The sequence below is a fragment of the Candida margitis genome, assembly GCF_024628925.1.
Source record: "Candida margitis strain CBS 14175 chromosome Unknown scaffold53, whole genome shotgun sequence".
Lineage (NCBI taxonomy): Eukaryota > Fungi > Ascomycota > Pichiomycetes > Serinales > Debaryomycetaceae > Lodderomyces > Lodderomyces margitis.
Genome location: NW_026261725.1, coordinates 1 through 69695, shown reverse-complemented (window position 1 = coordinate 69695; position 69695 = coordinate 1). Strand labels below are relative to the sequence as shown.

The window sequence follows — 69695 nt, the reverse complement described above, 5'->3', positions numbered from 1 at the left end:
ATTCCTCCACTGAATGTTTCTGATGGGCGAAATAGTAAATGTGGAAATCGTAGTATTTGACTGGGTAGGTGTATTTTAAATTGTACTTTGAGGTGGTTGCGATTGAAGGGTCCTCTCTTGAAAGGTGTGTAACGTAGTCCATTTTGTTACTGTGCGGCAGAAATGAAAAGATGTTAAGAAGTAATGGCTTGACTTTGGATAGGCAACTTTTTCACATTTTTTGGTTGATCTTTTTGAGCCGTATCATGAAGATCAATTTTTGAGCCACAATTTTAAATTACGAGCAAAAAAACAATAAAATTTCGAAATGGGTTCGCTCTTCAACTGAACTCAAGTTGTTAGCTATTTCGTAATGTCCTTGTAGGTGAATGAAAGCAGCTTCGCTTGGTCAAGACTATGTGTGTACACATATGGAGTGTATCACTAAGCTTCAAATTCCTGATAGAACCAAACAATGAAATGAAGCGCCAAAGATAAACTCAAAGGCGATGGCTTGTCAAGTTTAAAAGCAAAGCACCGAGGAAGCAATGCTTCTATTTCATTGCTGTGGGGAGCTCGCAGCTGTTTCCCTCTTGCATATGTCCCTATCTCGCTATCACAATGAATCTGACTTCTTCTAAAACCAAGAATTTACTTTCAGGCTCCCTGGGTGCAAAAAAGTCTTTTCGTCTCTATAGTTATAGAAAACGCCTTGAATTTGAATGCTATTGTTCCAACTTTGTTACCATTTGAAATTTGGTTGAATTGGTGAAAAACAAAGTCAATCCCGAAAATCGGCTATCTCGTAATTGACTTTTGTAGCACTTTGACCTTTTAGACTCTCGCTACAATTTTCCGAGTTTGAAAAGTTTCTTAAACCCTGTGGAAGAAGAGTGGAAGGTTTAGTCTACGCAATATAAAAGCGCAATAGTCAACGGAACAGCCAAGATCAAGATTCAACTCTTTTGACTAAACGAAGGTCTTCCGTAGTTTCGCATAACACACATATACTTCTTGCTTCTGCTGTGAGAGAAAAAAGGGGCACTTTCAATTACAGCCAATCACCAGCTGAATCAAGGGCGCAGCGATCTATTAATAGAAAAGCGCACTTGCGCATTTTAATGTTCTTTGACAGACAGGTGACAGAAAAGGGATCTTGGCATTCCGCGTATGTTACAAAGAAGGGAATTATGCTCTTCCGAACGCTTTTCCAATTTGAACCCTGCTATTGATTTTCTTCTTTCACACTGTTTCACCTCGACGAATGAAACTTTAACAGGGACGAAAAGACCCTTCAACTACAATCACCACCCCTTTTGAAGACGTTTCTTGATTACAAACCCTAATGTATCGTTGTCACGTTTCATATCGTATTCGCCTCCAGTAGATCTTTGTAACCTAAGATTGATTGAATACCGTAGCAATTGAATCTAACCATAGAATAGAACCAATCAGAAGATGAGAACCATTGCACGCGTTACTAAAACTACTGCACTCAACAATCTTGGCACTTATTTCCCTGTACAATAAGCTAATTTGTAGCTGAGGCATTCGTAAAAACAAATAAAGGCAATGCAAGAGAAGACAAGACAAGACAAGGCATTAGTGTCACAATTTACTAAATGTCAAAATTGTAGTCTGAAAAGCCCTATTGTTCAATTTGTTATGTCTGCAAAATCACTTAATTTCATGTTGCTACCATTTTCTATTGTCTGTCATCATTCGAGATTGTAAGTGCCAGCTTCGTTGCTTGTGAAATGGAGCACTGTTCAACGGCAACTGAAAAAGAAAGCTACGGACTTCTTTGCAGCGCCATGAATATAAATAAGGCTAACTCCCCATCCAAGGTTTCTCTGCAAGTGCTAGGTTTTTTTTTTGCAACCAAACATAGTCACTCTTTGCAACTTCTCCTCCATTTCAACTTAATAACCTCCAGTGCCTGGTTTACATAGAATGTTGTTGTTGCACTTGTTTGCTTTCGTTTTGATTTCATCAACTGCTTCATTAGCAGCTACAAACAGTATCGCTCTTTATTGGGGACAAAATGTTGCTTCTGGGCAACTTACCTTAAACTCCTACTGTCAAGACCCAGACGTGGAAATTGTCATTCTTTCATCAATTACCGACTTTACAACTGGATTTGGAGACTTTAATGATAACTGTTTCCGCAACGGCACTACAGGCTACATGGCTTGTCCCAATTTTGCTGAAGATATTAAAAGTTGTCAAGCCTTAGGAAAAAAGGTTCTTTTATCAATTGGTGCTCCAGGTTCCGACAGCCAGTTTGCAAATACCCAAGATGCTATTAACTTTGCTGATACTTTGTGGAATAAATTCGGTGCTGGCAAAAGTGATGAAAAACCATTTGGCGATGCAGTTATTGATGGATTTGATTTCCATGTCGCTTCAGGTGGTGATACAGGATATGCTGAATTAGCACAAGCTTTGAGATCAAAGTTTGATTCTTCAAAAAAGTACTACTTGTCAGCCTCACCAACATGCAATTATCCCAACCCACAACTTGGCCTGTTGTTGTCACAAGTTCCTTTGGATTATACCTTTATTCAATACTATGATGGCCAATGTTCACCAAGCAATATCAATTACGATACATGGTCTCAATTTGCTAACTCCGCACCTAACCCAAATATGAAGTTGTACATTGGTCTTAATGCTTTTGAATTAAGTCCAAGCTATATAAGATCTCGTGACTTGCCACCAATTATTCAAAGAGTTAATTGTGATTCTCATTTTGCCGGTGTTGCTTTATGGGATGCCTCAGGTGCATTTTTGAGAGAAACATCGAATAGCAGATACATTGATAATGTGAAGCGGGTACTCGATGAAAACACATGCTCCCAGCCTTCGTCTTCTAGTACAGCAGCTTCTTCCTCAACTGAATCTTCAATTGAACCATCGTCATCTACTGAACCAGTGTCATCTACTGAACCATCGTCATCTACTGAACCATCGTCATCTACTGAACCAGTGCCATCAATTCAACCATCATCATCTACTGAGTCTTCATCGTCTGCTGTACCATCGTCATCATCAACTGAACAATCATCAACTGCTTCATCCTCATCATCATCTGAGGCATCATCGACTACTGCATCATCATCAACTACTGCATCATCATTAACTACTGCATCATCATCGACTACTGCATCATCATCGACTACCCAGCCTTCTTCGACTGATACATCTTCAAGTTCATTATCTCCTTCTGAGGAGCAAAGTATTTCTACAAAACCTCCTACCACTGGTTTAACTTCAACTTCGACTATTGAGAGTAAAACTGTTATTATAATTACTTCTTGCCATGAAGATGTCTGCACGCAAGTACCAATTACTACAGGGGTCACCGTTATTACCGAAGAATACACCACCTACACCACTTATTGCCCATTATCAACCGAAGCTACAACTGACAGTGCCAATAACAAAAACAGTGTTGAAGGTACAGTTGGAACCAGAACGGAAGTAGGTACCACCATTGTCACCATCACATCATGTGTTAACGACAAGTGTACTCCAGCAGCGGTTACTACTGGAGTTGTAACCATTACAGAGAACGATACTGTTTACACTACTTATTGTTCATTACCTACAACTGCAACTACAACTACTGGCACTGGCGGCTCAAATGCAGCCGGTGTTAGCACAACAAAGGCCCACCAGACTTCAAGTGGAAATGAAGGAAGACATCAAAGTGCAAAGGAAAGTGGTGCTGCTGCAAAGACCACGGCTGCTGCAAATGTCAATGGAACTCCAAAAGAAACAAAGATTTCTTCCACTACAATTGCTGCTGCTACTGAGACAAAAAAGACTAACACTGGAGGACAAGCTACTGTTACTAAAGTTAGTGAAGGGGCTCCAGCACCAACTTCGACAACTTTCCAAGTCCAAAGAGAAGGGTCTAGTGAGAGTACTTCTTCAGCTCATAAAACTGCTGCAGCTCAATCTACCACAGTGTCTATTTTTGAAGGCGATGGTGTTAAATCGTTCAACATGGAAAAATCCCTTTTGACTATTCCAATGTTGTGCTTTGGCTTCTTGTTTTAATAGGGGCGTATGTTTTGCATGTACCGATACATCGCGGCTTTACCTTTTTATTGTAAGGTAGGTGAAAAATTCCCCCCTTTTAATGGGAAACCATGTAAGAAATTAATTGAGTGTAGTAATACAAGAAAATGGAAAAAGAAAATTGACCAAAGTAGACTTTTAATTACTCTAACTTTGGCCTCTCAAGTTTTTTTTTTCAAAATAAGAGACCAATGAGGAGCTATAGACGCCAGAACATTAATGAGTCAGGAGGTGTGTGAATCATGAGAATCAAAGAATTGCTCGGGAGTACATTTTAAAGTTTAGGGGTTAAAATAAATTCTTAAGCTCCGCTTCTGTCATATTAAGCTCGGCAAAAGAACAAAAATAAAACAAAATGTCAAACCTTAAGCCTCCTCACCCCCAGTTCTTAAAATAAAATGAAACAATTCAATTTTCACTGATTATCTATAAATTAAAAGGCTTAGCTCTTTTACGAGATTGTGATAGAGTGTCACCTTCTATTGTGAAGTGAAGTGAAGTGAAGTGAAGTGAAGTGAAGTGAAGTGAAGTGAAAGAGGAATTGCCATACAAAAGTCTAGACCTCTTCACAATGATCAAGGTTAAGGTTACATGGTTACATTCAATGGAACTGACTGAGAATGAAACTCACCAATGCAAGTTGGGTTAAAGTTTTCTTCATAGGAGAAAATTTTTATTTCTATAAATGCGCGCTTTTGTTTTTATTGTTTTCAAAACTTTAATTATTGATCGTGTGCAGATTCTTCACTAATTAAAAAAAAAAATCATTTCATCAAAATACAAAGTGCAATTGGAATGTCATAATGACTACATAGGAAGGGAGAGGATGTCTCAAAAGTAGTAATCCGTAGAGTATGTTATATCTGGCTGAGTGAAGATGGCTTTGTAGAGCTTGCTCTCTGTATGTCTCAAAAGTGCATCATGAAAGAAATGCGTATATGTCAGTTGTTGAATGTGCTTGTTTACTAAAATAAATTAGGTCGTGTAAGAAGTGTCAAGTGTAATAGCTAACAGAGATGCAATATCTACCAATTCATTCTTAATTTGGTTCATTTCTTTCCTCATTGGTTACAGTTATTACGTAAATTGGTTTGGTTTTATTCTTTATTTGCTTTTTTTAACGATGGGAACAATCTTCTTCTTAGACCTTCGTTCTTTTGTGTGGTTTTATATAAAAGCTACATATTACGAAACAAACACTTTAACCTCTCCTTCAAAAGCCGTTAAGGATACAGAGTGCTGATGGAGAAAAGCCTCCCCTATGTACTATTAGTAGTTGTCCTTACGCCTCTTTTTCTACCTGTAAGAGATTTGGGCTCTATTTACACAAAGTGCTACTATTTTAATTTTATTTCCACCAATCGAACAGCTGTCACACCTCACCACACCATAATACTAAACACTATAATGCCCAAAAACATATGCACAGTTGACTATTATTAGTCTATACAGTGCTTTGTTTTAAACAGACCAAAAATTGAAATGATTAAAATGAAAAAAACAAAACAAAGACGCGCTTTTATTCTTTCTTGGTTTCATTTTTGATCCATAAACACATACTTAAATTAATACACAAATCCATTTGAAAGGTAAACAATAGAGTAATTGTTTTACAAACTCTATTTCTCGAAAAATTTTGTTTTTTAGACTTTTGTCAACAATAACCGACAAACAAAAGAAGAACAATAATAACAGAAGCAGCAGTAGAACGACAAACAATTGACTGTCGCTCTACTGCTAGTATTAAGAGAAGTGTATTATATAAACATCGTACGTAAGGAGCTATAAGTAAGACAGTTAGCTAACCGGACTCAACAAAAATGCATAATATAATGTGGTAATACAATTGATTGGTTTGGACAGGACCCGTGTTCCCCAATTTTTTTGAACGACAACTAAAATCGTAATTTACAACAGAAGAACAATGGAAAAAATATTCAAAGACAAAAAATGGTGGCTTTTTGTCACTTATACGAAAAAAGAAGAAGTGTCATTGATTTATTTATTTATTGTTGTTGTTGCTGTTGTTGTTGACCTTCTGCTTGAACAATGAAGAAGTATGAGATTTAGATTGAGGTGTCATACAAATACCCTTTTGCCAAGAATACTTTAACCACTGGAGCAATAAACAAATACACTACACTTGTGGTTTGTGTAAAATGATCTTATACAAAAGAAAACACACTAAAATATTTTATTAGACGACTTGCTTTTGTTTTTCTGTTTCGCTCTTTTTTTGATGCCGCTTAACAACACCCGACTTTACTTTTTTTCCACCCCCAAAAAATAATTTATTTCTATTCTATCGTGTAAAATTTATTATTTATTTAATCAATAGCTCTAACTATAAATATAAACAAAATCCCACTCTTCATCAGATCTCTATGTGTCATAACTCTTTTAAAAGAATCCAATCAAATTAGAAAACAATCAAAAAGAATATCCATTCCTTTTTTCTAACTACACACCAACCCAACTCCAGTCTTTCGTTTTATTATTATTATTATCACCACCACCAATTGGATACTCCTATCTAACCCATAGTCGTTCCTTTTTCTCATTACAATTACACTCATTCACTCATTCACTCATAAACTTTAGTTTGATTTCCTTGATTACAAAATGTTGTCCAATACATTATTAGCTTTATTAGCCACTTCTGCTTCTGCTTTAGCTGCTACCAACAGTGTTGCCGTCTACTGGGGTCAAAACGGTGCCGGTGGTCAAGACAGATTGAGCACCTACTGTGCTGATTCCAACATTGACGTTGTTATCTTGTCATTTTTAAACGACTTCCCTGATCCAACCAATGTCAACTTTGCTAACCAATGTGGCGCTACTTACCCATCGGGTTTGTTGCACTGTTCTGCCATTGGTGAAGATATCAAGACTTGTCAAGCTTCAGGTAAAAAAGTCTTGTTGTCGCTTGGTGGTGCTGCTGGAACCTATGGCTTCAACAGTGTTAATGATGCTACTGCTTATGCTGATACCTTGTGGAACAAATTCGGTAATGGTCAAGATGAAGAAAGACCATTTGACGATGCCGTTGTTGATGGTTTTGACTTTGACATTGAATTAGGCTCAGCTACTGGATACCCAGAATTAGCCACTGCTTTGAAATCAAAATTTGATTCTTCTAAAAAATACTACTTGTCTGCTTCCCCACAATGTGTCTACCCTGATGCCCATGTCGGTTCTTTGTTGCAACAAGTTCCATTGGATTTCGCTTTTGTTCAATTCTACAACAACCCATGTTCAGTTGATGGTCAATTTAACTACGACACTTGGGCTGAATTTGCTTCATCGTCACCAAACCCAGATTTGAAATTGTACGTTGGTGTCCCAGCTACTGGAAACATTGCTGGTTATGTTGATGCTGCTACTTTGGCCAAAACTATTGCTCAAATCAAATGTGATAAACACTTTGCTGGTGTTTCTCTTTGGGATGCTTCTGGTGCTTGGATCAACACCGATGCTTCTGGCGCTAACTTTGCTGCTCAGGTTAAAAAAGTGTTGAATGACAACACCTGCCCAGCTCCATCATCATCCTCATCATCAAGTACCGTCTCATCTACTACTACTGGTGCCGGTTCAACTAAAAACACTGTTGACCCAACTAGTGTTGTTTCACAATCTTCCGGATACAAAAACACTACTACTACTGCCGACCCAATTGCTTCTACTGTCACTGACATCAAGACCACCATTGTCACTATCACTTCTTGTGAAGAAAACAAATGTAGTGAAGTTCCAGTTACTACTGGTGTTTTGACCATTAGTGAAATTGACACTGTCTACACCACTTACTGCCCATTGCCAACTACTACCGGCAAACCAGCCCCAGCTTCATCAGCTCCAACTTCAGCTGCCCCAGTTGAATCCTCAAAAGCACCAGCACCAGTTGCACCAGTTGAATCCTCAAAAGCACCAGCACCAGTTGCACCAGTTGAATCCTCATCTGCTCCAGCTAAAACTACCCCAGCTGTTGTTGCCCCAACTGTCCAAACTTCTGCTTCAAAAGTCCTCACTACTGTTGGTACTGGTAGCGAAGTTCAAATTCAAACCCTCACCATTGAATTGACTTCTACTATTACTCCTCAACAAGCTCCATCGTCAGTTGCTCCACAAGTCTCTACTTACGAAGGTGCTGCTGCTTCAAACAATGCTATGTGGCTTACTGTACCACTTGTTTTCATTGCTGCCTTATTGTAAGTGTAGCATAGATTGCACAATAGCGTAAGGGCTAAACATTTATATACGTGTTTATGTATTAATAACAAAAAGTAAAAGTTTTCGGTTTCAGTAACGTCTAGTATGGTAAAGTGTGCCTTTGCATTTTTTTTCTTGCAACAGTACTCTTTATAGTTCTAAACTCTAAGAAAAAAGAGAAGAGAGAACATATGACAAATCGGGAATCTCTCCTTCTCCTTCCCTCGCCTCTTTATCATCACAGGCTTGGTCTCAGTATACATCATGTCACGAATATCCAAAAATAGTAACTCAGCAACATCAACACAGCAGCATGCAAAGCCCATATCTGAAAAACGACAGGGTCAGCTCTTGGAACATATAGACGATGAGGTGCTCAATGTTAATGTTCTACGAAACAATATGAAAACACAAGCCACAGAAGCAGCAGCAGCAGCTTCCAACCACACCTCTTTAGAAACATCACTGCCAATAAAAGAAACGATCGTACCTTCAATAGAAGAAGAAATATCACTACAAGAGAAGTCCGATCAATTAGCCGATGAAAACTGGCATATTGCCACTGAATACTATAAAAACATCGACACCAAAGCATTCCGTCAATACGAACTAGCATGTGACCGTGTCAAATCATTCTACGAAGAACAACATGCGAAACAAACTGTGGCATATAATATTCAAGCGAGGATAAATTTCAAGACAAAGACACGAGACACCATGACGGTTTGGCAAGCTTTGGAGAAACTAAACAAGCTATTAGATGAAAGTGACCCTGACACTGAGCTTTCGCAGATCCTGCATGCTATTCAAACAGCAGAAGCTATCCGGCGTGATGGGAAACCACGCTGGTTCCAACTAGTTGGATTGATTCATGATTTGGGCAAATTGCTCTATTTCTATGACTCCAGGGGACAGTGGGATGTTGTTGGTGATACTTTCCCCGTGGGGTGCAAATTTTCCAAACGTATCATTTTCCCCGATAGTTTTAAAGCCAACCCTGATTTCCTCAATCCGTTGTACAATACAAAGTACGGCATATATTCAAAACACTGTGGATTGGATAAAGTGATGTTGAGTTGGGGCCATGACGAATATATGTTTCATATCGCCAAAAAGCACTCGACATTGCCGAAAGAAGGATTAGCCATGATTCGATACCATTCTTTTTACCCCTGGCATCAAGAGTTGGCGTATACGTATCTTATGAATGATCACGATAAGGAAATGTTACGAGCCGTCAAGGCGTTTAATCAGTATGATTTGTATTCGAAAATTGATCAAGAGTATGATATCGACGAGTTGAAGCCATACTACCTCAACTTGATTGACGAGTTTTTCCCTGAAAAAGTAATTGATTTTTAAAGTTGGAGTAGATGAGTGTATAAGACGCTAGATTTATTTATTTTTTAAAAATATACAAGTTGTTTGGATTGAAACGGTTCAATCAACACGAAGTGAAAAAAAAGAAAAGTAAACACACGAAATGTAAAGGGGCAGAATGGGCCTATATTTCTCTCCCTTATTTAACTGAACAAATTGATAGCACCGAAATATTGTTCAATTCCATATTCACCTGGATCTTTCCAGAAATCATTATAAGTCGTCAAGATAGTAACATCTCCTCCAGTTGAGTCCAATATTGACTTTATTGCAGTTGCTTGGTTTTCCGGTGATGGCACATTCAATCCCAAAGTTGATCCTTTTGAAGGATATCCCGTTTCCGTAATCCAAACCAGTTTGCCCAGGCACAAATTAGCCACTTGTGATTGTTGACTCGTTACATAATCACCGGCTTTTGATGGACTGATATTAGCATTGAAGTATGAATGAGGGTTAATGGCAACGATATCCATATCGGTGTCAGTACATAATTTAGGGTAACTGATAAATGTAGCTGGTGGCTCAGCTGTGGTAACGTATCCATTATATCCCGCATTTCTGAACTTGGTTCTAACTGAGTCCAATTTTGTCATCATGGAGTCAACATCAACGTATTTGGAATTAATGGCTTCGTTACCAAAAGTAATCAAGTTGAAAATATCCCAACCATTCAGTTGTCCGTATTCAATGACTTGGTCAATTTGATCGTCAGCTGAATCAACACCATCTTGCGAAACCCAAACTCCTTGGTTCACCGTCATGCCCAAGTCCTTACATTTTTGTAAAACGGTACTTAATGATCCACAATCGGTTCCGTAAGATCTGATTTGTTTAATGCCCTTGCTGTAGATTAATTGCAAATCGGAATTGATCTCGTCGGAAGATTTACAACTTCCGTCGTTTGTATATGGTGAGTAGACAATTGTTGATGGAGCAGAGTAATTTTCAGTCATGCCGTCGTTTAATCCACCACTAGTTTCTGACGATGATGAACTTGAAGATGACAGAGACGAGCTCGATGAGGATGTTGTTGAAGTTTGTTGAGTTTGCTGTTCTGTTGTTTGCTGTTCTGTTGTTTGCTGTTCTGTTGTTTGCTGTTCTGTTGTTTGCTGTTCTGTTGTTTGCTGTTCTGTTGTTTGCTGAGTAGTTTGCTGAGTGGTTTGCTGAGTGGTTTGTGGCTCAGTCGTTTGTTCAGTGTTTTGTTGAGTCGTTGAAGTTTGTGCGGTAGTAGCAGCTGGTGTAGTCTCAGCGGCAGTCTGAGCATTAGCAGTTGTTGCAGCATTAGGAGAACTAGTAGTGGTAGTTTCAGCGTTGGTAGTTGTTTGTTGGGCAGCTGCTTGAGTCTCAGTATTATCTGAAGTCACTGATGACGTAAATGTAGCTCCATAAGTATTCCATTGCCCACTCCAAATGGTGCTAGTTGATGAACTTCCATCAGGCAAAATGTAAATTCCAACGGGTGGCAACCACACTGTGGTTGTGCCTGTTGTTTGTGTCACGACTTGGGTGACTGGGGCAGCTGTATGGTACCTGGTTATAATAGCCGGTATGGGTGCAGCTGATATAAGGCTGAATAAAAAGAATGTAAATAGTATGGCAAGCATCTTTTTTGAATTATAGCGAATGTTAAGGGTGATTTAAATCCAAGTGAGTGTAGCGATGAGTTGATCCTTAAAAAAGTGTGTTAACTGAATTTAGTGAATGACTGAAGGTCGGTTGGTAAAAGAACGATAGTAGTAGTTGGTGTAAAACGAAACGAATGTAAAAGGTTATAGAGATCAAAATTAAAGGAAACCCAAGACTAAAACTTTAGAGCAATTACCAACCCTTTTATATTCCCTTGATCGTGGACCATTTGATTGAAGATGCTGGCTGGATCAGACCCTCAACAGAACAAGTATCGATTGAACAATTTTTGTCTTTCGCAACCAACATTCATTTTTGTACCATTTTCATTGATTTTATGCGCAGCAAAAGTCCCAATTAGGAAAGTCGATTTCGAATTTTATTTTTTGTTCTTTGCAGCAAGCAGAATCGGTTTTCAAGGGAAATTGTTGTCGTTGCTGTTGCTGCAGCACAAAGAGGGTAAAGTGGAGTAGATTATGGCAGTTAGAGCCAGCTTTGATTTGATCCATTGTTTTGAAACGTTTTTTGATTCAGGTTATGATTCAGGTTATGATTCAGGTTTTGATTCAGGTTTTGATTCAATCATTGATCTATTCACAAACCAACGGTTGATCTAGTTCACCTTTCAATTTGAATACATTGGTTTTACCAGAATTTGGCTACTAAATTTACCCTGTTCTTGAGATAAACATCGTTCGGTCAATTTCAAAATCTGTACTGTTGAGTAAACCAGCACCACGTCAATTGTAAATTACGCGAATGTACTCTTCCGAAATGACTATCAATATTCCATAGCAGATCACATGTTCTCTAAACGAATTGTAAGCAAAGGTTGGAAGTGTTGAGGTTTGACGTTGACGTTTTGTGATTATAATTCATCCAGCCACATGGAACCTTCAGATTTTTCTTTTACCGATTTCTGCTGGATGCGAAAACCTAAAAAGGAAATGTGCGGCATTAGCAAAACAAAATCGCTACCAAGTTAAATCAAAGCCTTGTCAAGCTGGATCGCTACATCTTCGACAACATTATACGATTGCTCGTTGGCACTTTGCTTCATGGCTTATTACTGCTGGGATATATATTTCGCGCTACGTGGTTCTTGTAATCACATTCCCAGCTGTGACATGGTTCTGATTTGATTTGAAATTTATTGACCCAGCACACTGCCTCCCCTTTCCTCCCCACCGCTACGTACATTATCACAAATGACAGTCGCATTGTAGCTAAATACGATATAAATTATACACAAAGCATTACTTTGTCAACAATTCGACAATTGATTGCAACCTCTCGTCGTCAATGACACCTTCTCTATTCAAGTACCTCAAAATACTCTTTACCAATTGAACTAGTTGCGGTGCACTCAAGTTGATTATTGCCATTTGCAACACCTTGCCCAAATTCATGTTGTGATTATTGACAAATGTTTGATAGTACAAGTATGTGAATGAGCCCATTAAAAATTGACAGTCAAATCTGTCGGTAGCACCACCATGACCTGGGATGGTATCACCAAAATCTTTGATGCCAAACGCCCTCTTCAAACCACTAGCAAAGAATCCACCGAATGGTGCAATTAATGATGCAAACGTGGCAAGCACTGCGGCATGGAAATAGACCGGCTTAAAAGTGATGAGTTCGATATTGCCGCCAAGGAGATCGACAATGTTTTGTGGCAATTGATACACTTGTGGAATGAACACAGGATTTGGCTCACAAGTTGGATAGTTGTACAAATGCGTGGACAAGTTTTGTGCTGGACAAATCAAGTAATCTGATTTGGATAAGATAAACGAGCCAATAACTGCGGCAATGGAGGTGCATATCCAAGCCCCAACAAACCCTTCAACTGTCTTTTTTGGTGATATCTCAATAAGTTGAGTTCTACCAAATGTGATTCCACAAACGTAAGCAAAGATATCATTGACAATGACTAAAGCTGACGGCAAGAAGAACCAAAATATACCATGTAGTATATTACCGATGATGAGATGGGCCTGGAAAACAACCAACAACAAAGTCATATGGGTCACGCATAATTGAGCAAATTGGAACTTGTAATAACCCTTCTTCAAAGTCCAAACAAAGAATATGAATCCAGCAATGTATAACGAGTAGCTGATTATTTTGTGATTCAAAGTGAGCAAGGTAAGAAACTTGTTTGAAAAGATTTGCTCTTGAAAGAATTCAACAAACGACGGGAAATCCAAATAGTACCAAGTGGCGGCTAGAAAGTACCAATTTAGAGATCTATTATATGGGATCTTTTTGTCTCTTGCCGGCTCTGAAGTTAATGCTATAATCTCTTTAAATGTCAAGAGTTGGAACAACAATACCATAGTTATTATAGGCAAGTGACCTGAAGCCATAATGACAAAAAAGATGCCAATCATGACAAATGTCCAGATTGTTCTTGTTATAAATGCCTGCTTCTTCTTCTCCTTCTCATTTACGACCGGCTCTCTTTTTGATGATTTGTTTTTGCTGTCTTCATTTTCAGTTTTCGAGATGGATGGTGTTATAGATGCAGATGTTGCCGGGGTTTTTATCGATGCGGTGTCGACATCAACATCGGTATCAGCCCGTGTCTTGTCGTTCTTTTTGCTCATTGTTTGTGCTTTATGATGAACAAATTGCTTTACTAGTTATAGTCACCCTTATTTCAAAAGTGATGAGCAGGTGTGCTTTGTTTATTAGATGGTATTTTGTTTTGACGACACGAGATGATTTGATTCTCCAACCCCAGTCTTTTTGATATTAGAGCAAAAAAAAACAATTGCACTATTTTGAAGCCCACTTGGTTTACCACGTTGATCAATCAATTGACGAAATGCCCTGCTTGTTTATCAAGTAAAAAAGAATAACCAGTACCTCCTAATAGTGAAGGAATGTTGTCTAGCAATGAATGTTGTAACAGAAACTTTTGGATAAGTTTTTCTTTTTTAAACAAAACAGAATTGAATTTGAAAATTAGAAGAAAGGAAAAAAAAAAGAAAAATTAATAAAATTTATTAAGTCAATGAGAGAGAAGAAATGGAATCTTACGCAAACAGGAAATAATCCTTTTTAAGACATAAAAATGCTAGTGAAAAGTAGAAGAGAAAGAGCTAGAGCCAAGCCTATATTGATATATGGAATGGTGACATGTACTTCTATAACAGTAGTGGAGGGGGGGGGGACGTGAAGTTTGAATATCTTTCATTGTATTTTTAATCTCTTTGGACATAAAGTTAGAGCCCTCTCCCCTCTCTTTCTTTCTCACTGCATCACAATAGCGCGGGATACAGATAACGCATTTTGTTGGGAAAGCATGGAAAATTGAGGATACTTCCTAAAGAGAAAGAGCTACTGCACCAAAAGACATATTCAAACCTCGATGAATTAACTTTGGTTCAAGCAGTAGTATATATATATATATATCTTTCTCTCTAAGAAGTGTAGATAAGAAGAGTCAAAGGGGTATCAGTTTTACAGTGAAAGAATCTCTCTCTGTTAAGTCAAGGTGCACGTTTTTCACATGTAAATTATGTTTAAGTTTGTGTGTGGCGACTCAAACTAATGGGGCAACGTACAATAGTAATTATTAATAGTAATTATTAGTAGTAATTGATTAATTAATTAATAAAGAGAAAAGAAAAGGGGAAGAGAGTAGTGTACAAAAGGATAGAAAATAAAAAAAAGAAGGTCGTGTATAAGATACAAAGTAGTGCATCTCTGCACAAAGATTTATTTTAGAATGACGATGAACCAAATAGTTTGCTTTTCATTCGATAAGTATTGATGTTAGGATGTAGATCATTAAAATGTGTGTGACACAGAAAGAGAGAGACTAAAAATTTTTTTTTATTTTTGGCTGTCGTTGTTGTTGTTGTTTAAAGAAAAAAAAAATAAAAAAAATTAAAAGATAGAAAGATTAAACAAACTGGTAATCTTCTTTCTCTTCTTAGAAAGCCACATCTCAAACGATCAATCAGGAAACCAAAAGTTAAAGAGTACGAAAGAGTTTCATCTTAACTACAACTATCACCACTGATTTTCATCTACTTACTTTACAATCTTCACTAATACTAGAGAGGTACACACACAAGAGAAACAGAGTCTTTTAATTTCCTTCTCCGTACAATTTTATGTCAACTATCCAAAACTTAAACGCATTTGATCCATTCGCCGACACTGGTGATTCTGAAGCTCAACCTACAAATTACATTCATATCCGTATCCAACAGCGTAACGGTAGAAAAACTTTAACCACGGTTCAAGGTCTTCCAAATGAGTATGATTTAAAAAAGATTTTAAAAGTCTTGAAGAAGGACTTTGCATGTAACGGAAACATCGTTAAGGATGATGATTTGGGAGAGGTTATTCAATTACAAGGTGACCAAAGAACCAAAGTTTCTGAATTTTTGACAACTCAATTACAGTTGCCTAAAAAGAACATCAAGATTCACGGTTTCTAAGCGAAGGTTGTTGCGACTGCTGCTGCTGCTGCTGCTTATACTGCTTTTTTGCCTCGCGAGGTGATTTTGCTTTCCATCACCTAAAGTATCGTTCTACTGCGTACTTTTATATAGTCGTATTTTAAAATACAAATAAACCCTTTCCAACAAACAGCTTTGGCTATGCTTTGTAGTATCATCTTCTTTGCTTCCACAATTCGCCTCTATCTATTTTTTTCTTTGTTATTTTTTTTTTATTTTCTTAGTGACCTAATTTTTTTTTTGCATCTCAGACTTCAAAACTACAACCCCAAGCTTAAACTCATATCATGGCAGGAGACTTGAATTTGAAAAAGTCATGGAACCCAGCCTTAGTGAAAAACCAACAGAAGGTATGGGAGCTTGAACAGAAAAAACTAAAGGAACTCAAAGAATCAAAGGAAAAGAATGCTGAATTCAAGAAGGAACAGGAATACTTGGACCTTTTGAAACTACAGTATGGTGAAAATTTCAGCAAGGACCAGCTATCAAGCAATGAAAAGTTGAGAGTATCCAAGTTGAATTGGATGTATGAGGATGTCCCCTTTGAGAAGCAAGAGACTGAAATGTTGAATTCAGGTGGATTCATTGAAACCACGGCCGAGTTTACTGAGGGCAAGACTGAAGCAGAAAACTTGCTAAGTGGCAATCGTGCATTTAAAAAGCATGATTCCAAAGGCTTTTCAAATGATAGAATGAACAAAGTGATTGGCTTGGGTCTGAAGAAGCCTAGTGCAAACAGTTATGGCGATGATCCGTTGGCACTTATTCAGAAGCAACAAATACAGCATCGCAGTCAGAACCATAAGAGTAAGCTGAATAGACAAGCAGGCAGGTCTTTCAATGATGCTTCAAAGTCATTAGATAGCGGAGATCAAGATTATGACAAGTCAAAATATCGTTCTTCCCACAGACCAAGTTCTTCAAGTGGCCGTCATAGACACCACAGCTCACGAGACGGAAACGGCCGGTATAGGCTGAGTGATGGCCACAGGCTGCATAGATCAAACAATGAGCACAGGCTACATAGATCAAGAGATGATCACAAATCGCGGAGATCGGAGGACGACACACACTCATATAAACACAGCAACTCAGACAACTCACAAAGGACCAGAGATAGATCGCCTACAAGATAGATTAAACCCCCATCGTATGAACTATACTTTACAAGTATTGTAAAAAAATTATCATAACGCACCCCGCTAGCTTGTGTTTAATTTAGTGCATAAATTAGACGCGTAAAGATTCCTCGTCCGTGAAAAAAAGAAGAAAAAAAAATAGAAAAGAAATGAAAAAGAAAAAGAAAAGAATTGGAACAAAGAAAAGTCAGACCAAAACTACCATTAATTCACAGTTTCGTCTACGATATTGTAACCATTAAACACCACCGAGTGCTCCTAGATAAACGAAACGGAAACTTTTTTTTTCACCACTTTTTTTGATATCCCCCCTTATTGAGACATTCTTTGAACTCCGTTGCCTACAGCGTTAGAAACACCTAGACGACGACTCGTTTATTAAACACATTGCACACACAAAAGTCATTGAGAGACCTTTTTTAATTCCAATTTATATATATATATATATAAATGTCAGCAAAACCAAGGTACTTGACCGACTCAGAGAGAGCCAAGGTGCTCGAATTCCAGGATATGATCCACTACAGTCCTAGATACAGCGATGATACACACGAATATAGGCATGTGATGTTGCCCAAGAATATGCTCAAAGTGATACCTCAGGACTATTTCAACCCAGAAACGGGAACATTGAGGATATTGCTTGAAGAGGAGTGGAGAGGATTGGGAATTACGCAAAGTTTAGGATGGGTGCATTACGAAACACATGCGCCTGAGCCACATATATTGTTGTTCAAGAGGTCAATCAACTACGGGCAATGAGTGTGGTCGAGATTTTGATACAATACGTTACACTTGAGAGTCGTTATCGTTATATGAACATGGTGAGTTTTCTACCGGTCTCTAGCTGAGGTTAAGAGAAATGGGTCGGTTCAAACAGCCAGAGGAGTTGGCAACATCCATAGTTTATACCTATTGCTTTAGTTTAATAGATTTTAATGCGACAAATGCTTATAATGGTTATTGTAAGGGATGAGCGATGCTTTCAAAACTATTGACTCTCTGCGCTTCAATGCATAAAAAAAACGCGTCAAAAGGGTCAACCACTTTTCCCTTTACACACAACACATCAGAAAGATCCTTAGTCAACTGGTTGTTAAATCAGCGATGATATGACTCCGGCACTTAAATTGAGTTTAAAAGAGCTTCACCAGTTCTTATCCGACATAGAGACAAATATAAATGACCAAGAGACAGATTTCAGAAAATTGATTCTTTATTTACTACAGTTTTTGAATGCAAAATTGATTGAGATTTCCATCCTGGATAGAAAGGATGTAGAGGATACCATTTTAAAGATTATTGATACCACTGAGCTAGTTTTGAGTAAGAAACTTTACTTGTTGAACGTGTCATTGAAGTATCAAGAAATCAGCTTGATCCATGTTCCAAATCCGGGCTCAGGGTTGATTGCAATACAGGAGGTGCTACTTTACGAATGGATGATATCGTTTCTTCTATTCCATATTGCAAATATTTGGCGCAAGCCAAAGATACTCAATCACTTAAAGAGCCTCTTGATACTGGTGATCAACTTGGTTTCGACAAAATTGCATAGTTTTAAATTCATAAAGTTGTTACAGGAAAATGCTACTCGCATGTTGGAAGATGGCATTACGCTTTGCTTGAATGATATTGCATTAAGTACCAACCCGACATATATCAAGAGATTGATATCTTCTTGTCACTTATATTCCGTTTTGAATGATTACGACATATCCAAAAAACTTTCATTGAATCTAAGTAACAATCAACTAAAGTATGAGAGCTTTGGAAGGAAGCTATGGTTTGTTCTTCAAGAAATGAGTGTTTTGAGTTCGGATGATTCCTTTTATATGATGGACAGTTTAAAATCGTTGATAATTCTTACCCATTTGGACAATGCACTTCTTGATGAGCAACAAAACTGGGGTAAAGTTTCTCAGCTATTGACATGGGTGGCGGAAGTGCTCGAGGGGGACTTTGAACAATTATATAATACATCCAATGGGTTTAAGTATCCTAACTTGGTTCAATCAATCTCGCTAACTTTGTTCAAGATCTACATTTTTTGCACTGAAAGAGGAATCGTGTCCAACTTTAACTCTGTTTTAGGATTGGAGCGTCTAATTGAAAAGGTAAAGAAACTGCCAATGTTTCCAAGGTCAGTTAAGTGTACTTTAGTCGTCATATTGAAGCACCATGAATTTCACAAGTTGAACTTGAGAATAACTCATCAAATTCCTATCGACTTCGTCAATTATCAGTATAATAATCCCGAGTTGAATGACCTAAAGTCAGCATTGACCAATCCACGTTGCATTGATGACGCAAGTTTAGACTTCGTAACAAGAGCCGATCTTGAGTATCAAGAGGTTGGTGATCCTGACAATGGCATTAATGATATCAACTGGATTCGTTACATCAGAGCATTAGTTAAAAAAGTCCCTCATGAATTGGAACGTGATGACACAATGTACACACTCATTACCGCATTAAGCAACTTCCCTGGTAGAACCTTTGCGAACAAAAGCACGTCAGATGGAGTCCATGTCAAAGATCTGTATTCGGCAGTTAAAAAAAGCAGACCGACAGTTAAAAGTACTACCGAGTCATTAATATTGGATGAAATTATTCAAGACTTTTTTCTTCCACGGTTGCACCTCTTACAGTCAAAGCCACTAATAGGCTGCAACTTCTTCCTCATGATGTTCAACTATTATGCCAATTACTTGCCTGCATTTGATGACAACCAAGAGGGATTATTAAGCAAAATGCTTACGCTTCTATCAACTCATCTGAATAGAAATCTCCGCATGTTAATCATTCGCGTGCTCCCGTTATATCTTATCCAAGAAGGCGATGACATGGCACTCGATCGAATATTCAAATTTATATTTCAACGTATCACTGCAATTGATTTCAAGTCGCCCAACAGACGTCATTTTGGAGAGTCTACAATTTATGCATTGGTGGAGCTAGCTCGTGTTTGTAATGGTGAGAGGTTATGCGCCTTGTACTTTAAGCTTGTGGATTGGCTAGGCGAGCCCAACGACCAACATCTGAATTATGTGTACTGTGGGTTTTTGGATATTGCCAATAGCAAAAATTTATCCACCTACAAATTACTATCCCCTTATTTGCCTAGCATTGCTGATATGATTATCAAAAAGGAAAGCTTGTTTGAGAAGTTTCTTCTGGTATTGGGCATGAGCCGGAAATATTTTCTAAACAGGACCAAGGAATACACTGTACCGCGCTTGTTGGAATATCATAAGGACCCAACGTTGTTGGTTCAAATCGCTGATGCGTCAAACATGTCAATAAAGAAGCTACTTGCTCAAAATCTACCTCGAATACTTGCTTCATATTTAGTCAAAGATGCAAAGAATGAACGTTACGTTGTTAAGGTATTGAGCAGTGTTTGTCCTCATTATAGGCTGGTTTCAACTGATGAAATTTTCACTCATATCGGTGACATCACATGGCACATTTTGATGGAAATTCAAATGGATGAGCGGGACAATGTGCGAAACTTGCCCAATATTATATCGGCTTTGGAAATTGTCGCAAAGAATTTGGCTGCACAAAAGAATCAACGGGTTCAAAAGGGTAAGATGGCAAGTATGCTAATCGAGGAGCAAGTGTTATTGTTGGTACAAAAGTTTAGTGATGTGACTCACCTGTTGAGAGGCGCCAAACCGTATTTGGAGAGAAGAGCTTCGTTTCGGGCAATCTTGTACTTGATCAAGAACCACAGCTTAGCTTTGACTTCAGCGTTGGGACAGTTGTCGACTTGTTTGCAGGCTACTTTAGAGGAACCGGACTTCCATGTCTTCACTTTGAAATGTTGGAACGAGTTAGTGCAGAAGCTACCTCCAACTCATTTGATATCTTTGTTTGATATCTTAATTTCGCTCATTTTCCAAAAATTCCAAACTTTTGGGCCTGAAGCTCAAGGTATTGCCATTGAAATTTTGAAAAAGATTTACAAGGAGATTAAGGACAAGTACAATCGTTACTCCTTATACTACTTGTCGATTCCCTTTTTGGATTACTTGTCAGACTTTAATTTCGTGAAGGAGTTTAAGAATATGAAGTCGCCATCGAGATTGACGATTTTTCAGGAGTTTAATCGACGTCTTCGAACGAGTAACCGATACGTCGTCGAGCAAGGATTATTTGACCTTTACAACTACTGCAAAAAGTTTCAATACAATTGCCAAGCAGACTACTTTAAAGATCCTAGCTTGCATGACACAATCACAGTGTTGGTGCGAACAGTTTTGGATACCGCGACTCATTTTAAGAATAAGAATCGCAAAATCACATCCGAGTGCGCCAAGGTGTTGGCCGTTGTCGGTGCTTTGGATGCAAACAAGTTTCACTTTAAAACAGTTGAGCGACTGATTGTAGTTCAACTGAATTTCGAGAGTGCCAAAGAAAATGCTGGATTTTTGGTTGATTTGATTGAAAACCATGTTTTGAACATATTTTGGGCCTCAAATGATCCCCAGAAACAGTTGTTTGCTGCATATGCTATGCAAAGTTTCTTAGCGATTTTGGAAATAAGCAAGGATTCGATGACGGAAAACAGCAGCACTTGGAATCGATTTAGTGACGTTGCAAAGTCAACCTTGACACCATTGTTGAGTTCCAAATATTCGGCACCAAGACCCAAATTGGAGTCTATGGAGTTTCCTTATTTCAAACTGGGAATGAAGTATGAAACCTGGTTGATTGACATCACGTTGTATTTATTGAAACGAGCTAGCAGGTATGATAAGTCAAAAAGTCCCAATCTGAGGCAGTTAATTTTCCAAACGTGTGCAATCTTGGTTCAAAAAGATCACAACATATCTCTTTGTCAACACCTTTTCAAGTATGTTGTTCTTAGTCATATTCTTTGTCTACACCATGATGTTGAAAAGGAATTGCTTCAAGAGTTTCAACACTTGTTTGAATACGATACAAAGACTATGCCTGCAGATCGTGCCGAAGAGTTGAAGCTTTGTTTCCAGTCGGTGTTTTCAGTATTTGATTATTGCAATGAATGGTTATCAGCAACAAGGCAATTTGCCAATTACCTGGTTTCACTGGATGTGACTGCATCGGATATGTGGCTTGATAAGATTGAATTGGTGAAACGGTTCATTGATTCTTTTGGAATGGACTTGATCGCAATCAAGTCGGCCGAATGCGACTCCTTTGAACGAACGATTCTTTATATTGAAAAGTGTTATCGTGATGGTCACATTGATGACACTTCTTTCAACCTTGGAGAATTAGATGCTTCAAAGACATTGCAGAATATGTATGCCAACATCAATGATTATGACGCATTGAATGGAGTGTTGAAGTTATTTTCAACAAATAATGTAAAGCAGAAACTAACAACATTTCAGTATAATGACAACTGGAGTTTGGCATTGGAATCATTCAAGGTTTTGGGAACTGGCGATGAGTCTACAGTAGAGTATAACACTAAGTTGTTGAAAGCTTTGAATGAACATGGATCGTATGATGAAGTGCTCTCCACGCTTTCGTCAGCAACAGACCATAGCGCTATACAACAAATTCCATTGGATTGGTCTTTGGTGGGATTGAAATCAGCAGTGTATTCTGGTAAAGTAAGCCAATTGCACAAGTGGTTACAAGTTACCGACTCGTTGGGCAAACCTCTGGATACAGAGACAGTAGTCAATTATGAATTGGCAAGATATTTGCAAAAGTTGTACAATAATGAAAAGCCCAACTTTGACGACTCAATGAATAAGTTATACAATGTAATTGGTCTGTCACTTGTTTCCTCGGTATCGTCTAGCTTCAGTAGAAATGTTAGCTTGATGAACCAATTGCATTCCTTGCACGATATGGGAGAGATATTATCATCGAGTGACCAAAGTGATATACTAAAGCTTCGATTGAGTAATGTTGATCAAGACTTTGAGACTCAAAACAAGATCTTAACAATTCATGGCGTTGCTAACCACATTATCCGCGATGAAAAGCAAGTTTCTGATATATTATTGCTTCAATCGAGCCTTGCTCGTGAAAATGGCAGACTCGATATATCAACAAGATCTATAGTACAGGCCATGGCATTGGATAATTCTGCGGCAAATATTGAATTTGCGAAATTATTATGGACCGAGGGCAAGCAATCAGAGGCAATAAAGACCATTTCTGAAGTTTTAGTAGGAAATAAACTGGTTGATAATAAAACCAAAGCCAAAGTACAACTTCAATACGCCAATTGGTTGGATGAGTCGAATCATTTATCGGCACACCAAATTGTTGATGAGTACAAAAAGGCGTTTGAGTTGGATAAAGAATATGAGAAATCCAGTTATGACATTGGAAAGTATTTTAATAAATTGATTGAGTCTTCAAAGGATTCGTCAGGATTTTATGAGCATTTGACGGTGAGAAATTTCTTAACGGCTGTTTCTATTGGATCGCTGTTTATATTTGAGGCACTTCCCAAATTAATCACAATTTGGTTGGATTTAGCTAAGAGACCCAACAAGACAAAGGCGGCCGAACGGAAATTGCAGCAAATTATTCATGACTTGAGCTCCAGTTTAAAGAGTGTTCCGACTTATGCTTGGTATACTGTAATTACTCAAATACTATCGCGTATTGTTCAGGAACATGAGCCTTCATTCAAAATAATGACTAACGTGGTATCAAACATTATCATCGAGTACCCGCGCCACAGTTTGTGGTATGTTCTTTCGCATGTCCACTCAACCGATGCCAGGAGGAAACTCAAGGTGAATACAATTTTGGAGTCGTTGAAAAGGACCAACAAGTCACATGGTGTGTTGATATTGGCAGCGCTGGAACTCTTTGAAAAGCTCATTGGAATTGCATCCAAGCCGATTAGTAAATCATCAAGAACAAAGCAATTGTCGTTGTCCAAATATTTTGGTGTTGAAGATGCTAGTAAGCCTTACGACCAATTGGTCATCCCCGTACAATCCAATCTACAAATAAGACTTCCTTATAAGGAAGTTGCCAATTACACCGCATTCCCCAAAAGTGCATCGGTTACATTTGATGGATTTGATGATGTTGTCAATATATTCTTCTCGTTACAGATGCCACGACAAGTTACTATTCGAGGTTCAGATGGAATGCCGTATCGACTAATGGTCAAGGGCGATGACACGAGAAAAGACGCCAAGGTTGTTGAGTTCACTACAATGGTTAATCGTATACTTTCTTCCAGCACAGAGGCAAGAAAGAGGGGCTTGAATGTGGCCAATTATTCAGTGATTCCGTTATCTGAGAAAATTGGAGTGATTGAATTTGTTATGGACGTGCAAACAATGAAGGGTATTGTCAACGAACAGAGGAAGCGATTGGGTAAAGTTGTTAACGAACGTAAAATATTTGTGGCATTGAACACAGCACAAAAGTTTATTCAGGAAGGTAAACAGGATGAGAGTAAATTGAGGCATTTAGTTCAATTATTTAAATCCATCGTCCACAACAATGAGCCAGTGCTTCATCAATGGTTTATTGAGCAATTTTCCGACCCTAGTGCATGGTATATTGCCAGAAACAAATTCACTAGGTCGGCAGCGGTGATGTCAATTGTGGGATACTTGGTGGGACTTGGTGACCGACATTGTGAAAATATCCTATTTTTCAAAAACACAGGTGCTATTCTTCACATTGACTTTGATTGCTTATTTGAAAAGGGGAGAACTTTGCCTACGCCGGAAATTGTACCATTTAGATTAACGCAAAATATGGTTGATGCGATGGGTATATGTGGTGTTGATGGAAGTTTCCGCATCTCTTGCGAAGAAACAGGTAAATTGTTGCGGAATAATGAGCAATCGTTGATGAATATTTTAGAGACATTGCTTTATGATCCATTGTTGGATTGGAAGAACCAAGACCCGCAAAGAGACTTGATGAAAGTTCGAAAGAAGATTAGAGGGTTGATGAATGAGGATGAAGGGTTGGCCATGAATATTCATGGACAAGTTGATGTTTTGATACAAGAGGCTACGTCAATGGAACGATTGGCACAAATGTATGGGGGTTGGTCTGCGTACATCTAGTGTCTTTGGCAGAGTCGTGCTGCACCATATTGACTTGTATAGCTTGTATTTAATTACACTTTGCATAGTTTTTGTTTCGGGAAAAGCGTTCCGCATTAAAGTTACGGCACGGCTTTAATTTTATTAATTCGATAGGAATGTAACAAGGCTTAAAGCAGGTAGCGTGGTTCCTAGAAATCAGTCGATAAAAACTGTATTGACCCATAGTCTCGGCTGTTTTTTTTTTTTCTGAATTTCTTTCCAAGCACAAAGATAACATGTTTTGTATGGAGCAAAGCACTATTAGGGTTTTAAAGTGCACATTGGGAAGCTACTTTTTAACTTTTAGATCCCATGCATGGTTAGTTGTCAGTGTTTTTCCAACAGTCACACGATAGATAATAACTAAGAATGTATGAGGGATTTTTCCAGACCCGAGCGCAAAATAAAAACAATGAGGGAGAAAAAACTGGAGATTGTGCTGTTTGGCTTTGTGAGATCTTGATGGATAACTATACTTCAGCTGGGGTGTTACCCTAAAATAGATCTTATTGTAAATGAGTACTAGCTTCTCTCTTCTGTTTGTATTTGCTGTTGGTTGGTATATGGATGACGTTTTGGTGTCAAGAAATTATTATTTTTGTGTGTAGAAATGTTAAAAGCAAACTAAACAACCGTTCTTAAAACTTTACACACAGTTTTTATTTTTTCTATTATATAAACATTAATAAATATCTTTTTTACATTATAAACGAAGACTTAACCAAAACATACTTTCTTTTATCTCATCTTTATCTTGTCCTTCTTGTCTTAACTACAACTTTCAACTACTTTCGTTTACTTCTTTTGGATGGAAAACCCTTGTTGAATATACCTTAATCTAGCAACAATACTGAACTTAGCAATAGTCACACAAACTTCACCTTTGAATCAACATTGGCACATATGACTTCAATACCAGAACTCAAAGTTACACATCATTCAGAAGAAGAATCTCAACTTCATCGTGCAGCCACTGATGGGGACGAAATACAACCATTTACAGGGGGGAACTTGGGCAATGAAAAACTAAGACGATCATCAGAGTTTAGCCAGTCAGATAAGAACATTAAGGCAGACGATTTACTCAACAAACTAACCAACACACAGTCCACCAATTACCGTTTTATCACATTCACGCCTAATGAGAAACAGGATAAGGATGTCAAACACTTGTACAAGAAACAAGTTGCCTTTGATGACGTAAATATCCAGTATGACGATGACGATATTCCCGATTCTGATGATGATTATGGGTGGGAAATATACAAGCGCAAACACGGCAATAGTAGACCAGGTGCCAGTTATATACGTGGCAGAGAACCATATTCATTAGGAGAAAGGTTGGGATCACCCATTGCCTCACCAGGGCGAAATGCCTATGAAGAATTGGATGGTTCTGAACTTGCCGAGTTGAAGAGGTTGGAGAAACAAGTGGTTCATTATCCAACGACACCAATTACAACTAGAAGATTTTGCTCACTTACTCAAAGACATAAATTATATGAACCATTGTACAATCTCAAGCTACTTCCGTTAGTTCCCATATTGCCACACCGAACGATATTAATTTATATTAGTGCAAGACAACATACTTGGGTGGCCTTGGACTGGATATTAAGCAAATTTATTGAGAATGGAGACAAGATTATAGTGTGTGCCACGCTCGACCCTGATGTGTTAGAATATGAGAGAAACAGGATGGCAAGAAGAAGTCAACTTTCATTATCAAGATCTCCTTCAAGAGGACCCGATCCGTTGGAGAGATTCAAACTGAGAAATGAACCTGATCAGATTTCAAACATTGCAAAAGATCTTATGGATTACATTTTGCAAGTTATTAATCCTGATGTTATTGCGAGAGTGACGGTTGAATTAGTTGCTGGACGTACAAAGGAAGTGTTGAAGGACATGTATCGATTGTATGAGCCAAATATAGTGTGTACAGGGACAAAACCCAACAAGGCAGTTGGTGCTCCTTTGCGCTCGTGGAATTCATCCAAAATAACCGATCGATTGGTTAAAAACTTTCCCTTGCCAGTAATTGTTGTGCCTGCAGTCAATATGTGTAATTTTGAGTACTCGTTGCAAAGTAGAATCAATGGTACTAGCATGGAAGAGACTATCAGCTCAATTGTTGACGAGGACCATATGGGTGACGACGACGACGATGATGATGTGGAAAGTATAGCTTCTCAGGAGTCACACCAAAGCAACTCATCTGCAACGTCTTATGACTCGTATGAGGAAATTGCGCGATTGTTTTTTAGTTACAACAAGGATATCAAGCGAAAGATGAAAAAATTGCAGCAAGATCCTATTAACGATGCGTACTATGTGAACATTGCCAAGGCAATAACCGACAATTCAATTGACCAATGTTCTGACATTATTGCAGTTCAGCCTGAGAATACTGGGCCAGGTGCTCAGCTAGCTAGAGTAATCACTGGATCCAATTCTTTTGGTGTAAGCACCTATAGAACCAAGTCGTTATTAGCTCCGGAGGAGAAAAAGGAAGTAAAGAAGGAAACATCAAAGGAACATAACTTGTCATTTAAAGAAGTTAGTGAGCAATTGAAGCTAAATAGGATAAAATCGACAAGTGTTACTCCAACACCAACACCAGAGCCAAGGTCACCTGAGAAATCGACACTGCCAGACATTAACCTGGCTAGTAATGGCGACCATTCAAGTCCTCCACCACAAACTTTGAAATGGAGTAGTTTAGAAAAGCCAGATAAGGGTAAGCAGTCGCTGTCGGATTCGGGTTTATCTCCATTGCGTAAGTTCTTATCGGATGATGCTAATGGTACAACGAGGAACGGAAGTCGAACAAGTTTGGACAAGTTGAAGTTGGAACCAAGAAGAAGTCAACCGGGAATGTCCGGCCATGGTGGCGGTGGAGGTGGCGGCGGCAGCGGTGCCGGAGGTAATGTCGAGTATGAGAAAAAGAAGAAAAAGAGAAGTATATGGAGTAAGTTTAAGAAAGATTTAGGGTTGTAGATAAGTAATTAGTATATATATTGAAGACAGTGTGATAAACGTTTTAGAAAACAGTGTCATGAGAGAAAGGAGATGCAAAAAAGCCTTCTATTTTTGTTTTTAGCTTTTTCATTTTTTTCCATTGCTTCTATTTTTAGGGTTCACAAAATCGATTTGATGAAAGGTTTGATTGTCACATTTTCTTTCCAGTCATCATCATCCGTTTATTTGTATCCAAATGCACAAGTGTATTACAATCTTCTTCTACCTACTATGTTTTACACTTGCCGATGAAATACTTGGACTGTTTCAAAACACCGAGTTTGAAATTGGACTAGGGTACCCACATCAAGACCTACTACTACTAAATGTCAATCAGAGCCAACACAACAACCCAGTTCAAGTGAAGCATTTTACAACAAAGGATAGACGAAAGACATCATCGGAGGGGCTACAGGAATTTACTCCTATTATCGATACTATTAAACAATCGGAAGTCAAGTATTATTCATTCAATGTCAATACATCTACCGGATTAGGTGAATACTACGAGTTTTTGATCTTTTTATCAGGCAATATATGCACTCAACCCGATAATGTCGATGAGGATGATACTAGTTTAGCTGTGTACTATTCATTCAATGCCACCATGTTTGTTGATAACGAAGTGGGAAAGATGCAGATATTTGAAGATGGATATTTCCAAGCCTTGGCTGATTTACCAATCTACCCCACTACCACTAGCTCCAGTACAAAAGTATCAGTGCCCACGACGACAGCAGTAGATGACACCCAACGGGTATTGTACATTGCTGTGCGAGCACCGCAGAATACAAATACCACGGCTACTTGGACCTACCAAATTGGTGTGTCGCAGAATGATTTGGTTTTCCAGTGGGATGAGAGTACATTTGGATACGTGGTTGATACCGATGATAAACTGGCGTTATTTATCACGGAAAACCTTACTGAATATAGTGGTGATTGGGAGTCGCTTAATGCATCGAAATCAAAGTATTCGTTATATGTGTATCCCTTTGATGAGAGAAATATTTTTGACGGGTTGAGCAAGAGTTGGTGTGCCATTAGGTCGGGTTCACCAATTATGGGGCCGTGGAATAGTGAAAGCTCCTTCACGACAAGAAATGGGGGGATACAACAACAATTTTACGTGCCCTATTTAAATGAACTGTCTACATATTTGGCCTATATCGTGGCTGATTTCAGTGGGACCGATTTTGGTGGCGCCGTTTACAAGCCCATTACATTTGATACCATGTCAGGACTGGCGTGTGAATTGATTTATGATTTGGACTTTTGTAGTCGAGTGGCATATAGTGTGCCTGCATTGGGTAATTTAACATCGGAAAGTGAGGATGAAAAGAACACAACAAAGCAAATTTATGACAACTATGTCAAGAATTTGTATACCAATTTTTCGAAAGCATTACAACAAGTCGCTTGCGATACCGTTCCCGAATCAGTATTTTCCAATGTGAAATCGTGCGATGATTGTGCAGATAGTTATCGAGATTGGTTATGTGCCGTTTCTATACCGCGATGTGCCACCAATTATACGACGGGGTACATCCAACGTGACAGCACCAATCAGCGAAACGATTTCATCAAGGATATAATTCAACCAGTTGAAGATTACTACGAAATGTTGCCGTGTGTTAATGTCTGTCATGCCATTGTTCGTGATTGTCCGGCTGATTTTAACTTCCAGTGTCCTACTCGCAATGACAGTATTGCATTGAGTTATTATTGGGAAACCGATACTGATTCACAATGGCCGTCGTGTAATTATGTAGGTAAAATGATGACAGAGAAGAGCTGGGGGTTGAAATTAGCTGCAAATTGGGTTTTATTGGGCGTGGTTGTTCTTATGCAGGTTATATAGAGACATAGAAATAATGAGTGAAGTGAAAAAATAAAAAATAAAAAAATTCAATAAAAGTACGCGTCACTCAGTTGAGATCTGTTACCACGATTCAAGAACAAATGACCGATAAAAATAAAGATAACCTACCATGGTATGTTCAAGTTTGAGAGCTTGTTTTAATCTCCACTGTTGTTTGTACTAACCATATCCTTAGGGTTGAGAAATATCGTCCGGAAAACCTTACTGAAGTTTACGGACAACAAGACATTGTCAACACCATACGAAGATTTGTTGAAACGGGCAAATTACCCCATTTACTATTCTACGGACCACCAGGTACTGGTAAAACATCAACGATTATAGCCTTGGCTCGTGAGATCTACGGCCCCAATTATAAGAATATGGTTTTGGAATTGAATGCGTCTGATGATCGAGGCATCGATGTCGTGCGTAACCAAATCAAGAGTTTTGCATCAACGAGACAGATATTCACTAGTTCATCATCACCACAGTTCAAATTGATCATCTTGGATGAAGCTGATGCCATGACGAGTGTGGCGCAAAATTCATTACGAAGGATTATTGAAAAATACACCAAGAATTGTCGGTTTTGCATTTTGGCCAACTATGCCCATAAATTGAATCCGGCGTTGATTTCAAGGTGTACTAGGTTTCGATTCCATCCCATTGGCGAAGAGGCGATACGCAGTAGGATGGATAATGTGATTATCAAGGAGAAGGTCAATATCACGCCCGATGCATTGAATGCCTTGTTGCGTTTATCTCAAGGGGACATGAGACGAAGTTTGAATGTTCTTCAAGCATGTAAAGCAGCATGCAATGAAGATGAAACGATAGATATTGAAATGATTTACAATTGTATTGGAGCTCCACACCCTCAGGATATCGAAGCCGTATTGGATTCAATATTGAAACGGGATTGGACTACTGCGTATTTGACATTGAACAGATACAAAGTTGATAAAGGGTTGGCATTGATTGATTTGATTACGGGGTTTGTTGAAATACTTAATGATTATAAAGTGAAGCCAAAGACACGAATTGATTATTTGAAGGGGTTGAGTGAAGTCGAGTATGGAATTTCAAAGGGGGGTAATGATAAGATTCAAAGCAGTGCCATTATTGGGGTTATTAAGCAAGCTATGGAGAATGAGGCAAAGTAGAGCAAATTTTATGCAGGGGGTATGTTATGTAGATATGATAAGTAGCAGAAATAGATGGCAGCACCCACGTAACATTTACAACAGTATAGAGTTTTGTATTTTGATTGTGATATGCTTTGCCAGAGAAAGAATCGGAAATGTAAAAGATAAAGTCAATTAAATCATACTTCCGTGTTAGAGTTAGGTACCAATAGTGAGGTTGCATCGCATAAAAAACCCATTACGAAACTTATATGTCGATGTTATTGCTATTGGTCTTGGTTTAGACTGTTTGTGATTTAGATTATGCATATCTATTGTGTAAGTAGAGAAAAGGAGAAGGAAAGATGTAGGTTTTGCTTGCGTAGTAGCTTTATCAAAATTTTGGAAAAGTAGTTGGTTCCACCTTCCTACTCCTTTCTTAAATCTTTGTATATATCCCCCACTCCCCCCTTTTGTTTACATATATCCAACTACAAGTACCCATACGAATTCAAACGTTCAAAAGGTTGTGAGGAGCAAAATAAAAATAAAAAAAGGAGGTGAAATTGGGGAGGAGTAGGGGTGTTACAAAAGAACAAGAAAACAAAAGAATTGGTAAAATGCAACATTACTTAATCCAATCTTTCCAAGCTCCGAATTGAAACCCCTAAAATCACTCAGACACTGAACACAAACAAGAATAATGGAATTGGAGTGGGGATATGCTTGATAGTTTATTAATGGTATAACCTATGAGAAGAGCGATAAGCAATAAGCAAGAACCCCGGGGTAAGACGCTACAGATTGGGATGAAATTGGCAGATTATGTATGGAATGAAACTAAAATAGAATCAAATAATAGATAAGTGGAGTTGCATTTAACATCATTTAAGTTTGAGCAACCAACAAACAACCAACAAACAACAAATAAATAAACAAACAACAGTTGACCAGAAAACAAAGAGAAACGTCACTCTTCCTTCTTTTCCTTCTTCTTCTTCTTCTTCTTCTTCTTCTTCTTCTTCTTCTGTTGAATCACAAACAAAAAAGAAGATGTAAACCCACATGGGGAGGGGGTGGAAATTACCATATCTTTCCACTTCTCCTCTTTTCACCACAATAACTAAACAAAGAGAAGAGGGTTGAAATTTCATACAAATTAGTCCTATATGGGACAATAATCCTCTGTTCTTTATTGTTCTTTCAAATGTAATTCAACGCCTTTAGTTTTTATTTGATTAAATAAATTAACCAATGGTCAACACAACAACAAAAATTCATTTACGACAATAGAAACGTCATGTGAGGATAGTAGAAAAGATGTACATAGAGAATTATATGAGTGATTTGCTCTTGTTGTGGTGTGTGTATATGTGTTGTATATGTGTGTGTGTCTATGTGCATGTGTGTGTGTGTGAAGAACACATTCCCATAATATTTTGATTCTTTAAGATTACAGTTTACAAATTGTATGCTCTTGGTTTTTGCATCCTTATTTTGTTGAAAGAAAGGCTCTCTTGTAAGCACGACATGAAACCCACGTTTTTACTTTTGTCGGAGTTTTGTTTTTGTTTATTTGCCGGCAATTCACAACAAAAAAATGGAACAACAACACTTGACACAAGAGTACAAGTAAGTCCACTAATCTTCTACAGGATCTCTATTGTATACAGTTCAAGTTTCAGGACACGTTTACTTCAAGCCCCAAAAATTCAACCCAAATGTTCAGATATTAACAAGATATATAGTAGAAATATGGTTATGATGTAATAGAAAGATAAAAGATAACAAAAAAAAAATATCTAGAAAGTGGTAGCTCCTATTAAGAATTGCTATTCAATTGTTTCTTTTTCTCTTTAAACTTTTATGCTATTATACTCTACTCGAACCTTCTATAATATTGCTAAATGGAATATCCTGGTGATATATATAATTCTTTGCTTTAAAATTCTTAATTTGACAACAAATAAGTGAGGAATGAGATTACGAACAAGAAAAGTATGCGTTTCAGCATCCAATTTAACCCAATTGGCGTAGAAATTGGTAGAAACAATTCTATTGTTAACTAGAAGAAAGAACAAAAGAACGAAAGAACGAGAGAACAAGAGAGGGGAGAGATGTAACAGAGAGAAAGAGACTATCAAACAGCAACGATAGATTGAATGATAAGCAAAAGAAATAGAAATAGAATACTTTACACCTTACTTTCTCTAACACCCTATACCCAACTTCATACACCCCTTTTTTTCGCCTCCCAACACCCACTTTATTCTATGTAATATTATTTATAACTCTTCTACCAAAGGGATGGATATAGAGGGAATAAGGAAGAAGATAGATTGCTAAAACATCAGGTGGTTTAACATAAAAATTGCAACACAATTTATTTTAATTTTTAAATTTTTCAATACATCAATCTCTCTCTCTCTCTCTCTCTCTCTTAAAGTTTACTACTCTCTATTTGAGAAGCAATTCAAGCATTACAGCAGCAAAAAAAAAAGAGAAAAAAAAAAGGGAGTAGAGGGACAATTGTAGTTGTAGATTAGTTGTGGTAAGTGTGGTGATTGCATTGTGAATGGTTGGGTATGTGTTGTGTTGGTTGGTTGGTTGGTTTGTTAGTTGTTTATGTTTTTGTTTTATTTCTATTGAGTCAGACAATGTATTAGTGATAGTGTATGAGAAGGTAGTGTAATAGTGTTCAATATATATTTTAGATTACACAAATGATATTAACTAAGGTGAATTTATGCATATAGTGTTAATATTTATATATGTGTGTAACTTTGCTGTTTCTGTGTAGTTAAAATTTTTTACTTTTTTATTTTTTTTTATTTTTTATTTTTTTATTTTTTTTTTTTGTCTTAGAAGAATTTTCTATTTCTATTTCTGTACTACTTAATCAATATATATATAGACCCACATATACCCATTCTTCTGTCCTTTTTACTTTCTTCTTCTTTTCCTTCTTCTACACAGCATTTAGAAGCAATACTGGCTATTACTTTATACTACTACTACTGCTACTACTACTACATTACACTTTACTTCATTTCACTTCACAACACTCATACATATTTATATTCATATACGTCTATATTACTTTACTTATAGTTAGACGATAAACAGAGGGACAGAAAGAAAAAAAAAATATAATTTAAATTTTTCAAATTTTTCACCCCCATACCAAAAAAAAACAACATAAAACAGCATACATAAACTACACCACATTCCTTCTTACTCAATGACCACAACTACAGTGCAACAACCTATTCGTAAGTCTAATCGCATTAGATCTTTAACTGCTAAAGCATCAACTAACAAATTTACCTTTTTAGTACCACAAGAACAACAGCCACAACAACAGTCTATGCATAACAAAAGATCTAATGACAATGTTCCACACCAACAGTCCAATACAAAGAGAAGAAAGAGATCATACATTGAAGAGGAAGAAGCATTACATAGTAAAGACAAGATTGACCCTGTTGAAAAATTACTTTCATTAACTAGTACAAACAATGATTTCTTGCTGGATATAGAATCATCATCAGATACTACAACTACACAACCACCACTACCACCACCACCACCACAACAACAACAAAAGCTGGGTAATATACAGCAACAGCAAGTATCACCTCAACATCCACATTATGCATACGAACCTGATAGCGAAGAAGAAGAGGAGGACGAAGAGGAGCAGGAAACAGTTGGAATTGCCTCGGTCAATTTTACTGAGATATTGAATGATAATATAAGGAAGTACTATAGAAACAGATTACAGAATCAATATAAAGATTCATTTGCATTGTTGAATAACAACAGAGACCACCACAATCAAACACAGCCACAACAACCAACTTCTTACCTACAGCAGTCCGAGTCAGCATCGGCATCCACATCCTCATCTGTACCATTTTTCAGAAATGTCAACTTTGGTTATCCTAAGAAGGAGTATTCGGTTGAAGATTATTTAACTTATGGTGATGAAGAAGAAGAGGAAGAAGAAGGTGGACAATCACCAAAAACTACGAATATGGCCACTACCAATAATGTATCTGAATCATCAAATACATCTACCACTTCATTATCCAGTCTAATGTCTTTTGAAGAAGAAGATGATGAAGAAGATCCTCGGTCACAAATTGTTTCGCCAGTGTCGTCACCTTCTAGTATTACTTCATCCTTGTATTCCCCAGAAAGTACCACCACCAACGCCACCACCAAAAATGACACTACATCATCGCTCAATTGGCAGAAACCAAAGATTAATTTCAACCTCTGGCGTTCACGTCACAATAACAACAACAATCAGAGTGGATTCAACTTTGGCTCTGCTACTGCTGCTGCTAGTGGCTGTGGCGATGTAACCAATGCATTGAAACAACATAGTTTATATACAGCTACTAGTGAAATGGTGTCTACTGGAAACTTTATGATTAACGATTTTTACCTTTAGAGGAGGGGAAGTACGAGAGAGGGGATTGAGAGGGGATAATAGTTGGTGAGTTGCTATTACTATTTGCTATTTGCTATTTGCTACTGGGCTAAGTCTGGGGAGTGTGTCTTTTAGTTTGGGGAAACTTTTATCGGAGCCTGAAAAAAAAATTAAGAAAAAGAAATTTTTATGTTAAACTAACAATAAGAAAACTTTTTTTTTTTCTTTTTATTTTTAAATGAAGCAGCTTCACATAACAACAGACTAAACAATAAGACAGGAGAGACAATGGAAACAATACAAAAGTCATTCACAATTGCATAAATAAATTTACGCCTCCAGTTTTGCTGATTTTATTCTTCTTCAGAACAGACAGAAGAATAAGATGGTACTATTGTTGTTGTTGGTTTCAATTAAGTTAAAGTTCATTTATTCAGTCATTCGCTTTTTAATTCACACTTTGTTTATTATAGGTTTATCTTTGTTTTTTTTTTTATTTATTTGTATATAGAGATATACAGTCTTATTATTATTATTACTATTATTATTTTTATTATTGAAGAAATAGTTTTTTTTTTATATTTTCTAAATTTATCAAAAAGTTGAGGCTACCAGCTGCTATACACCTAACACCTAACACCTAACACAATCTCTAATGGCAGTGGCGCTTTTTGTTTTTCTTTTTTTATTTCGTTTTGTATCTTTGAATGCGTATGTGTTTGTATGTCTCAGAATTAGTGTGATACTCTTTGTGTATTTGCCCTTATTTTCTAGAAATTATTAAAACAGCTATTTTTGTATGCAACTACAAAGTGAAAATTTTTTCACCCGGGAGTTTTTACTTCAAATCTATTGAAACAAAGACAAAGACGAATAATGTATAATATTATTTTGCGTTACACAATACAAAACTGACTCCGTTTTTGTTCTATATTTTTCGGGATTTTCTTCTTTCTGGACTTGTCTTACATTCTCATTCAATTTGATTGGTCCATTATGTAACAGTAACAATAATTTCTATGTTTTATGTAAGCGTTATATGCGTTTCTTCCAATTATTGTTACATTTTGATGGTCTTCTACTTCTTCGTTTTTTCTGTCTAATTTTGTGGTTACAAGACCAATATAAATTCGATATTATTTGTCCTTACTAATGATAGCATGTGAGAACACTGTCTCCAGAACGCTCACTGCTGCTTCTCTTTTGCAAATGTTATTACCAGTGATACTGTAGCCTCATTTGTTATCGAGTTGAAGAACAAAAGGAAAGAGGTCAGTGTAGTGAAGAATAGTTTTTGGTCTATATTACTCAGTTGACACTATGTCAAACTGTCAACAACAAAATCATTCTGTGTTTCTTCGGTTCGCATGGTGATCGGAACCGAAAGGTATAGCGTTGGCCAGTAGTTTTTGTCTCACTAATTTCTTTCCACCCTTTGTGATACTAGTTAAATCTGAAACCAGCATCTGTCGTATAAAAAGCAACAAAACAATCCCTTTGTCTATTTTCCTTGGATAAATGAGACAAAATGTCTTATTTTCCTTTATTAACTCTTCTTGTGTGAGAATATCAAACCGAGCAAAAAGTAAGCAAATAAAAGTTCTTCTAAAAATGCCGAACAGTACAAAATACCAAAGGCAATATCTGTTTGTCCTATAAATAACAGGCTGTATTTTTATTTTTGGGCTAATGTTTATGTTACTAAACTAAGTAAGTAAGTAAGTAAGTAAGTTGTATATTAGTATTGTGGTAAATTACAAACACAAATTGGACCCAGTCGTACATAATGCTTCTTGTTTAAACAAAGTGTTTCTGTTGGCGTTTAATGGTGTTCGTTGGCACTTGCTAACATTTTGTTTTACTATTTAGGCAAGTAAAATAAACATTTGTATTCTTCGTATATGCAGTTGTGTAATAATTAACCCTATGGTCTTTGTGTGTGGGTGTGGAAAAAATTTTCTAAACTGTCAATTTGTCGTGTGACTAGAAAGTTTTTTAGCCTTTGCCGAATATAATATTTTCCCTTTTAATATTTAATTGAGACTGTATCATATGGGATAAATGAAGTTATCCATAGACATAAATATCCTCCCTTTCCCCACTCCCCCTATTTTTGTATTTAGAATATATGGATCTTGAGCCACCCACCATATGTGTTTTTCTCTTTTCTACAAAGCCTCAAAGACGGGCCCGACGTTACCTCTTTGGGAAGACAATAGGAAAAGCTAGCGGCGTTTTATAATTAAACTTTTTGTTTTACTTTATTTGTACATTTACTTTGTTTATGTTTATGGTACTTTATTTTATTTTATTGGCGATTTTTCACCCAAAACAACACACCCTCCTTCCAAAACCACAAAGTGCCAAAAAGCCGTTAAATTTTTATTTTTGAAGCTTTTACATACTCACTTTTTGTACTAACATGTCCTTTTGTTTTTGGTATGCCAGAAAGTATGTTTGTCGCGTTTTAAAACACACACACACACACACATACTCTCTCTCTCTCTCTCTCTCTCTCTCTCTCTCTCTCTCTCTCTCTCTAAGATTCTTTTGTGGAATTACAATACGGGCAGTGCCAACAAAAATATCCTTCATGGTTTCTTGGTTTGGTCAGTCTTCCGAAATTAGCCAGCAGTGTCTCATTAGTGTTTAATATTTTGGATTAAACCATGCATGCGTTTTAAGCTTATGACTGAAAATACTCTACGTCAAATCACAAGCACGAATTTACGTACAGCATTGACCTCCCTTCATTCCAGGGATTTCGAAGTCGCTGGATAATGAGTGTCCCTTTTGTACTAACTGTCCCCCTTACCGACTTTTGAGATATCGGTGATAAAGTTTATCGAATTCGCCGAATCAATGACATAAATATTATTCTCGCGACATTAGGATCGGCCGCAAAAATACACGTCAATTGATTTGAACCTTTTTTTTAGACAGGGTTAATAGCAACTGAAAACAAAACCAGTCTCTCCATCCTTCCACAACAACAGAGGCTAGGCTGTTAGCTAATCCATCATACATACAATGGGTCTATTTTCATTTCTATTCATATTCAGCCTTGGTTTTATCAGTCCCTTTCTACTTATTGCTTTCGTTTTCCAATATGTGTTACGTGACGTATCAACCGAATCAAGCAATGAACAAGATTCATCTATCAAGGCAGGCGAAATAGAAGAAAAACACCAATCGGGGTTGGAAAGTTTTAAAAACGGGTGGCTATTTGTCACCAATGAGTATATAGAAAGCACCGATGAAATCAATCGCAACACTACTTCAATTACTGAATCAGTGGAGAGCCGATCGGCAATTTCGTCATTGTACAAGTTGGTCAATAGGGAACAACAACAGCAGCAGCAGCAGCAGCAACAGAGGCGAAAACAAGATCAATTAACTGAAGAAACGGAGCCAGATGCTAGTGAGACAAAAGACGACACGTCTATATCCGATGCTGCGTCCATTAGTTCACAACATACAAACACGACCCAGCAACTGCTGCTTCATCCTCCGCCTCCAGCTATTTCTACTCAACTGCCACCAGCACAAGTAAGACAGTCGCTAAAGAAGCATCGGTACTTTGGTGTGCTAAAACACGGCAACTTGTTCCTATACAAGGACCAAACTGTTAAAGACGTAAAACATGTCATTGTACTTGGCAACTATTTTGTTAGCATTTGGCCTCGCAATTTACCAGAGCCACTGTTGTTTACCAAGTACACCGCCATTGCATTGATAAATGTTAACAGGCTAACCAACTTGAATCAACAATCCAACAAAGCACCAAGTGGAAGCTTTTTCATCTACTGCGACACCAATAGTGACAAAGAGGATTGGTATTTTGCCTTGATTAGAGGCACGAAACTAGAATCGTCAAACACATCATCGTCAATCCCGCCCAGTTTAAGTCCACAGAAGCATGCACAAACATTACATTTTTCTACCAAGGAAATGGTCAACTTGATCCAAGCATTGTATAGCTCTGAGGGCCATTTACAAACTAAATGGATGAATGCATTAATAGGTAGATGGTTTTTAGCCATCAAGGATACGAAATTTTTCGAAAATTACATATTCACAAAGCTTAGTAAAAAGTTAAACAAGATCAAGAAACCAGGGTTTTTCGATGAATTTCAAATTACAAATATTCAACCGGGCCATTCAGCTCCATTTTTCACTTATCCAAGCTTGAAGGAAATTAACCCCGATGGAACGTTGGTTATTAGCTCTCACGTTTCATATAATGGCGGATTATCAGTAACAATTGCCACCAAACTAGACCTAACATTTGGTACCAAATTCACCACTAGAGAAGTTGATTTAGTGTTGAAGATATCTTTGGTTAATCTTGAAGGGCCAATGTTGATCAAATTGAAACCACCTCCCAGCAATCGATTTTGGTATTGTTATGAAGTTGAACCAACTTTAAATTTCCAAATTGAACCTATATTGAGTTCCAAATCGTTAAACTATTCATTTATTACTAGCACAATTGAAAAGAAGTTTAAAGAGGCAGTGAAGGAAAGTTTGGTTATGCCATACTGGGATGATATTGAATTTTATAAAACTGAGCATGAATTGTATCGAGGAGGTATTTGGAAACACGATGGAGATGAAGATGAGGACTCATTGGGCACAGACGAAGCAATGGCAAACACTGCTGCTGCTGATGATGATGCATCAGAAATGAACACTATTGACGAAACAGCCTCGATTCAATTAACCGAATCTGATTTTAAATCGAATTCAAAAAAATCATTGCGGAGAATGGGATCTACAATCAACGACTTTACGAAAAAGATTAAAAACAAATCAAACTCACCCCTGTTGGACGAGTTTCCTAGCACTGGCGGCACCACTTCCTCTGCAAGTACAAGAACATCAAGTATGTCGCGTAATCCAACTTCAGCAGATGCTAATGGCACCGGTGCTGGTAATGGATTATTAAAGAGAATAGGTAAATGGTATTTCAAAGATGACTATAGAAACAATACCAGTAATCCAAGTGTTGACAAAACGCCAACATTGAAACCATCGCTGCCCAAATCTCCCGTAATTGGCTCACCATCAGCTACCGAATCATACCATCCACCAGAAATGATTTCAAATAGACGAACACGCAAGTCACCAAGTGTGTCTTCATTTAACAAGGACAGATATAGCAGTAACGGAAGTGGGAAAACAACTGGTGCTGCTTCTACTGCTTCGGCTGCGTCTCCAGGTACAACGGCGGCAACTACCGCTTCTACTGATCCTGTGACGGTGCAATCAACACTTACTCAGCCAACATTGTCTTTATCATCACCAAAAGTTCGTTCGCCATCGTTCAATTTTGCTCGAACTGAGTATATCAATGAGCCACCAGCTCTTCCAACAACAGTAGCAGCAGGGGAAGATAGTGGCCTGCTCACGCCGAAAAGACATTATAAATCAACTAGTGGTGTTACAGCAGGTCAATTGGCTTCATCATCTGCTTTTGCCCAAACGTTGAATAATATGCCCAATTCGCCCAGCATGGAACAAATGGCCAGTGGTGGAGGTGGAGGTGGTGTTGGTGCTGGAATATTTGCAAATGAGCATGATGAATCACAGGCAGATTCCGGAATGATGTTTGCAGGAAACAATGCTACAGGTGGTGCTGACCATGATAAGAATGACGATATAAGTATGTTATTATCTGCAGAACCTACTGTTGCTTTATCTCAACCAAGCTCACCCAATAGATCACGAACAGTGAGGAAAAAACCACCGCCAAGTGATGACTCAGATGGTGATACTTCATAGTGGAGTAGTTGGAGAGTTGGATCCATATCTGTCTTTTTCTTTCTTCTTTTTTTTTAGAAATACGATTTAATGATATATATATATATATATATTCTTGTGATGATTGGTGTATGATGATTACTTTTTAGTTTCTTTTGGAAGTTCATGTGTCCTTAGTGCTTGACTGCACTTTAAATCAGAGAATGATTGATATTATATTAGTTTACCAGCATTAATTACATAGTAGTCACGTGCTTCTTGGAATAAATGCTTTCCAAACAAAAATATATTTGCGTCAATTTTTTGATTCCATCGCAGACAAAGTCCCCCGACTATCATAGTATGCAAAATGATATAACTACGCATATGACATCACTAAATGAAACACAACCGCCAACATCAATAGATCCAGCTTTGAAACAACATACATATGTTCTGCCTATTCTTCTACCTGTTATTAGTCCATCATCAAACCCTGAAGTTCTTGTATTCAATCTTGATGATATAAAGCAACTCCGCAACAATTGTCACATTTTAGGCGTTTTAATCGGTACATTACAACAATACCCACAACAGAACATATTTTTATCGGTGCCGTTAAAATTAAACATCTATGAAGTTTTATGGTTGGTTGAATATCAATATGCCATTTTAATTGACCAATTGGCGTATCGTAGTGCTAGGTTAAAATTGCAACAGGAGTCCTTGCAGGGGGGCATAGTAGAGAATGATAATTTGACAAAGAATAATATCTTGGTTACGGATAATTGCGAATCTGATCGTGATTCGAACCTAGCTCAATCGTTTGCAGTACCAATCAAATCATACTTGAATGCATACTTTAGGCACAATAACGACCGAAAAAGTCTAGATCAATTTATCAAGCATTATAAATATTACAAGTTTTTACAAAATCATGGGTTTTATATCAATCCGGGGTTGAAATTCGGGGGTGATTTGGTGATTTATCCGGGGGACCCATTGCGGTACCATTCTTATTCGATGGTCAAGTTTGATGTGGTTGATATGTATGATATTATTGTTGGTGGACGATTGGCTACTAGTGTGAAGAAGAACTTGATCTTGATGGAGTTGAAGGGTGAGGGAAAAAATGAGAATAGTAAAAATGATGGTGATGAAGTTTGTGTTGATGATAAGTTTTTGGAGGCATTGTTTGATGATGATGATGATGATGATGATGAGCCAATGTGTTTTTCTATTGAATGGGCAGGATTTGGATAATGAATAGGTACCAGACATGTAGTGAATCTTGATTTTTAGATATTTAAAAGCTATGCTGTAGAGATTGCCATATGATGCAGATTTTGTGTACACTTCTTTCAACGTTTTTATTTTTTGGCAGAATAAAGTATGTGATTTCCAATCATTTGCAAGATCACAGTGCTAAACGCAACTGCCAAGTAGTACGACACTAATACATTGAATGAATAAAGCGAGTCGATTTCAAATTGCTTCTAAAAACAACTGCTATGGACTGTTTGAATGAGAGACTCGCAAACATAGACTTGACTACAAAGGACGAATCAAACAACAAGCAAGATGAAGGAAGGAGTGTGGAGAAGGAAAATAATGACAACCTTTGCATCACTACCGATAAATGTGGGAATACAGGAAGCTCAATGTCTCAAGAATCAATGGTGACAAGTCGGCCAACTTCAGTTTCAGCTAGTTCCTCAGAAAAGGCACCAGATCAAAAAGACGCAGAACTCACGACAGAACACGAATATACCCAGTTCTTTTTCGATAAAAGTGACTTGGACCCTAATTTTGTAAGTCTAGTGGAACAGTTGACGGACATATTTCCCACTATTTCCAAAACGGACTTGAAAATAAGATTGAAACTCAGCGAAGACGTTGAACAGCTAATGGAGGAATTGTTTATCGAATGTGAGCAGATAGAATTGATAGAGAAAGAAGGTACGGGGGAACAAAGACAAGCCGATGGCCTGCATGCTTCACAAGAGTTGAAAGAATTGAAAGAGCAAGGTTTGAACTGGTATCAAAAGCCTCCAAAACGCGAGCACAAGCCTCGATTGTCAAAATTCATCGTGGAGGCATGTCAGATGCAGGAAATATTCCCACATCTTAAGCCCTCATTGATTGAACAGGTGCTCATTAAGAATAATGGTGACATGGATGCTGCGTCTATTGATTTGCTAGATCCTGATTATGTTGAAACTGAGCCAAGTAACGAAACTCGAGTCAATGCATGGCTGGACAACACTGATTTAATGAATCGACTCAAGTTATTTCTAGATATTGACAATGGTGACTCTCCCACAACAGAGAGATCATGCACGCGTGTGCTTGAAGATGAGGAAATCAAGTTTCATATTCGTAAATGTCTTCAAGATTATAGTGAATCGTTGAAAAGTATTGTTGTCAATTGTCGACCAAGAATACGACAGGAAGTAATAATCAAGAGTGTTGGTGGTCGTGTACAACGTGGTGGATTGCGGAATAAATCAAGAGCAAGGACAGAAACTCGTACAGTTCCCTCGACGTATAAATACAACCCAGATTTCCCTGAAAGTCTGGAACTTCAACAGATGTACCTTGTTAACGAAGAATTGCATACTTTGGACCAGAATGTACTTATCAATGCACTTGAGTTTTTTGAAGGTAATTGTGATAAAGTTTTGCAATTTGCATGCGAGGTGTTGTCGAGTCGATCAGTTGAACAATTGCCTACGATTGAGGTCAGTTTAAACTCAAATTCAAAGAATTCTGCCGCAAAGCAAGCTTCTTTGAGTGGGACCCATACGACCAACAGCAATGATGTCTACGCCAACTTATCGGAAAGTTTTCAAGGATACTCAACAACGAGAAGACGATCGTCTCAACAAGTTCAGAGAATCAATTCAAGCGTGGATGTAAGCAAGTACGTTTCTGCTTCTCGAATTGATTTGCATGGCAAGACTTCACTAGAAGCCCTTGCACTAACGCAAAAAGTGCTTGAGTCGTGGTGGCAAGAAGAGGTTCAACAACGGATTGAGCACGGCAAACTTAGTCAGTATGGCTCAGCGGTCATATTTGTTGACAGCTTGAAAATAGTTACTGGTCGTGGAATTCATTCAGCCAACGGAGTCAGTATTTTAAGACCCTACGTGAAGAATTATTTAGTGAGAAATCAGTATGTGTTTGATGAAGGGGTGGGTAATTTTGAAGTAAAAGGTAAGCGGAAAAAGTAACACGTGGTTAGGGGGATATAACTATAGACAATTGTAAAATAATAAATAATAAACGAGTTTAGAATAGTAGACTGTAATTTACAAACGATACTAGATGTGTCTTTTTTTGTAATCGTTGCAAAAGCGTGTCTATCGTATTTAAGCCGTGGCTAAATACAAAAGAAAAGAGACGTGTCGCGACAACGCCCGGAAATCTGCAAAGCGACCTAAAGTTTTTGGTGTTTTAGGTAGCTGTTCACTAGGAGCGAAAGGCCAATATACATTTATTCATTTGGGATATAATCTCACACAAGATCAATAAAGTTTCAAGTGTCTATTTTAGCAGGGAATTTGTAAACCATACCACATATCATACCATTAATGCCTAGATCTGCTTTTGGAATCTAATTTTTGTCAAAGGGAGAGAGAAAAATAGGGACTGGATACACTCTTTTGTGACTCTCTACATATAAGGCTTACCAATTAAACAATACCAGCTGGTACTTCATCAAACCTCTTCCATTTTGTGGAATGAAGGCTGTTTAGTATTGTTTATATTGTATCGTATTACCCGTCTGGTTTAAGCTGTTGGATACTCTTATTGTACAAAAGACAATTGATGGTCGTGTGTTGCACAACAAAAAAAAGTTTATTTTATTGGAAGCTGTGTATTGGTGTATGGAGGTGGCACGATATGAAACCCTTTTTGTTTTATAGAAACTTATTGTCAAACCTACACATCACTCGCCCATGTAAGATAGGCCCGTCTTAATTTCTGTAACCCCTAGCCCTAAAGATTTGCAATTTCTAATCCCAATGGCATTAGAGAAAGCTAGTTGGATTAGAGTTGTCGTGTAAATATGATTAATTTTCTTTAAAACTGTACTTCTACTGAGTAGTAGTAAAATAGAATGTTTTAAAATAAATTAAAATTAATAAATTAAAATTAATAAATTAAAATAAATTAAAAATTAAAATTAAAATTAAACAGAAAAAAAAATAAAATAGAAAAGTTCAACCGTGAAAAAGATATCTCCAAAACAACAGAACCATAACATATAGATACTTACCAACAACACTGTACGATTTATCATTTAGACATCCAAAGAGATTGGTTTATTGTTATCACTAGAGCATAGTGATATTACACCTTTAGATAGTACATACCATATTCACATTATTCGAGACCAAAAGACAACACAACATTCGTTACAATATTTAAATATAAACAAAGTACCAGGAGTATAAACCCCACTTTTTATTTTTTTAATCCCTAGAAGCAGTATACAGCAATGAGCTCCGACCATCAACTGCTATCTGAGTCTCATATCTTGCCAAGTGAGGAAACAACTGAAACTGGTCTACCACATGCAAGTAATTCAAACAATGACTGGTCGCATGATGTTCATTCGTCTCGATCGGAAGCCGAAACAATATTACAGCAACCAAGCAACGTCTTAAAATCATCCAATAATGGGTCCCAGTTGAGTTTGGGATCGCCTATGCATGATAATTTATCCAAATTCGACGCAGAGGATAATTCAAATGGGGGTGACAATGAGTCAGAGTCAGCAGACCATTCCAGCCATAAACTTACTGATGAATCTGCGATGAAAAAGTTATCTATACGCGATGCAGAAGACCAAGCAATTGGCCAGGACGTTGACAATGAAGAACCTAATAAAGTGGTGCACGGCATGCCTCTTCGAGTACCTGGAACTTTTGACGTCAGTGCTTTAACAGGAGAAAATGAAAAAGAGGAAGAATATAACCAATTGCGAGAAACAATCAATAAAAGTGAAAGTAAAGACTCAATTGGACCTGGAATGTTTGAACAGATGAGCCTGGGGGAGACGAATTCCAACATTGCGCTAAATACTTCGGCAAGTGTTATTGCTGAGGAGGGCGAAATTGATCATAATGCGGTTGAAGTAGGTGACGCCTCAGTAGAAGAAAATTCTCAAGAAGAAAGAGAAATATCACCTGATGACTCTGCATTCCTGACTGCTTCATATTACAAGTCGTCGCAACCGAAGGATGAAGGTCAAGCTACAGAACATGAAGAATCGGAAAAAGTTGCAACTAGTAGTTCGCAAGCTGACGCCGAACTGCTCAATTATAAATCAACTTTAGATCCAGGAAAGCCGGCTCAGTTTACCCAACCCCCACCAATTGACATCAATCAATATCTAAATCAAAGTGATGAGGATGACTCGTCAAGCAACCTAGTCTATTCTCCAAATTTAAAAAATGAATTAGATAGAATACCAACCATTGAAAATGAAAACATTGATGAAATTCCTCCAATGAATCCGAAACGTTTCCAACATCAGTTCAACCAAACTCCATCAATGGAGGCGGAACAACAAGAAGGTCAGAGCAGAAATGTGTCTTCAACATCAACAGTTGTAAGAACTCCCAAGGAAGAACAAACTACCAATGCAAAGGCTTCGAAAAGTAGTCAATCAACAGTCCATAACCAAACAGCAGCAATCACACCTGTTCCACCAAGTACAACCAAATTCCCCTCGTACCTGGCTACATCAACCAATTCCACTTTGGTCAGTTCTTCGAATGGAACTATACCATCGCCTAATCTCTCAATTGGCCTCAATACGGCAAAACAGTCACCAAAAACAGAAAAGAAGAAAAATAAAATGCGCGAAGTATTTTCGTCAATGTTTGGCAAAAGCAAATCTTCAGCGACCCCCGCACCCCCATCACCAGAGCTCAATATGAAGATCAGTACTCCTTTTAACGCGAAGCATGTTGCTCACGTAGGCGTTGATGATGATGGTTCGTACACAGGCTTACCAGTGGAATGGGAAAGGCTATTAGCAGCTAGTGGTATTACAAAGAAGGAGCAAGAGCAGCATCCTCAGGCTATGATGGATATAGTGGCGTTTTATCAAGACACAAATGAAAATCCGGATGATCATGCATTTCAAAAGTTTGGAATCAACAAAAACAAGAGTGACTCGAGTGGCTCGGAAAATTTTGAAAATACACCCCCTGCGACACCAGTTAGTGAATCAAGGAGTCCGCAAAGGGTGTCCACCACGTCACTTGATAAAGTTGTTGAAAGTGATCACGAAACCCCAAGACAAGGAAGAGTCTCGCCAAAACTGAGCAGAGGACAATCACAAACACCTCAACAGGACACACCAAAAGTTCATCAAGAGAACCAATTTATTCCTAGCAGGCCCGCACCCAAACCACCTTCAACTCCAGGATCTACACTGGGTGTGGCCCGAACCCCCTCGTCACAGAAGCAAGGACTAGACTATACGCCAAGACAAATGCGCACATCACCACCAAATCAAACGAAATCGCCAGCTTATTTGGAGAAAAAGACACTTTCACAGAAATCCGTCAAGTCTTTGAGAGCCCAAACTAATGGAGGTATTGATAAGTTTAATAATATTCCGGCACCACTACCACCTCCTTCGCCATCTGTCCCTTCAAATATTCCTAAATCGAAATCACATTCTGCATCTTTATCCAATCGAATCAAGCCAACTGCTACAGGCTCAACCACAGCTCCTGTTGCACCAACCCCACAGTTTGATGATTTGAATGTACCAAGGCAGAGAAAGAACGAATTCACCTCGCATCGCGCACCACCTCCTCCACCAGTACCTATGCATCAAGCAATTCCTCCTCGTAGTGATCCCCATCAAGCACTAGCTAATGCAACTGCTCCAACTGTGTTGAAAGAAGGACATCAGAATAAAGTACTTGAAGCAAAAAAGAGATTGAAAGAGCAAAGGGATAGAGAAATCGAGGAACACAAAAACAAACAGGAAGCCAGAAAGTTGGAGCAGCAAAAGCAAGAGCAATCGAATCAGCCTACGCCTACACAACTGAACATAGATCCAAATGGAGCTGCTCCTGGTCCTGCATTGAAAAAGTCATCTGGGGGCACTGTGCGTGATGCTAAACAAGCTGCTCTTTTAGCGCAGAAGAAGCGTGAAGAGAAGAAGCGCAAGAATTTGCAAATCATTGCCAAACTTCAAAGTATATGCACCCAAGGTGATCCAAAGGAGTTGTACGTCGATTTGATCAAGATAGGACAGGGTGCATCTGGAGGTGTATATATTGCCCACGAAGTTGAAAAGGGAAATCGCACTGTTGCAATCAAACAAATGAACCTTGAGCAGCAGCCAAAGAAGGAGTTGATTATCAATGAGATTTTGGTCATGAAGGGTAGCAAACATCCCAACATTGTCAATTACATCGACTCTTATTTAGTGAAGGGAGATTTATGGGTCATTATGGAGTACATGGAGGGTGGATCCTTGACTGAGATTGTTACTCACAGTGTCATGACTGAAGGACAAATTGGTGCTGTTTGTCGAGAAACATTGAAGGGGTTAAAGTTTTTGCATTCAAAGGGTGTCATTCACCGTGATATCAAGTCGGATAATATATTACTCGATATCAACGGTAATATCAAAATGACCGATTTCGGGTTCTGTGCTCAAATAAATGAGCTTAATTTGAAGCGAACAACGATGGTGGGAACTCCATACTGGATGGCCCCTGAAGTTGTTTCGAGAAAGGAGTATGGTTCAAAAGTGGATATTTGGTCTTTGGGAATAATGGTAATTGAGATGATTGAAGGTGAACCGCCATATTTGAATGAAACACCGCTTCGTGCATTATATCTCATTGCCACCAATGGAACACCATCCTTGAAAGAGCCTGAAGCATTGAGTTACGACATTCGTAGGTTCTTGTCGTGGTGTTTACAGGTTGATTTCAATAAGCGTGCTACTGCAGATGACTTGTTACATGATAAATTTATACTAGAAAGTGATGATGTTGAGAGTTTGAGTCCATTGGTGAAAATTGCCAGAATGAAAAAGGCTACTGAGCAGGATGAGTGAGATCTCCCTCAGTTAAGGATGCCTATAGGCACTACGTTGCATTACGATGCTTTAATATTCTAAGTAGTCAAATTCGTACGTTTGTATTATGTATTTTTATTTTTATTCAATTCAAAAAGCTTAATAGAATTGGTTTTGCAGTGTGCTCTTGATTCGCTTACGTAATCCATTATTTTTCAAAATTTTCAGACATGGAAATGAAAAAAACAAAAAAGACTAAAAAAAAAAACAAAAAAAAATCTTGCAATTTTACAGACAAGTGACTCAACCGATCACCAAACAGTGAAGAAAAGATGTCTGAAATAGCCGACAAAGTCGAAAAGTTATCCGTAAAGGATAACAAAGGACCAAGTAAAAAGAAGGACAAGAAACAAGCACAACAGTCAAGCTCCCCATTGTACTTGGAACCCCAACCGGCGTTCCTCGATGAGAGAATTAAATTGTTTGACGAATTAAAGGCCAAATATGATGCAGAGATTACTGCTAAGGAAAGGAAGCCAATTAAGATCACTCTAAAGGATGGAAGTGTCAAAGAAGGTACTTCCTATGAGACTTCTCCAATGGACATTGCCAACTCTATTGGAAAATCCTTTGCTGAAAGACAAGTCATTTCAAAAGTCAATGGAAAACTTTGGGATATGCCACGTCCTTTGGAAGGAGATGTCACTTTGGAGTTTTTGGATTTTGAGCATCCAGAGGGTAAAGCAGTCTTTTGGCATTCGTCGGCACATATTTTGGGAGAATCTTGTGAATGCCATTATGGGTGTCATTTGTCTCATGGTCCCCCTACTGATGATGGATTCTTTTATGACATGTCAATTAATGATGGAACTACTTTTGTCAATCAAGCTGACTTTGGCAGTTTAGAAACTATTGCCACGAAAGCCATCAAGGAGAAGCAAAAATTCGAGAGATTGGAAATGACCAAGGAAGACTTGTTGAAAATGTTTAAATACAACAAGTACAAAGTCCAATTCATTCTGGATAAAATCCCTGATGGAACATCGACAACCGTTTATAGGTGTGGTCCATTAATTGATTTGTGTGTGGGTCCACATATTCCACATTCAGGAAGAATCAAGGCATTCAAGGTTTTGAAAAACTCAAGTTCATACTTCCTTGGTGATGCCAAAAACGATTCATTGCAAAGAGTCTATGGTATTTCTTTCCCCGATAAGAAGTTAATGACTGAACACTTGCAATTCTTGAAAGAAGCTGCTGAAAGAGACCACAGAAAGATTGGTCGTGAGCAGGAGTTGTTCTTTTTCAGCGATATGTCCCCTGGTTCAGCAATGTGGTTGCCACATGGTACTAGGATCTACAATACCTTGGTGGAAACTTTGAGAACTGAATATAGAAAGAGAGGCTATGAAGAAGTGATTACTCCAAATATGTACGCTACCAAATTGTGGGAGACTTCTGGCCATTGGCAGAATTATAAAGAAAATATGTTTTCATTTGAAGTTGAAAAGGAAACTTTTGGATTGAAACCGATGAACTGTCCCGGACATTGTCTTCTCTTCAAGTCGAGAGAACGTTCATACCGTGAGTTACCATGGCGTGTTGCTGATTTTGGTGTGATTCACAGAAATGAGTTTTCCGGTGCATTATCAGGATTGACGAGAGTCCGTCGTTTCCAACAAGATGATGCCCATATTTTCTGTACTCCTGATCAAATTGGTACTGAAATTGCCGGTGTTTTTGACTTGTTGAAGAAGATGTATGGTATCTTTGGCTTTGAATTTAAGATGGAGTTGTCAACCAGGCCAGAGAAATACGTTGGTGATATCGAAACCTGGAATGCGGCAGAAAAGAAGTTGGAAGGTGCCTTGGACGAATTTTTGGGTAAAGGCAAATGGGAGTTGAACCCTGGTGATGGTGCTTTCTATGGTCCTAAGATTGATATTATGATCAGTGATGCATTAAAGAGATGGTTCCAATGTGCAACCATTCAACTTGATTTCCAATTGCCTTCCAGATTCGAATTAGAGTACAGATCGGAGAGTAACAGTGCTACTGACCGTCCTGTTATGATCCACAGAGCCATTTTGGGATCGGTGGAAAGAATGACTGCCATTTTGACTGAACACTACAAAGGTAAATGGCCATTCTGGTTGTCGCCAAGACAAATACTTATCGTTCCAGTCAGTCCAAAGTACTATGATTATGCTGAGAAATTGAAGAAGTTGTTTAACGATGAATACTTTTTCTACTGTGATGTTGATGTAAGTGGTAACACATTACCTAAGAAGGTTAGATCAGGTCAATTGATGCAATACAATTTCATCTTCATTGTTGGTGCTGAAGAAGAAGAGAATTACGGAGTCAATATTAGAAATAGAGATATTGCCGAAGAGCAAGGTAAGAACCCAATGGTTGGTGTTGATTCAGTCATCCAACTGTTGGTAAAACTTAGAGAGGAAAAGAGATCTGACAATAAATTATAAGCAGATAGATTATGAGTGAAAGAAGCGTATAGTTACTTTAAATGTATCTTGATCAGTGATTTATTATCTGTATGTACTGCTTTGGTGGTTTTTCGATGAAGCGCCTTTTCATTCCTAAATTTTAGGGAGAGCATAAGTGAACCCCATACAGATATAGCTAGTCAAGGTTCACATTTTGCAATCAAATCGCTATAGAAAAGACTAGAACTTATTTCTAATTTTAAGCGTTGGCGCATTGTACTTCCGAGCAATTAAAGAGTCTCTTACGTAATCCCACAGGTCCAGATTCTTAGAAGGTTCGAAAAGTCACTCTAACTACAAAAAACTACAAATAGACCCTTATTTCTTCTTTTAATTGATAGATTTCTACATTCACCTACACACCTACCTCCACAATCCGATTGCACAGAAATGTCTACTTCAAATCCTTTACAAAACATCCTCACTCCTGATCAATTTCAAAAATGTATCAACTTTTATGAAGCTGATCAAAAAATAGACCATAACGATAGAGTAGCAATTGCTTCTCGATTGCAAGGTATTTCAATCAAGTCTAATATTGTTGGTTACACAACTGGTATGTTGGGCTTCTTTGGTCCAACTATTTACATTAGACTCATCAAGAAGCCACTCATTACGCCAACTCCATTCTTTTTGATTCAATATCCATTCATGTCGTTATGTATTGGTTTTGGTACTTTAATAGCTGGTAACTACTACACGGGAAAGTACTTTTTCAACAAAACCAAGGAGACCCCATCTTCATTTCCAAATCCTAATGTGGCCAATGTGTGGAAGAATATGGAGTACCAGAACATTGCTGCCTACACATTGTACTATCTCAGAACAAGTTTCAATCCAATGTTCATTATTAGAGACCCCAGGACTTGTACTGATGAAGCTTCAATCGATGCTAAACAAAATGGACATTTTACTGATAGTATTGGTTTAGGTCATACTGATTCCACCGGTAAGAAACACACATTGAGTGCATGGGACAGGTTAAAGTTGCACCACGGTGTTGATATCACCAAGTAATTTGTCGTTCGATTGTATAGTTCTATACTTTAAAAAACTGACGTTCGGTAATTTCAATAACTTCAGTTCAGTTTTGCTCTCCGAAAAAATCCGCTTTTTTTTCATCAACTCCACACATCAAGGAGAAAGCAAAAAGCAAACCTCAACACACAATGAGCGATCCCGATGCAAAGACGAACCCAACCGAGTACGACTACTTAAAGTCGCGTCTATCGCCACAGCAATTGCAAGCCAGCATTGACTTTTATGAAGCTGATAGCAAGTTAACCCCAGAAGATAGGTTAAAATTGAAGCAAGAGTTACAGTCGGTTCTTGTATCCAACAACCTCATTGGATATTCTGCTGGTATGGTGGGGCTTATCACGCCTACAGTTTACTATAAGCTAATCAAGAAGCAAACACCATCTAAGCTTTCATTCATTCAAAAGCCATTCTTGTCGTTTTTCCTTGGACTTGCCAATATGATGGTTGTCAGTTCAATTGTACAACGAAAGAGTTTTAATGACAAAATTAGTAGTGGCGACCTAAATGGAGCGCAATTGGATGCCTGGAAGCATATGGAATGGCACAACGTTGGCGCATTCTATTACTACTACTTGAAATCATCCAAAGACCCAAAGTATAAGCTAAAAGATCCAAGAGCCGTGTCAGTAGATCCTAAAACCAGGAGAATAGTAGAGCCTAGTCCTGATAAGGTTAGTTTTGATCCTCAGGTTTACAAAGAAAAGGAGTTCCACAATGACCACCGAGAAGGTACAAATTTCGTCAATGGCGTTGGTCTCAATGAACATCACAATCTATCACATTGGGACAAGATTAGGTTAGCGAATGGATTTGACGTAACTGATGATGAAGAGCCGAAGCAAACCCAATTTCTGACTTTTGGTGGCAATGTGAACTCCAGTGGAAACTTGTCAGCTCCTGACTCTCAAGATCCACCAAAACAGTTATCAGCCTGGGACAGAATCAGGGGTGGCAAGTAGAAATGTATAAAGTATAGAGTGGCATAGTAGCTAAATCTATTTACTAATATCTTTTAAAGATAACTGACCTGAATGTAAGCTGCCGTAGAGGAAGTACGCGTTGAATATGTGGTGGTAGCGCTGCTATAATGCGTTGAAAAACTCTCAACTTTTGAAAGTTGACAACAAAGCTACATCAAGCTACAAGTTACATCAGAGCTACATCCAAGCACCAGTTTGTATCACATATAGCAGCTACTATGGACGCATTTTCTGACTCGGGTGAACTATACACCATCAGATACCAATTTTACACCAACCAATACCTCAAAGTCAAATCCTACTCACTTGAAGAATATTCCGAGGAGAATCAATTAAAGGTGTTGGAATTCCAAATTAGAGCAACAGTAGCTTTAGACCAAGATGCATCGCAATTGATTGAACAGGGTAAAACCAGGTTCCCAGACAATGAGGAGTTTTTCCAGTTACTACAAGCATGGAATGATTTACATGATTTTGGTACTGATGATTCAACTTATTTTGAAGATTTGAAACAAGCTAAATTTGAATTACAAGCAATCTTGACTTCGCTTTACTTGGTGAAATTTGCCAAGGATATTGACCAAAGCATCAACTTTCTCACCACTTACATTGACAACTTGAACAATTTACAAAAATACAATGAAATTGAAGTGTTTTTAATCTTGATTCAGTTGTATTTCATCAAGGGCAGTTTCAAGCAAGCTACTGCCATTTTCAAAGTTTTGAACCTGTTTCCAGACTTTTCACGTGACAACATCATTTACCAAATAATTGAAAGTTGGTACATTAGTATTCAAAATGGAACTGATAATGTCAACAATAGTTATTCACTTTATGATGAAGTCTTGAGCAACAGTTACAGCGAAGATGACATCAAGGGTAAAGTTCATAATTTGACTGTGTTGTTGGTGTTGACGTTGCAGTTGAAACATTACCCAGAAGCACAAGAGGTTTTGGATCAGATATCGACCTTAACCAATGAAAAGAATGCAGACTTGATTGCCAATCAAATAACCTTGGATAGATTGGTCAATTACGGACAAGGAACTGATGAGTTGTTGGGTGAGTTAAAAAAGGTGAATGGAGAACATGAATTGATTAAAGATGAAGAGTCAAAGAATGAAATTTTTGATACAATTGTCGCCAAGTATCAAACTGTATAAGCTACTAAATACATCTAGTATTCCAATTCAAATTAAAGGCTCTTAGACGTTTTTGTATCTGCGAACACTAATCGATTGGGGATTGGTCTGTAGATATAGGTAACTAATCGACCGGGGAGGGTTTGAAAAAGTTGCTGGCTTAGAAGTGTTATAGATTGGCCTCAAGTAAGGTAGAGAGAAGGAAAGAAGGGAGAAAGCAAAAGGTGAAATATAATTTCTTTAAAAACCCTTCATCATAACTTAAATATAAGACAAACGTACAAAACGATAGAATCAACAAAAAAGGGATCCAACAACAAAATGAAACTCAAAATGTGAGGATGTCTTTTTGAGTTTTACATCATTTTATATCCTATGAATAAATATACTCACCACTTTTTAAATAGAATACGTATCATGCCTGACATGGAGGTCCAAACTCGCATAAAACCGCATTTCAACAGGCTATGAGCCCTGCGAAATGTTTTCAAACCTTTCAAGGCATATGCGGCCATCTTTCAATCTTGAAGTGCACCCTTTGCTTTTGATATTGGGCACGCAGACGATTTGAATTTTGATCGGTAAAGAGCTCTTTCGAATGACAACAGTAGCTCATTGTCAAAGAAAGTATAAAAATCTCTCAACTCCGATTCTTGCTACTTGAATCCATCATAGTTTACCTCATTTATCTCTTGATTAATTCCCGTAACGAGGAAGACTATCAAGTCAAACCATCGAGTGTAAGTGGTCCCTGCCATCGGATGGTTTTAGGACCGAACAAGGCGAGGGTTTTATAAAGTTTTCTCAACTTCTCCTTCCAGGGCCCTTAATTACGAAAGAGTGTGGAGAGGATTACACCATCATTATTACCGTTCAAGTCAACAAAGTGTGGTCTTAAGGATGTGTGAATTTTCTATTCTGCAAAAGTTTCTTAAGTCTGCATTTGTTTAGCTCCTCTCAAGAGAGTTGATGATTTTCAACATCAACTAAGTCTAACGAGCTAGCAGTTATTAAGATTCCTCGTCTTATATTATGTCTACCCTATTCACAAACACTGAGCATCAGTTCCAGAATTAAAACCAAGGTTAACCTGCTTGTTTATTGCAGGAATATCACCATGTATATTTGCAGACCACGCGCTGCATTTGCATCCATGTTTCCCATAATACTTTCTCACGTATTTTTGCGTTTGTTGTTCACAATACCACATAGGTGCTTGAGTCCAAATTGAAACAACATCGTTTGCTCCAATATTGCTGGCCAGAGATCTACTTCGATTGTCGCTTTTGGCAATTTTAACACCCATAGAACTGGCAAATTTTAGAGCAAGTTTAAAGTCAAAACCGTGGCTCAAATTTGCATTGGTAGAGCTCTGCCATATGAATTCTTTTTTAACCTCTTTGTTATCTTTGTTAAAGTTACATTCACCCTTTGTCCATCCAGTATACCTTATCTCACTATCAGCCACTCGTCTCTGTGTAAAATGTGTTCCTAATGGTGCACTTGAACAAGACCATCTTTTGTCAACGCTTGTGTTACTTTCTGGTGTAACAACAAAATCTTTCAAGGCAGTTTTGGTATCGTTGCAAAATATTTTGACTCCCTTAATGACGTGCCATTCAAGTACAACGATTCAACATAATCTAACGCATAATCCTCTTTATCAAAAGTGTACCAGAGCTGTCCGTCAGAAGTAACATGTTGCAATGGTTCTACCACCTCTCTGGCGCCGACACACACCAAATTGTCCTTCAAATTTGATGTCGCAATACCGGCGACAAAGTTGGAAATCATGAAAAGCAACACCATCAACTTGCTTAACGTTCTACCATTGTTTCCAGCGGGCTCAATGCCTCCATTTGTGAATGATGCTGCGTTTGATATCAATTCCCCTCTGTTGTTGGTTATGTAGTACGAATGACCAAACGTGAGGAGACCGCTAGTGGTTTTTGTAGACTGATGTGATGAAGTGGACATAGTTGATAAACAAAAGTACCAGGAAGAATGTAACAATAAAAAGAAGAGACCATCCAACCCTTTTTATATATAGCTGTGGTGAAAATTTTAAACATGGTTAGTCCACTTTCTGTGTAAAGTTTGGGAACACTTTAGACAGTTATTATAGATAAGCGACACAAAGATCTTTTCATTCACAAAAATCAAGCGCCATGGTGGAAATGGTGATATTTGCGTTATTCGTATATTATTTAGCACTGATTTCGTTTAATTTAATGGGGCGATAAATACAACTTAAAGTCTGCTGGTGCAGTTAATCAATAGGATGAATCATTACTCCTCTATTTACTAGTTAATCATAAGGACTTAGTACGGATAGTAACTAAAATCTCTCAAAATTGACTCATCATGCATCCCGGAACCTGTGGTTCTGGAGAGGAAAAGGTGAAAATGATTGTTGTCTGTTCTATGAATAGTTAATTAAAAGCATAGGAACAGTAGAACAATAAGCATCTCTTCTCATCTATTGGTTAATACGTATTTGAGGTAGAACGCCGTAAGGATTTGCAGCATAGATACCACCACATTGTCGATTAACAAATAGGTTCTACCACTCATTAAATGACACAGATAGCTTTTAATATATCTTGCACCTCGCACTACATGTGCAGGTGAATGCAGAACTAATTTATCACAGAGTTTAATCTATTAATAGATTATAAAACATGACAGTTTAAGCATTTAGTGCGCGCAATTTTGTATACAAAACAAAGTTTTCGAAGTGTTTAGTTATGCGCAGCGCCAACTAGCGTCTGTCATTCAATGTTTTGCACTTGTATGGCACGTTGTGCGCCTTACGTGTGAATCGTATTTTTACGAGTATTTGAATTACCATCACTATCACCACACCCAGACTTAGACGCCACTCTTTGATCTTTTGGTGTCATCCACAACGAAAGAAAAGTGTATACATGGCGCAGTAGATTCCCAATAAATATAATGATGAGGGAAACTGTTTAGTGAGAGAGATACACTAATTACAGTGAAAGATATTTTGCAATAGCATCTTATATGGGAATCTAAACTTCTCTTGAGATCTATTATGAATTTACTCATCGTTCTTATAACCCATCTTTCATTGGTCAATTGACGTTACAAAGACCCATAATCCAACCAAATGCCGTTCGAAAACTGTTTTTTTTTCTGTTGTTTTTTATTTGTCCCTTCATTATTGTGTAATTGGTGATTGAAGTAGAGCGCACCAGGTCATAGATCAAAAGATTACTACTGTAATCATCAACATTGACGACGAATTTACGCCCATTAATGCTAGACGGAAAGGGAAAGATCTTGCCTTAATTACAAGATGAGCATGCAGGTTTAGCCCATAAAGTACGAAAGCCCAGTGCCTGCAGCTGGTTGTAAGGATTTATTCGGTCTGTACCACAATGACCCAAGTGGGCATGCACATTTATGAGCAATCGTTTTAAAAGATGAGTCCTTTACTTTTTACCTTGGGATATATTGATGGGAGAGTACGTTACTGGAAACAATCAAACTTTATTGCTTAATTTACTTCAAGTGATATGTGGTTCTCTTGTCTATCCATGTTCTAGTGGTTTTATTGAAAATCATTTATATACAAATGACTACATCAATATACCTAGGATTCTAAAAGCGGTAGAAGGAAGGGATCTAAGATGAATTTAGGAATGTAATGGCCAAATAGGAGCACCGGGCTAGAGTCTTCAGGGGTTATAGGGTGAGATGCCATAGGTTTATATTGGAGAGTGTCTCAAGGGTGAGTGTCCTACTATAGAAAATCTTTTGGCGATATCACCAAACTTTTTTTAATAAAATAATCATGTTGTGTTGTTGTGTAATCAAATAACCCTTCTGTAGTTTAAATTGTATTCTTTTTAATACTCTTCTCCTGTTTGTGTGGGACTTTTTGACTTGAGATTATGTTACAAGCGGCCCGGCTTTCCCATATCCACAGTGTTGGAGTAGAAGGTTGTACTACCTTTGACTATGCACTTTATTAACAAGTAACTACAAAGAGCTTGACAACGTCTATCTAAGTTCTTATATTAGGTTAACTGCAAACAAAAAGAAAACATCCACAATTGACATTGGCTATAAAGCGAAAAAGGACAATAACCTCAAAGTTTGCATCTTTTATTCTCCAAAAATTAATCTCTCTTGTAAACAGGTAATTGGATAGGATGGGCAACAATATACGAATTAACTCTCGTTGCAGTACCGGCGAAGGCATTGTACCAAGCAATAAATCCAGTGATCACTCCAACAACACCTCCAGCACGAGTCACTCCAACATGGCCTGTAAAAGCACCACCAGCTAATAGCAAAAACGTGAGCAACAAGAAGAAAAACAAACTAAAGAAAGCAAGGGTTGACTTAAGGGTGTTCAATACTAAAATAAATGTGAAGATAGCCCATCCCAATAAAAAGAATCCCACAGCATTCTCCATTTGGTCAGTATCCTTGTACGCATCTTCAATTCCAAAAGCTTCAATGAATATAGCGGCATAACTTATCCAAAATGCACCATACGAAGTTAAAGCAGTAAAACCAAATGTATTTCCAGTGACAAATTCCAAAAGCCCAGCTATAAATTGAACTGTTCCTCCATACATACAAGCTAATGACACCACGACGTTGGGGACATTGATACCCATTGCTTGTGCGTTGAACAAACTCAAGACTATGGTAGTCAAGGCGAATCCCGATAATCCGACAGGAGCTGGGTTAATTTGGTTGTCAGGGTATGGACTAACACCTGGATTCAAAGTACCACCGAATGCTGACATCAACTCATGACGGTAGAACTTTTGGCCATTTATAGTGACAAATTCACCTCCTTCACCATGAATATGCACCTTTGAGATTTTCTGGTCATCCAGCTTATGAGTTGAACCTTCTTTACCTGAGTGTTGCGACGACGTTGATGACATTTCCTTAGGTTAGCTTATCTTAGTTTAGTATGAAAAAAAGGCCTTCTGGAGTGGATAAGATAAATATGTATTTCGAGAAATCGGACTTTTTTCTTTCCTTCCACGTTTTACTGGAGATGCATTTACATATTTACCTATCTGTTTTTTTTTTCTTTGTTTTGTTTTAAATAGTTAAGCATTGTTTTTGTTTTAACCCAACATATTTCCACAATTGACTAAATGCTATGTTTTATGGGGATTGATACATTTGTGTAAGGTGAAAGTTTTTTTTGGTTATTGTTGGAAAAGCCAATAGAAAGAAAAAGTTTTAAAAAAAAAACCATCAATTGATGATGATGAAATTATGCACCAAAGGTTAAAAGAGAGAACAAACAAAAATATAAACTTGTGACACTTCCGTTAACTAAACCACAGTTAAAGTAAGAGGTGTGTGTATATATGAAAACAATAAATTAATTAAATGACATAATATAAATATAATGTAATAATATATACATTTCGGTGATTTTATTGTGGGGACGAAAGCTCTCCACAATAATGTGGGGTCGAGACTCTATTATTAATGTAAGGGCCAGTGGTGGAAATGACTCTTATTGCCGATACATTCATGTGGGAGGACAATAGTTGGCATCAAAGTCCGTTATTTCGTTTCTTCCAGTTCAATGACACACCAATTTGCGTGGTGTAGTATCGAACTTATATCTCAACCACTGCAAAAGTAAATGTTTTAAGCGAGTTACATACAACGACCCCTCTGAAGTGCAGCACTTCGACAGTGGATCCACTAGTTTGTGTTGCTAGACATTACAATGTATCCTAAAAGAGGACGATACATTAGGTGGTTGTCCTTCTTTACACACTTTTCTTCAACTTCTGTTGCAGTGGGGCTCCTTAACATTATGGTCAAAGTACACGACTAGCTGAGGAAGTAAAAACAAAATAGACCCTTGAAGATTTGCAACTAACACCACTAATGTACTTCAACAGATGTAATAATTAAATAGCAATTTACTTAATTTAAATACTACTTTTGTAATGAAGATAAAAACTTAGATATTCCAAACTAACTATAAAAATGTATGAAATGTGCCGACTGAGCTACTTATGTAGTTTCGCAAATCTCACATAGCCACCTAAATTCACCAACGCGTAACAGCTTCACCACCTTCCTAACAAGGTTAAATTATAGTATGTCTCCATTAATGGTAAATGTAGCGTGTGGTATGTTATTACACGACCTTGCTAGCGACTACAATTAAAACAATTGGTACCATCTTATCTATGGTGTAACAGAGAGTGAAAATAAAAATATAAAAAAATAAAAAAATAAGAAAATAAAAAACCACGACAGAACAACCTTCGCATGAAAATCCGTTTCCATTCCGCTTCTGCTTCCTTTCGTATTGACATTGGTGGTATCATAATGTTCTCCTGAAAATGAACTTTCAGTCTGTATCAGGCTCGCGATATATCTACTTACACTCAATGGCATTGAAATACAGCCTTCCTTGTTAATTCATCAGGAGACAAATGTAGTCAACTATGATGGATTCAAGTGGTGGGGATAGGAGTTGAGACGCGTTTTTATTTTCATTGGCAATGAACTAATATTGTCCTTGAAAGAGCTCTCAACCCATCAAATCTCAAACCAAGTGATGCTTTTTTGAGGCAATCAAAGACTAACTGAAGATGATTCATATGACCACTTTGGTATTTTGAAAACTGTCTTAATCATTCAATAGTCTGAAGATAATCATGCAATTTGTGGTATACAATCGTAAAAGATAATTCCTTTGATCAATGGTAGATGTACTCCAAGAAATACTCATTTGGTACCTAAATATGCCTAGAGCTTCGTCTACTTCGGTGGCGTCATTAATTCCAACTTCAACAGCATCGCCGGCACCACCACTGAAACTACTGAGTTCATTTTGAATCAGTACTATGTAAATGGTTCTTTGCTTTTGGATGTTTTTACTGTTTTATAATTTACGGTATAATAAAGAGTTTTTAAAGCGGTTATAATTCACCTTTCGCTTTCTCGTCTCCTCTTTCTTCCTCTCAACCCGTATTTGAGACAAATCTACAGCTTTTCTAAGCCAGCAAGCTCTCCAAATCTTTCACGGTCAATTAGTTACCTGTGGATCTACAGATCAAGTTTTAGTCGGTTTTTTTGAGATAAAGCTCGTGGATCCAGAAGCGACTAAGAAGCTTTTACTTGGAATTGGAAAAGTTGTATAGAAACTATAAAAACTATTTAGCAAAAAAGAATAGCTACACTCCCATTCTACTAGTCCTCAACCTTGACAACCTCACCATGTTCATTCAATTTCAACCCTTCAGCAAGCAATCTTTTTTCAATTTCTTTCAATTCATTTTCTCGATCTAATAGCTCTTGTCTCTTTGTAATCAAATCTTGATGAACACGTTCTTCAAATTTCTTTAATCGTTCCTCTTCCAATTTGATTTGCTCTTCTTTCAACAAGTAATCAGATCCTCCTCCGCCACCAGTAGCACCAATGTCGGTTCCATTCCCATTGCTATTGATTGATTTATCGAAATGAGATCCATGGGAGTTATGATGATGATGAGAATTATGTATTCCACTTCCATTAGTGTCATGACCATTAGTGCCATTGCCATACTGACTTTCGGCTATATTGTTATTACTACTGTTGTATGTATTATAACTTCCACCGTCCTCGGAATTGTTGTTATTCATGTAGTGGAATTGCTTACCTGATAAAGCTTCAGTTCTGTAGTTTTCATAAATTTGGTCATGGGTGATATCTTTAAACTCATTTAAATGAGTAATCAACAATACGTTTTTCAAGATTGTAAAATCATTGATGTCAGGATTATCAATATTGATTGGCTTTAAATCTTTATTTAAAACCCGTAACTTTATAATATCCTCGGCATCATCTTCCTCTTCGTCATGACTTGCTCCTGTTTCTCCATTCTTTTTACTTGATAATGAATGATCAAGATTCTTTTTATATTCGTTAGCTCCAATAATAGCAAATGGTAATAATGAGTTTAAATACTTGTTGTATTCAATAATTTCATCATCGATATAATCTTGTTCATATTCATATTCATTGAATCGATAGTAATTGATCTCATAATTGTTTAGATCCTCTAAAATCAATCTCTTGTTTAATTGCAATTCATCTCTGGTTAATGAATCAGCTTTAGCAATAACTGGTATTATATTAACCAAGTTGTTGACATGTTTTAAAAATTTGACATCAATTTCTGATAAACCATGTCCAGTGGGGTTAACAAGATAAATCAAAATGTGAATTCTTCCATCCTTAAACCTCGGGTTACGCTTAACTCTAGACTCTTCTAATAACACTTCATCAAACTGATGACGAATGAAATCAACAATAATTCGAAAATCCTCACCACAATTAATTTGATTAGCAAAATTGGGAGTATCAATAATATTGAGACTAATCTTGTGTCCATCATTATCCTCCAACTCAACATTCTCGTGTCTCAAAGTCAATTTTCTGGTGAATGGATCTTCATTTATCGTTGACGAAGTAGGGACAATCGAATTACCACCACATAACGTATTAATTAATGTTGATCTGCCTGATCCACTTTCACCAACAATCATAACGGAGAAGTTGATGGATTTCTTGAGGATCTTCCTCTTTCTTAATGCGGATGAGGATACGTTGTTGTCGATTGAATAGTCCATAGTTGGAGGTTGTGGTGATTGAAGTTTGGTATTATAGTGTGAGGTGTTAATTTTTTCTGTTTAATTTTTCTTTTTTGATCTGTTTTGGTGGGTCATAAAAAAAAAAACATTAAAAGAATAAAAAAGAAAAATTTGTGATTGATCGCGTCAGGGGAGGGAGGGAGAGACAGTTGTCAAACTGGAGAGTGTGCGAATGGATAAGAGGGGAGAGGAATATCACTTACTATAATGATGGTAAGATATAGAAGATACGGAGAGTGTTGATACTAAGGTAATTACTCCATTACACAGTTAGTGTCGTTGAATCTGCTTCCTCAGATCGCGTTCTAGAGACCCAAAGTTTCAGTCGTGAATTTTATATTTGTCGTGTCTCACGTTTTCTTTTTTCCTTCCTTTTTTTAGTGTCGCAATTTCTTGCAACCAAAGGAAATGGATACTTTGGTCTGTAGATGAAGTTGTCTCATGATGAATAGAATTCTGTAGTTGTTGTAACTTGCTGATGCGTGTTGCCCACAGTAAATTAGTGGTATCCTCTTTATCGTGGATCTACAAGCCAATTTTTTGGTGCAGTTTTGACACCAAAAAGTCTTGAAACTTACCTACGTTGCAAAGCGCTGTTCATGACTTACAGTGAATAAAACGTATATTGCAACGTCAAGAGTAAGCTATAGCTTGCAAAAGCAACTTACATAAACCTGATGTAGCATGGCTATTTTTACCTTTAGATTTGTAGATAGTAAGGTTAGAAGTGTCGCATTTGAAGTTGAAACAAAAGCACGACAGACGCAAATACGTACACTTCCTCTATTAACCAGATCAGAAGAAATTTGGAGTGGGCTTGACACCTCTCCTTCTGTCACCACCTTCTTGAAAATACTCTATAACAATATTGGGACTACTTGTTCTTATGATCTATGACATCAAAAGTTCAACTTCCCCTCGCTTCCCCTCTTCTCGGTTAATTCAAAAAATTTAGTTAGTTCTCCTTAGTTTTACACACTAGTGACCCTCCTCCTCTTGCTTTTTTTATTTAGTCTACTGCTTGTACTTTCTTTCTTCACACTTAGAGAATAAGTCAAGCAAAGGGGTTCCACTAAGCATAAATCATTTCCTAAAACAATTTTAAATTTAAAAAGAAAGAGAAACAAAACTTTAAATTGTGCTGTACACGCGTTTGGTTTTTTGTAAGAATAAAAGCTTACCAATAAAATCGGATCCCCACCTGCAGTAGCTAGTAAGAAAGTATTCAGGGAACGCGGTAAAAGAGGCTGGGTAATATTGCAGTTTATACAGTAGGGTGTCTGTGCATTAGGGCGTGTCTCATATGTGTGTGTGTATGTGTGTGTGTGTCGGTGAATTTCAATTCCTTTGCCCAAGAGTGAAGATACAAAAACACAATAAAACAATCCCTTTCTCAGCTAATTTTTCTAAACAAAAAAAAATATACAAGAATTTTTAAAAAAAAGAATTAAATTTAAAGTTATTTATGTTTTTTGTTCGTTTGAATCACAAAAAAGGAAGAAAGAACAATAAAATGGAATAGAGAGAATTTTGAATAGTAAATATAGTAATGGTTACTTGAAGGGATCAGCAAATAAAAAGTGAGTAGTGGTAGCATTTAATTGACAATAAATGTAAAAATAGCAGAAAGAAAAAACAGAAAGAAAAGATTGGAAAAGAAAAGAACCAGAAGGTTTATACAGACAATGCTATTTGATGTCTGTCTATGCATACGTATGTATAGCTGCATATGGGCAAACTGTTAGCAACAAACAACAAATAAAAAAATTAAACATTAAACATTAAATTACACAAAGCGGTAATTACGCACACACAAACAATTTCCTTTTCTTTTTTAATTTCTAATTTTCTTTATTTTAACTCCGCACTTTCATCAACAAGGGTAATTTATTAAAGAAAAATAGAAAAAAAAAGAAATAAACAATGGAAACAACGGAAAATGAGAATAGGGAATAGGAACAACAACACGAACACGAAAGACACAGACAGACGGACAGACAGACGGACAGACAGACAGCAATTGAGTAACAAAAAAGTTTTTTCACACTCCTCTGTTTAGAGATATATAGAAGTATTAGCAGTTATAGATTGTAACTTCTTCTTCTTGGAGAGTATAAAAGGATCATTAAGTGACGCACTATCTTTCCAAATTGACAAGTGTACTTCAACCGTCACAGGAAAATGTATATATATATATATGTATATAATACGAAAACAAAAGTGAAAAAGAAATAGCAACAAACACAGATGTTAGACAAATCAGACGGACAATCAGACAACCATAAAGAATCAGACACAAAATTGAGAAAGGGAAAGATTTAAAAATATAAAAATAAAAGTAAAAAAAAAAGAAACAAAACCGTGAATTTCAATTATAGGGTGCAATTAGTCAAGTACACTACTAATCAATTGATTTACACATTTACACGACTTTATTAATAGAATAACAGTGGATATACTAACAACAAGAGAGAGAGAAAGAGAGAAAAAAAGAAATTTTAAGGAATTATGAAAGGAAGAAAAATAAAAATAACAATTTTTGCAACAAAAGAAAAAGAAAAAAGAATTTTTAATTTTTTTTGGTAATCTATTTCGTTGTCTGTTGTCTGGTTCGTTGTTGAAAATTTCAGACCACTTCAAATAAACCATATGGACAAATCATATAAACTCCTTATACGATACATATAGATATACAGACACTTTCTCTTTTTCAAAAGAAAACAATTACGTCTATTCTACCTACTACCATATGCTAATGTTGTAATTTGTATATTTCTGTTTTGCTCCACACAATGAGGCGGGTCAAATGTGGTCTTTCACTTGATATTAACGTCGTTATTGTTTATTTGTGTTTGTAGGATTAGTCACCTCCAACTACGACGACGACAACAACAACAATAGCAATAACTACTACCACTATTGCTGCTATTTCCCTTTGCTTTGTTGGGGTTATTCGTCTGTATATTCCTATTTTTTACACTAAAAACACTCATCCTTTTCCATATTTTACTTATTGTTTATTAAAAAATAAAATATAAAACTAAAAAAAATTATTACACAATACTTTAACTTTAACTTTAATTTTAATTTAAATTTTAATTTAAATTTTAATTTAAATTTAAATAGCTGTATGTACTATTGTTGTATATACTATAATATATATTTAATATATATTTAATATATGTATGTTTATGCTTTACGCATAATATATATTAGTTAATTATATATTATAATATATTTTATGTTTTATATTATACTCTATTTATTGAGTGTCTAAATATTGTTCAAAGAATCGAAATATGCTTTTGAAAAACAAAAAATATACCCTTTTCTTTTTCACTCTTTCTTTTCTCATATAGATATATACATTCATTCACTAATATTATTATTATTAGTATTACTACTACTACTACTACTACTACTACTACAAGTACTACTACACTAGAAACTACCATCTAACTTTTTAGATTCACATATAAATATATATACACATACACACACACACACACACATTAGACAGTTAACAAAGTTTCTTTGTTTAACCACTTTCTTATCACTCCCTCCCTTTCACCCTCACAATTAAGTCAAAGAAATGTCTAATTACCACCTTCCTTATAAACAAACTTGGAATAACTCACCCCCACCTACTATATCCAACACAGTAACAACAATGACATCACTACCAACAACAGCACCAACGACAAATACACCAGCATCAACAACAACAACACCTCCTCCTCCTCCTTCTGCCGCTGCCACGGTGAATTTAGTCACTTATTTTGGAAGAGTTTACACTTTATACGACGCCCTTTTACTTCTAGAAGCGTGTCGACTCAATATACTCCCAACGATAGATCGTCGATTAACTTCATTTGAACGACTGAAGTTTATCAAACCAAATTGCATATTTATTTGGAATGAAACTAAAAGTGGCATGAAACGATGGACTGATGGGAAATTATGGTCAGCATCAAAAGTCATTTTTGGAAACTTTTTACAATATCGAGAAATTAATAAATTGACTAAAAAACCACAACCAAATGGATTAATTAAACAGTCTTTTAGTTTGGCTACTAAAGATGGACAACGATATCATTTAATTTCGTATTATCAATTGAACAATCCCAACTATCAAAAACTAAATGGCACCGGAGAAGCTATGACTAAAGATTATGCTGATGGTGACAAAGTGTTGAAGAAACGTAAATTACAACTACTGCAACAGCAGCAGCAGCAGCAACAGCAACAACCACAGTCAGCAGCATCATTGGAATCTCCAGTATCATGCACAGGAGAAGAGGGAGAAGAAGATTATGAAGATGGCTATATTGTATGTATACCTTCACATGACCCCAAATTGAAAAAATTATCCCTTTCAAATGAGATTTATCCTTCTCATACTTTACATGCCATTCCTAAAAGTTTACGATCTGGTACTACGACCATTTCTAGTAGCAGTACTACGCCATTGTCAACAACAAATCAGGATTTTAAAGATGAGTTGACTACAAAAGAAGGAGAAGACGATGGAGAAGATTCAGATACAGCAGCATCAACACCTAATTCCACCGTTGTCGCAACAACAACAGCAGCAAATAATTTAATTGCAAGTACTAATCAGCAGACATCTACAATTGACTCATCCATACAACCTCAACCCCACCACTTGCATCAACAACTGCAGCTACCACCATCACAGGTACAACCACTTGTACAACAAGTTCCCACTTATACCCATCTTCAAGGCTCCTTAAACAACTATAGTCATCAACCACCAGTGGCACCTACTGGAGAATCGACGGGTCCACCACCGATAGGTTCAACATCTTATCCAGTTTCTTCTTCTACCATGGGACTTCCATCAAAGGCTCAATACCCATCAATAACCAACACGCCACCACAACAATCACAGCAACCACAACAATCACAGCAACCACAACAGCAATTACAACAACCTCAACAACCTTCAAAAACTTCAACAACCACAACAGCAACAACCTACCCTGCCAACTATGCAACACCTCCAAATACCACCACTAATGCCACTCCGTTATTCCAATTTGCTCAAGTTGCTAATTTACCCATGCCACCTTTATCATCATCAACAAACTTGCATTCGAAATTGAATAATTCTGAATACATCAAAAGTTGCGATTTACAAATTGTGGATATTCTAAATAAAGGATTTTTGAAATAGAGATAGAGAGAGAAGGTTGAGTTTAGGATAGATAGAAGGATTGGAAAGATGTGGCTATATCTTTTTTTTGTTTTTTTGGAAAAGTTTATGTATATACAGTATTACTCTTCATATATATATATATATATATATAATGCGATTAAAATTGGGATAAATGAAAATTTAAAGCACCAGAATTGAGGGGTGGTTGAGTGATACAAGTAGGTAGAACTCTACCTGACTCATACCTTCAGCATTCTTCTATTTGATTTGTACTAGTGTATCAAAAAACAAATATTACACAAAACATAAAACAAAAAGATTTTTTCAAAAAATAAGCCACTTGGCCAAAATTAAAATTAAAATTAAAATTAACAAAAAAACAAAAAAAGAAAAACCTTCTCCTTTTTTTCTCTGGTTTTCTTTTTCCTTTAAGAACTTCCCAAAAGGGATCCATTTACGATGGCAGTCGATTTAAACAAAGTTCACACTAAATTTTGGCTTATTAGGTATATATAAGTAGCATAAAAAATTCCCCTGGAATTCCTTATCCATTTTTGGCTATACGACAGAACTGACAGAAAGGTGACCCCTTCGTCAGCTATTGAAACTTTTTCCCTCTTGCTAGCTATAAAGTGTAGCAACAATTACATTACCCATTGTGGAAAGGAATATCTGATATCTGATTCTGATTCTGATTCTTTTGCTTATTCTAAGATTATAACTTTTCGTAAACGAATTGCTAAACTTACTCCTCCACTACCTCCTCTTATTCACTAGGGTACACCAATACAACGGAACAGAACACAACATGAGGAAAGAGTAGTCTACGGAAGTAGAGCTACAAAGCACTAGTGATACAAGTTGTTTTTGTAATCAATCAATTGAGAAAGAAGACATACTTTTGACCAATCACCCAGTATCAGCCTGTTACGGCTACCAGTAATTCCAACAGT

The 69695-nt window shown here is 37.3% G+C and overlaps 24 protein-coding genes across 24 annotated transcripts in view; 18 read left to right on the top strand and 6 right to left on the bottom strand. All coding sequences in view use genetic code 12, as the record gives it.

Annotated features, from left to right (window-relative positions):
- Positions 1-142, bottom strand: part of CANMA_000127 (uncharacterized protein) — a gene marked incomplete at both ends in the record, with an annotated part of 522 nt that extends 380 nt beyond the window's left edge. Inside the window, one exon of the mRNA XM_051813220.1 lies at positions 1-142. This exon is cut by the window's left edge and continues 380 nt beyond it. Coding sequence (XP_051674265.1) covers positions 1-142 — 142 coding nt within the window.
- Positions 143-1932: 1790 nt separating this feature from the next.
- CANMA_000126 (uncharacterized protein) lies at positions 1933-4044 on the top strand (the record flags this gene model as incomplete). The annotated part of the gene is made up of 1 exon (XM_051813209.1): positions 1933-4044. The coding sequence occupies one exon, from the start codon at positions 1933-1935 to the stop codon at positions 4042-4044; it is 2112 nt and encodes a 703-aa protein (XP_051674264.1).
- A 2643-nt stretch (positions 4045-6687) lies between these two features.
- On the top strand, positions 6688-8277 carry CHT2 (GPI-linked chitinase CHT2; the record flags this gene model as incomplete). The annotated part of the gene is made up of 1 exon (XM_051813198.1): positions 6688-8277. The coding sequence occupies one exon, from the start codon at positions 6688-6690 to the stop codon at positions 8275-8277; it is 1590 nt and encodes a 529-aa protein (XP_051674263.1).
- A 261-nt stretch (positions 8278-8538) lies between these two features.
- Positions 8539-9636, top strand: CANMA_000124 (uncharacterized protein; the record flags this gene model as incomplete). Its single annotated transcript, XM_051813187.1, has 1 exon — positions 8539-9636. One exon carries the CDS (start codon positions 8539-8541, stop codon positions 9634-9636), a length of 1098 nt encoding a protein of 365 aa, XP_051674262.1.
- Positions 9637-9797: 161 nt separating this feature from the next.
- Positions 9798-11258, bottom strand: SCW11 (putative glucan endo-1,3-beta-D-glucosidase; the record flags this gene model as incomplete). Its single annotated transcript, XM_051813176.1, has 1 exon — positions 9798-11258. The coding sequence occupies one exon, from the start codon at positions 11256-11258 to the stop codon at positions 9798-9800; it is 1461 nt and encodes a 486-aa protein (XP_051674261.1).
- A 1278-nt stretch (positions 11259-12536) lies between these two features.
- Positions 12537-13892, bottom strand: CDS1 (phosphatidate cytidylyltransferase; the record flags this gene model as incomplete). Its single annotated transcript, XM_051813165.1, has 1 exon — positions 12537-13892. The coding sequence occupies one exon, from the start codon at positions 13890-13892 to the stop codon at positions 12537-12539; it is 1356 nt and encodes a 451-aa protein (XP_051674260.1).
- Positions 13893-15410: 1518 nt separating this feature from the next.
- SUI1 (translation initiation factor eIF1) lies at positions 15411-15740 on the top strand (the record flags this gene model as incomplete). Its single annotated transcript, XM_051813154.1, has 1 exon — positions 15411-15740. One exon carries the CDS (start codon positions 15411-15413, stop codon positions 15738-15740), a length of 330 nt encoding a protein of 109 aa, XP_051674259.1.
- Positions 15741-16048: 308 nt separating this feature from the next.
- On the top strand, positions 16049-17662 carry CANMA_000120 (CWC25; the record flags this gene model as incomplete). Its single annotated transcript, XM_051813143.1, has 2 exons — positions 16049-16728; positions 17434-17662. 2 exons carry the CDS (start codon positions 16049-16051, stop codon positions 17660-17662), a joined length of 909 nt encoding a protein of 302 aa, XP_051674258.1.
- A 350-nt stretch (positions 17663-18012) lies between these two features.
- On the top strand, positions 18013-24957 carry MEC1 (protein kinase; the record flags this gene model as incomplete). The annotated part of the gene is made up of 1 exon (XM_051813131.1): positions 18013-24957. The coding sequence occupies one exon, from the start codon at positions 18013-18015 to the stop codon at positions 24955-24957; it is 6945 nt and encodes a 2314-aa protein (XP_051674257.1).
- A 924-nt stretch (positions 24958-25881) lies between these two features.
- MID1 (Mid1p) lies at positions 25882-29860 on the top strand (the record flags this gene model as incomplete). The annotated part of the gene is made up of 2 exons (XM_051813120.1): positions 25882-27914; positions 28339-29860. 2 exons carry the CDS (start codon positions 25882-25884, stop codon positions 29858-29860), a joined length of 3555 nt encoding a protein of 1184 aa, XP_051674256.1.
- Positions 29861-29961: 101 nt separating this feature from the next.
- Positions 29962-31026, top strand: RFC3 (replication factor C subunit 3; the record flags this gene model as incomplete). Its single annotated transcript, XM_051813109.1, has 2 exons — positions 29962-29993; positions 30057-31026. The coding sequence occupies 2 exons, from the start codon at positions 29962-29964 to the stop codon at positions 31024-31026; spliced, it is 1002 nt and encodes a 333-aa protein (XP_051674255.1).
- Positions 31027-34228: 3202 nt separating this feature from the next.
- Positions 34229-35446, top strand: CANMA_000116 (uncharacterized protein; the record flags this gene model as incomplete). The annotated part of the gene is made up of 1 exon (XM_051813098.1): positions 34229-35446. The coding sequence occupies one exon, from the start codon at positions 34229-34231 to the stop codon at positions 35444-35446; it is 1218 nt and encodes a 405-aa protein (XP_051674254.1).
- Positions 35447-38455: 3009 nt separating this feature from the next.
- CANMA_000115 (uncharacterized protein) lies at positions 38456-41209 on the top strand (the record flags this gene model as incomplete). Its single annotated transcript, XM_051813087.1, has 1 exon — positions 38456-41209. The coding sequence occupies one exon, from the start codon at positions 38456-38458 to the stop codon at positions 41207-41209; it is 2754 nt and encodes a 917-aa protein (XP_051674253.1).
- A 321-nt stretch (positions 41210-41530) lies between these two features.
- Positions 41531-42430, top strand: CANMA_000114 (tRNA splicing endonuclease subunit; the record flags this gene model as incomplete). Its single annotated transcript, XM_051813076.1, has 1 exon — positions 41531-42430. The coding sequence occupies one exon, from the start codon at positions 41531-41533 to the stop codon at positions 42428-42430; it is 900 nt and encodes a 299-aa protein (XP_051674252.1).
- Positions 42431-42678: 248 nt separating this feature from the next.
- On the top strand, positions 42679-44400 carry CANMA_000113 (uncharacterized protein; the record flags this gene model as incomplete). The annotated part of the gene is made up of 1 exon (XM_051813065.1): positions 42679-44400. The coding sequence occupies one exon, from the start codon at positions 42679-42681 to the stop codon at positions 44398-44400; it is 1722 nt and encodes a 573-aa protein (XP_051674251.1).
- Positions 44401-45671: 1271 nt separating this feature from the next.
- Positions 45672-49268, top strand: CST20 (mitogen-activated protein kinase kinase kinase kinase; the record flags this gene model as incomplete). Its single annotated transcript, XM_051813054.1, has 1 exon — positions 45672-49268. The coding sequence occupies one exon, from the start codon at positions 45672-45674 to the stop codon at positions 49266-49268; it is 3597 nt and encodes a 1198-aa protein (XP_051674250.1).
- Positions 49269-49561: 293 nt separating this feature from the next.
- On the top strand, positions 49562-51715 carry THS1 (threonine--tRNA ligase; the record flags this gene model as incomplete). Its single annotated transcript, XM_051813044.1, has 1 exon — positions 49562-51715. The coding sequence occupies one exon, from the start codon at positions 49562-49564 to the stop codon at positions 51713-51715; it is 2154 nt and encodes a 717-aa protein (XP_051674249.1).
- Positions 51716-52126: 411 nt separating this feature from the next.
- Positions 52127-52753, top strand: CANMA_000110 (uncharacterized protein; the record flags this gene model as incomplete). The annotated part of the gene is made up of 1 exon (XM_051813033.1): positions 52127-52753. The coding sequence occupies one exon, from the start codon at positions 52127-52129 to the stop codon at positions 52751-52753; it is 627 nt and encodes a 208-aa protein (XP_051674248.1).
- A 152-nt stretch (positions 52754-52905) lies between these two features.
- Positions 52906-53736, top strand: CANMA_000109 (uncharacterized protein; the record flags this gene model as incomplete). The annotated part of the gene is made up of 1 exon (XM_051813023.1): positions 52906-53736. The coding sequence occupies one exon, from the start codon at positions 52906-52908 to the stop codon at positions 53734-53736; it is 831 nt and encodes a 276-aa protein (XP_051674247.1).
- A 239-nt stretch (positions 53737-53975) lies between these two features.
- CANMA_000108 (coatomer subunit epsilon) lies at positions 53976-54920 on the top strand (the record flags this gene model as incomplete). The annotated part of the gene is made up of 1 exon (XM_051813012.1): positions 53976-54920. The coding sequence occupies one exon, from the start codon at positions 53976-53978 to the stop codon at positions 54918-54920; it is 945 nt and encodes a 314-aa protein (XP_051674246.1).
- Positions 54921-55944: 1024 nt separating this feature from the next.
- CANMA_000107 (uncharacterized protein) lies at positions 55945-56876 on the bottom strand (the record flags this gene model as incomplete). Its single annotated transcript, XM_051813001.1, has 2 exons — positions 55945-56401; positions 56500-56876. The coding sequence occupies 2 exons, from the start codon at positions 56874-56876 to the stop codon at positions 55945-55947; spliced, it is 834 nt and encodes a 277-aa protein (XP_051674245.1).
- A 2171-nt stretch (positions 56877-59047) lies between these two features.
- CANMA_000106 (acetate uptake transporter family protein) lies at positions 59048-59830 on the bottom strand (the record flags this gene model as incomplete). The annotated part of the gene is made up of 1 exon (XM_051812990.1): positions 59048-59830. One exon carries the CDS (start codon positions 59828-59830, stop codon positions 59048-59050), a length of 783 nt encoding a protein of 260 aa, XP_051674244.1.
- Positions 59831-62120: 2290 nt separating this feature from the next.
- CDC11 (septin) lies at positions 62121-63542 on the bottom strand (the record flags this gene model as incomplete). The annotated part of the gene is made up of 1 exon (XM_051812979.1): positions 62121-63542. The coding sequence occupies one exon, from the start codon at positions 63540-63542 to the stop codon at positions 62121-62123; it is 1422 nt and encodes a 473-aa protein (XP_051674243.1).
- Positions 63543-67233: 3691 nt separating this feature from the next.
- On the top strand, positions 67234-68760 carry PTH2 (Pth2p; the record flags this gene model as incomplete). Its single annotated transcript, XM_051812968.1, has 1 exon — positions 67234-68760. The coding sequence occupies one exon, from the start codon at positions 67234-67236 to the stop codon at positions 68758-68760; it is 1527 nt and encodes a 508-aa protein (XP_051674242.1).
- Positions 68761-69695: the final 935 nt, after the last annotated feature.